The sequence below is a fragment of the Lygodium microphyllum genome, chromosome 13 (genome assembly GCF_053477565.2).
Source record: "Lygodium microphyllum isolate KBCC chromosome 13, Lygodium_microphyllum_v1.1.10, whole genome shotgun sequence".
NCBI classification, from domain to species: domain Eukaryota; kingdom Viridiplantae; phylum Streptophyta; class Polypodiopsida; order Schizaeales; family Lygodiaceae; genus Lygodium; species Lygodium microphyllum.
The window spans coordinates 104,343,531-104,415,619 of record NC_141147.1 but is presented as its reverse complement, the minus strand read 5'-3'; the positions used below and the strand labels follow the sequence as shown (position 1 = coordinate 104,415,619).

The following is a 72,089-nucleotide window of genomic DNA, read 5'->3' as shown; positions in this document are numbered from 1 at the left end:
CCCTTACAATTCTAAGAGTTTTGATTCCATGGCCTCAAGGGTCATGTTTGAGATATCAAAATCAATAGCATACTAGAGAAATCAATGGTGGCTTAGAAGTTGTCTAAGGCTCTGCACAATTTTTTGGTTCTTTCCATCATGCTTGGTATGGTCATCATGATCTCTAGATTGACTAGTTGGATAACCTAATTGATATAGGGGTATTTTTTGTATCAATGGATCTATTATGATTTTGGTCTCTATTTGTTAGTCGAAATCTCATGTCCACTTCACAATAATATGCACCTATGTCATGTTCTCAAGTCCTAGGTTTCCTATGGCTGGTTTAGATTGTTAGATTATTCAAGGTTGTTGTTTTCAATATTGATTATGTTGTCATCCTATTCTATCCCTTAAAAGTTTCATCTTTATGATTTTTAGTTAACTCACCGAATAAACTTTTTTCAATATTAATTCAACTTATGTTTAAGTGTGTTTGAGTGCACTATGCAAAAACATGCTTTCTCTTTCCAATCAATGTATATGTGATCGTAGCACAATAGTTTGCAACACCCTTAACATGGTTAGCTCACAAGTTAAAACATTTTAAGCTCAGGTTTCAAAAATTTGAGTGGTGCATTTTCAGTTGGGTTCTATTGATTGTGATATCCAGCCTTTTCAACTTATTCACTTTTCAAGGTCTTTTCCCTTTTTGTTTCTGTGTGTGTCCTCTTGTTTAGTTGTTGGTTGTGATTCATGTTTCTTGGTTGTGTGGGATATGTGTGTACACATGTGTACAATGATGTGTCACTTTATATACCCTAGTTGGGGATCATGTGCCTAGTAAGAATATTACAAAGGTGTGCTAATGCACGTGCACATGTCCACTAGGTTGTGTACAAACGTGGGGACTAAGGTGTACTAGATGCATGGATGCATGTGTCTTGCACTAATGTGTGAGTGGGATTATGCTAGGAGGTTTGCAAGTAAGGGTTTTTAAACTCAAAATTTGATTTCCTTGAATTAGTGCACAAGAGTATACGTGTGCACATGCACATGTGCAATGGATATGTATGTTACTCTAAGTGCAATGGATATGAAGGACTAGTGAGCCTATATGTGAATGAAGGGGTGGTGTGTGAGGGTTAGTGTGTAAATATTACATGCACAAGAGCATGTACTAGGGTATGTGTGTGAGGTCATAGTGTACTAGAGTAGTGTACTAGGGTTGTGTGCTAGTATACCACTGTGCACTACTATAGTGCACATGCACTAGGGTGTGATGATGTAGGTGAGATGTGGGGGTTAGGTGCACAAGTTCATACCAAGTGTACAAATGTGTGCAAGAGGGTCACAAAAAGCATGTGTAAGACTATGTGGGGAACTATGCACTATGCACGTGTGTTGTGTGTGTACTATACACAAGTACACTAGTAAGCACTAAGGTGAGTTATATGCACTAGTGTGAATTAGGGTGCCTATATATGGTGATTAATGTTAGGGATGACTTAAGATGGGGTGCACTAGGGGGTGTTAACATGCACAAGAGTGGATTGATGGGGTGCACTAGGGGTTGTTAACATGCACGAGAGTGGATTGATGTACAAGCAAGCAATCGCTTTGTTTTGAGAAAGTGCATGCCTTGGTCACGCTTGATCTTGATGGGATAGCAGAATCAAGAGATTACCTACTATTCCCATAAGAACTTAATTATTCTTCTAGCATCATTCTTTTGAGTGGCCCTCACCTCAGCCTATTTCGTTAGATAGTCATTGCCATGATGATGTACTTTCCTTGTGAATATTGAAAGTGAAGCTTTTGAGAAGTTTTTGGAGTTCAAAGTTATGGTTTTTGGAGTCAAATAAGTTCTCTGGCTATTTGAGAGATCATGGGATTAAGAGACACGTTACATGCAGATATACAACACAATAGAATGGTATTATAGAAAGAAAGAATAGGATTATTGTAGAGTTACAAGAGCTATGATGAACCAAATGCATATGCAATTGACTTATTGGGTGAGGCAATATATATTGCAGTTCATATTATAAATATGATTCCTACATCATTGACTCATCACATGTCACCATATGAGAAGATGTATGGAAGAACACCTAGAGTTGCATATTTCAAGATGTTATAGTTGTGTGTCCCTAGTGACTTGAGGAGGAAAATGGAATTGAAGGCTATAAGATGTATTTTCCTAGGGTGTCCAATTGAGAAGAAGAGTTATAAATGCTATGATCCTATCATTAGAGATTCTACATAAGCAAGGATGTAAGGTTCAGTGAATATGAGTCTGGGTATAGACCTAAAGCTATAGTTGAGATGGATGCTTATGAGAGTAGCAATGATGATGATGGTTATAAGAAGAAAATTGCAGCAACTAATAGTCAAAGAAACCAACATATTAAGGATATGTCTAGACATCAAGTCCATGAAGAAAGTAGTGGGACTTATAGCCTATGGAGTGGTAGGTCAAGGAGTGCACAAAAGAAGATAGAAATTGCACAAGGAAAGAAGCCTATGGGTAAAAGTTTAGAGGATGAGTCTATGGATGATGATTTTGGGATACCACATGTTAGAACTCCAAGAATAAAGAGTGCAAGAAAGTATGTACCACCACATGCAACAATGGTTGAGACACTGCCTACTGCATGCCAATCGAGAAGATTGGAAAGAGTAAGGCATTCAATTGACAAGTTGACATATAATGGCTTTATAAATATGCATTATGCATACAGGGTATCTTATGTGTAGTATGTAGAGCCTACTTGCTTTGAAGAAGCAATTGGAAGTAAAGATTGGAAGGAAGCCATGGATGAGGAAATAGATGTGTTAGCTAAGAATAAGAAATGAAATCTAGTTCAGTTTCCTTTTGGCAAGAAAGAAATTGGCTGCAAGTGGGTGTATAAGGTTAAGTGCAAGTTGAATGGCTCATTGAAAAGATGCAAAGCAAGGTTGATTGCAAAGGATTATGCACAAATATATGGATCAGACTATGAGAAGACATTTACTCCAATGGCAAAGATGATTGCAGTGAGATTCGGTGATTGCCTTAGCTTTGATTTATGACTGGAATTTATACCAAATGTACGTCAAGGATGCTTTCTTGAATGGATCATTAGAAGAGGAACTATATATGGAATAGCCTGAAGGGTATGCATACCCTAAGTATCCGCATTTTGTGTGCAAGTTAAAGAAGGCAATGTATGAGGAATAAGACATAGGGTAACTCTATTTCTTATGTATGCACTAAATAAAAGAGACGATGTGTATAAAGAGATTTTAGAGTCAAAATATATCTATCACTTTAACAAGATACTTTGTGTGTAGACTACTATTGACAATGGAAGATAGATATGAATGAAGAAGAATATTGATTGGGCTTCCATATGTTGTGCCATCTCCCTTCCATTGCGCATCAAAATCAAATCCTTTCATGTGATACATGCACCCTAGAAAGCTTTAAATAGTAAATAGGTTGCATGGCCCACTAGTTGGCTGTTGTAATTTTGTGTCCAGCTGATCTAGTAGCATGATTGTGACCATTCTCAGCATGTGTACTTGCTCATAAATTGAAGCCATGAGGCATATTCCATGGTGGATTCCGTGAGGTTTTTTGGTAGATTCCGTAAAACTATATTTATTTTCCAGGGCTCGTACACAAGGTGGATTCCTTGTGCAAGAAGTTGACAGGGATGCCTATCCTTTTCAGGAGTCAGATTAATTTAATGTGCATATTGGATGTTTATGCATATTGGTGATTCCACAAAAAACAAATATAAATTAATGGATGTTTATGAGTTTAGAGTGCACTCGTATTAAATTAAGGTTAGGGCAGAGTTTCAACCTATTTATTTATTTTATAGCTGAAGATTGCTAGGTATTCACTTTTGTTGGTTTAATTTTATTATTTTTTAACAATTGTGAATGCTTCAGTTGATGTGTAGAGCAGGCAGCGGTGGCATTGGGAAGCATCGGGCAATGGCGTGTATTCAAATTACCTAGAAGAAATTATCATTTTTGATGAGTGTGCGCCTTATCATTAAAGGCGTGGTACTGATATTTATTTAGGCGTGCTTATTTATTGAAGCACTTGACAAACATTTATTATTTTGTATGCGCATAGGCACTTGGTTTAAATATTTCATTATTGGACATTGTATTTGGACACAGCTCAAGTTTTGGGATGCCTAGCTGCTTTATTCTTTATTTGGGCAAAAGCAAACACAAAAGCCAAAGCATGCTGATTGTAAATTGGGCTATTTTTGAGCTTGGAGATTAATAAATTTATAAATACATGCCTTGTGAAGCGCTCACACAAGGCATGGGGGGAGATTGTACCCAATTTGTCTTTTTGTCTCATGTTGTGCAAACCTTTATTCTTGCTTTATGAGCTTTTGTAAAGTTCTTTGTTCTTGCGGACCTTCCGGCATTCACTACGTGCACATACAACATCCGATTTGCACACCAAGTGGTATCGGAGCAAAGCTGAGATCAAGGCTTCCAATTGCTTACCATCTCATGCAAAGGTGAAGCTCCTGGAATGAACAGGCTCTACAAGCAGTCTCACGACGAATTGTCAATACGAGCATGTTTGTGGCGGTGAAGAACCCCTTGTTGTGCTATCAGATCGCGAAGGACCACTTCCAAGCGACGAAGGACCACTTCCCAAGCTCCTTTGCAAGTTGTTTTCTTCTTAGAGAAATAGATAAGAAAAATTCATTGAGTTTGAGTTTAAAAAGCTTAATAAGCTTAAGAAGAGCTTAAGCTTTAAAATTCGTCAATTTAGTAACTTGGCACAAATTGATCAGTGTCGACATCATCCACAACATGCCGCCATCCTGCACACTATCAACAACACAATTAAGCTTTTCTTTATAAAGCTTAAAAATTCTAAAGCCTATACTAAAGCTTCAAATCAACTATTAATCCTCTATCTAGTGGGTGTTCACACCAAACCTGCTTCTCAACTCCAACAAGCCTCTGTTCCTACTTGTACTTTGGTAGAATTGATTTCCAGCAAGCAATCTGTCATACACAGTCTACACATATTCGTTCGGAAGAAGTCCATCATCAATTACCGTACCTGCAAAAAAAAGTAAGATCGCAAAAGCCATATTTTTTAAAAAAAATCAAGCCTTGTAATCCCAAATTTGAGCTATGCTCATCCCTCTAACGAGATTTCGAGTGTGTGAGGTTGTTTGAGATTTTGCAGAATGTCCGATCAAAACATGGAAGATTTTATGGCCGAAGGTGATTTACCAGAACCAAATATGGAGCAAAAATTGGACCTAATTATGATACAACTTCAAGAGGAACAAAGAGTACGTCAAAATTTGCAAGCACAACTGGCTACACTTTAATGATCTAGCATAAATCAAGATGGAGCACAACCTAAAGGTGTTATTTGATGTACGATTGACACGACACTTGAAGCACAATCTGTCAAGAAAGAAGCCAAGATAAAAAAATTTCAAATTCTGTACTTTTAATGGGCAACGTGATGGAAAAACTATTTTTGCTTTTATCAATCAATTTGATGATTATTTCCATGAAGTGTAGTATGCAGAGAAAGATAAACTTAAATGTGTCACTAACCATCTAGTAGACAGAGCATCATTATGGTGGACTATTGTTCGCAAGAGTATTGATTATCCTACTACTTGGGAGGCCTTACAAAAGAAAATTTTGCAGAATTTTATTCCACCTCAATTTCATGAAAAAGCAATCAAATAGTGGGATCTTCTATAACAAAGAGATCATGAATCCATTCCGCAATACACTGAGTGTTTCTAGAGTGCCTTACTACAACTTCGAATGCTTGAAGATATTCATGAGGTGATCCACAAGCGCAAGCATATGTCCGATTTGCTTGGTCACTTTTATGCGAAAGTGAACATGTTTAAGACAAAGACTTTGGAGGATGCGATTTCTTTGACCCATGATGTTGAAGACAAAATTCGTGGACGAGAAAAGCGACCCCAATAATTTTCAACTAATGGTAACTTTGGCACAAAGCAATTCAATTCTAACTTTCGAAGATACAATCAAAATTGCTTTGTTTCTTCTTCTTTCCATAAACCCTGGACTCAATCCCCTGCTTTACCATCAAACACTAATTCAAACCCTATGCCATCTCTCCAGCCAAATCCCAACATACCCAAATTTCCAGCCATTACCAATAATGTTTCCAAAGCAAAGTCTATAGTTTGCTACAAGTGCCATCGACCTAGACACTTAGTAGTGAACTGTCAATCCAAGAAGCCAATTGTTCAAATCAACTACTTGGGAGCGACTGAAGACGAAGACCATGAAGATATGCTAGATTTCACGGAAGACGATGAAGATATCGGTGATGCTTCACATATTTTACCAGGTATTCCAAATCCTCATTCATTATTACTAATGAAATGTCTTGTGCATGGTCACGAAAAGATTGTTTTGCATGATGATGGGAGCACACATGACTTTATTTTTGTGAAGTTGGTAAAAGAATTGAATTTACCTATTGTTCCAACTCATTACCGCATAAAGGTTGCATTCTTAAGCACTAGATACAATGGTACACAAGAAGTTCATGATTTAGATATTAAAATTGGTGATTATGTTGAGCGTAGAAATTTCTTGGTTGTGTCTTTGCAAGCTAGTGACATTATTTTAGGAATGCCTTGGCGTCACAAATATAATTTTGACATAGATTATTCCACACATTCCATGAAAATTCATCTTAATGAAAAATAAATCACATTACATGGAACACACACTTTTGATAATTTTCCTTTACTTAGTCACACACAAGCTAAATGTGCATTAAGAAAAGGTAGTAAATCATACTTAGTATGGGTGAATGAAATTGAAGCTAAGAAAAATCAGATGGATCCTAGACATGCACATTTTCTTTCACAATTTAAAGAATGTTTTCTAGGGACTTACCCCCTGGTTTACCACCTGCATGTCTTGAAGACCATAAAATAGACTTAATCCCAAGTTCTCAACCACTATGTAAAGCACCTTATAGACACAATCAGATTGAACAGAAAGAAATCCAAGCACAAGTTGAAGAACTATTGAACTGAGGACTCATTAGGCCTAATAGTTCTCCTTTTGGTATACCTGTCCTATTAGTTAAGAAGAAAAATAATACCTACAAGATGTGCATTGACTATCATGCCCTAAACAAGATCACTGTCTATAAGGAGCCACTATTTTTAGTAAGATAGATCTCAAATCTGGATATCATCAAGTACGATTGGATACACCTGACATTTTCAAGACTGCATTTAGAACTCAGTTTGATCATTATGAAATCCTTGTTATGCCTTTTGGTTTGACTAATGCACCAGCTACATTCAATTGTACGATGAATTGAATATTTTGAAAGGGAGCGACGGATCGAAGGTTGGACTCGAGAGCTATGGCGGGAGAGCAAGAGCAAGAAAGGGAGAGACTGGAAATGGGAACTTCAATAGTCACAATGTGTGACCGGGCCTTCCTTTATTCAAACTGACACTAAAAGAATAAAGAATAAAGTGACGGTGATATGCGCCCGCCACCTGCAGTATGCAGTGGCGGTAACTGTCAGTGTAGTAATACATGGGCGGCTAGGCAAAGGCACCTTTATCCCCAACAACCTCCCACTTAAAGGCGAATTTGTCCCAATGAGGAGTGAAAAGAAAAAGAAAAAAAGACAGTACAACATGTACACATGTACAACAGGATAAGGAAAGACGTCATCTCATCTTACGCCCATCAACCTCCTGAGGAAGGCAAAGTGCTCTGTAGAGAGGCTTTTTGTGAGCAGATCTGCAGGATTCTGGTCTGTCGAGATCTTAACAAGATCTACAGACTTGTCCTCAACGACCCCATGTATGAAGTGATACCTCACCTCAATGTGTTTCATCTTCTCATGGAAGACAGGATTCTTGGCTAACTGAATAGCACTCATAGAATCCGAATACAGTGCAGGGATAGCATCAATACCAAGGTCAGCAACTAAACGACCCAACCAAATGGCCTCCTTGCAAGCCTCAGTGGTGGCTGCAACATACTCGGCCTTTGTAGTAGAAAGGGCCATGCATTTCTGCACCCTGGACATCCAAGAAACAACACCTCTAGCATAGGTGAATACATAGCTGGAAGTGGACTTTCTACTACCTGCATGTCCTGCATAATCAGAGTCAGTGTATCTCATGACTCCTGGCTGCCATAGCATATGCACATATCTGCAGTGCCCTTCAGATACCTCATGATACCCTTCACGGCATCTCAATGCTTCTTGCTAGGTGTAGCCATATAGCGTGCCACAACACCAACTGCAAAGGCAATATCTGAACGAGTGGCTACATAAGACTGCCCACTGCGGATGCATAGGGAATCTTGGCCATCTCGGCCTTTCGCTATTCTGTCTGCGAACAATCAGCCTGTGATACCTTCACATAAGAAGGCAATGGACAGCCAATAGGCTTTACGTCCTGCATGCGGAAGCGGTCAAGGACTTATGAATGCACTCCCTCTGTGACAAGTAGAGGAGTCCCTGATGCCTGTCGCGTCTAATGCGCATACCAAGTATGTGAGCAGCTTGTCCCAGATCTTTCATCTCAAAGCTCTTCTTGAGCTGAGCCTTAAGAGCATCTAGCTCATCATGAGCTTTCCCTGCTATCAACATATCATCCACATAGAGTACCAAAATCAATAAAGAACCATCACGGGCTTTCTTCGTGTAAAGACATGGATCCATAGCACTCTGACTGTAGCCCTGTGACTGCATAAAGGCATCAAACTTATGATACCACTCCCTAGGTGCCTGTTTCAAGCCATAAAGACTTTTCTTCAATTTGCACACTAGGTGCTGCCTGCCAGGTTCTGCAAAGCCCTTAGGCTACTCCATATAAATATCATCATGCAAGTCCCCATGTAAGAAAGCCGTCTTGACATCCATCTGGTATAAATCCAATTCAAGCTGAGCAACCAAAGCCAAGACTAAGTGCAAGGTGGTCATCTTAACCACATGAGAAAAGACCTCGTCAAAGTCCACACCATGCTTCTCCTTAAAACCCTTTGCTACCAATCTAGCCTTGTATGCTGGCTTGGGGTGTCCAAGGGTACTTTTTAGCTTGTACGCCCACTTGCATGGCAAAGCCTTCTTGCCCATAGGCAAGGAAACCAAATCCCAAGTGTCATTCCTATGCAGGGAGTTTATCTCAAACTGCATAGCCCTCTCCCAGGAGTGACTGTCACCCCTGCGCATAGCCTCATCATAGATGAAAGGCTCTCCTGCATCTGTAACCAAGACATAATGCATCGAGGGCTGAAATCTATCTGGTGGACATCTGTCTCTAGTAGACCGGCTTTGCTGCCTGCCCAGATGCCTGTCCAATGCTCTAACCATGAGCATCTACTGCAGCTGTAGGCTGTCCAACTGGCTGTGCGGGAGCTCTCGACCATGCAGATCTCAACAACTCTCTCAGGCTGCCTATGCATCTTGTCTTCATGGAAGACTACATCATGATTGTGATGACTTTCCGCGCTTGCAGATCCCAAAGACGGTAACCCATCTCGCCTGCATCCCCATAACCAAGGAAAATGTATTTGACACTCTTGGGATCCAGCTTACTTCTCTTGTCCCTGGGCACATGGAAAAATGCCTCACATCCAAAGACACGGAGATGCGCATAAGAGGGGGTTTTCCAGTGCATACCTCCTCTGCAACCTGGAAATCCAAACCACTAGAAGGTGATCTGTTTATGACATGCATAGCTGTACTAACTGCATCTGCCCAAAAGCTCTGTGGTAGGCTTGCATGGCTAAGCATATTGCATACACGCTCCTGGATGGTTCTATTCATCCGCTCAGCCAAACCATTCTGGGGGGGTGTAGGGGGCAGTCAACTGACGCTTAATACCCCTCTCATCACATAACTGCTCAAAAGCACGTGAGACATACTCACCTCCATTATCTGTCCTTAGGTATTTTTGCCTATACTCAGACTGGTTCTTAACCAATGCAAGCCATATCTAAAACACAACCAAGACATCGGATTTCGGCTTAATGGGATAAGCCCAAAATTTTCGTGAAAAATCATCTATGAACGTAACAAAATACTTTGCACCACCCATAGACTGACAAGGCATGGGCCCGCAGACATCCGAATGTACCAATGCCAAGGGCTCACTCATCCGTGGCCTACCAGACTTCTTATGCGTAGACTTAGTCTGTCTGCCATAAAGACAATGCTCACATGAATCAAAATATGCATAATCAAGGGGCGGTAAGTAATGCAAACTAGAAAGCATTTTCATTCCTTTCAAAGACATATGGCCCAAACGGGCATACCAAAGAGATACATGTGGGATAGAACCCACAGACAAAACATGATCAAGGGAAGAAGCTAATACAATCAAGGGGTAGAGACTGCCAGCCTTGGCATCCCTCGCAATCATAAGTCTGGCACGAGTGATCTTTCATGCAGAGTCTCCAAAAGATACATGATAACCTGCGTCATCAAGCTGTCCAGTTGACATGAGACTGCGTGTCAAAGCAGGTACATGACGTACATCTTGCATAACAAAACTGCTGCCAGAAGAAAATTGCAGCCTAACATCACCAATGCCCACAATATCAAGAGAGCTGTCATCACCCAAGCGCATATTATCGAAACAATACAGTATGAATGAAGCCACTCTCGATAATGTGTCACATGAAAGGATGCATCTGAGTCCAAGAGCCAACACTGTGCATACATAGAGTGTATCTCTGTCATCTGCGAAGCACTAGAAGAAGCTGCAAGGATATAATCATCATCATCAACATTCTCAGGCTGCATAACATTGATCTCTTCAATTTTAACACTGAACTTTGCAGGTACTATGCTCTGATCAGAAGACTTTTCCTGCACTTTGTCTTTCCCCTTATCTTTGCGCCTTTCATTGTGCAATTCATGGCATTGTGGCCTAATATGGCCCTTTTTCCCATAATGGTGACAAGTAACATCTGCATTCCTGCCACGGGATTTGCTACATGACTTCCCACGAGACTTGGACCGAGATTTCTGAGAATCCCGTCCACGGCCACTACCACTGCCATGCTTTCCATATCCATCATTCCTGCCTCTAACTGTCATAGCATGAGACACATGAGAGGCATCCAAATTCTTACGATTAACCTCTTCCTGTAGAAGAGCACTCTCAACATCGGATAATTTCAAGGTAGCAGTAGAGGCACATAATGCAGTGCGGAATACATCCCATGACTCATTAAGAGTACCAAGCAAGAAAAGAGGAGTGACATCCTCTGCAAAAGTGATGTCCTGCAAAGTCAAGTTCTTGAGTATAGCATGGAACTGGCTCAAGTGAGCAGACATAGTCACATTCTCCTTCATGCGCAGATCCATAAGCTGCTTCAGCCAATACATCTGACTCGCTGGACTTTTCTTGTCATAGAGATTTTTTGTCTTTTCTCACAACTGCCATGTACTATGTTCTTTCTCAAAGACATTATAGTGAACCTATTTTGTGAGAGACAATACAATAGTGGACTTGCATAACTCATCAAGCTCAAGCCATTCCTCATCTGGCATAGTTGCAGGTGGATGCTCGCTTAACCTCAAAGGTTTGATCTGCGATTTCTGCACCAACACCTGCCAAATCTGGCTCTTTCAATAAGAGTAATTCATACCATCAAGCTTAATGATGTTGAAAATAGCATGATTAGTGGACAAACTCGCCATAATGCAGGCTGGAAGACTGTAGACAGTTCAAAATTGCTTGCTGTTTAATGTAAAAAATGACAAAAAAATCACCAAAATCGAGAAAAAATGGTGAAGAAAGTGGAACCAAAGCTACTGCCCACCAAGTACTAGTGAAAGTACATCATTTCAGAGTGTTTCAGCATGAAAAATCCATGTCAGTCCATACATATATGCTTGCTGTAATAAATTTCAGATTTCAGTAAAAGAGAGCTAACAGTGCCAAAATCGGATCCAAGGCAATCAGATACTGCCAAGACCAAAGCTGGCATCATGCGGGCATATCATAAACATATGATGGTCGATAAGCATGAATCCAACACCCAAGTATGTCATACAAACATCTGCCAGTGAGTAGGCACACCCCCCAGGCAATGGGGCAAAGTATTACTGCTACTACCAAAACTTGACACAAGTAGGTGTCAGTTCACAAAGATACGGATCCAAAACTAAGACTTAGCTCATAAGCATACATTGAACCAAGACATATGATGTATCATCCCAAAAGGTAAGAAGTCCCAAAGTCTCTAGTGCCTGTAACTGGTCAATAGCATGTAACGGCTCAATGAATAAAAGTATTGCTTGCTCAATGTTTGATAAGAATTCAAGAATGCTCCCACTGGCACAAAAGCTATATGTACAAGCTCAAGAGCTCAAGCCAAGGCAAAACATAGTGCCAATGATATAAGTCCAAGACAATGCATCAATAGTACATCCCGAACATGTAGGCAGTAGAGCATCCGTATGTAGTATCCGTAAGCATATAAGACATCAAATACATCCCAATCCAAACTCTAACAAACCAAGTAACATCCAAGACTACTCCAGATAATCCAAAATGCATCCAAGGTGGAGCTTCAATGAGCATTCAAGCTCAACGTATGCATAGGGTAATCAACGGTGACATGAGCATCATGCCGTAGACAACGGGTATGCATAAACCCAAGAAGCATCATTGTCAAAGCATATACAAATGCCAATAAGTGTGGGTTGAAATAAGCTCAAGCTTCCAAAAGCATCCGGATTCAATGACAAGCTCAAAGTCGTCCCTCGATGATCAATACATCATAGCATAACCCAAGACATACATCCAGAACCAATAGGCATATGTCAAAGCATGAAAGATAGCTTCAGTCCAAGAGTATTCAACATGCATTTATTGTTATAAACTGTGTATTTTTAGCCCCAAAATCAGGCCAAAATCGTAGCATTACATGTAGCTTCAATCCCCCAATCAATCAGGATGCAATAGGCATCAAACCGGTTATGTAGTCATGCCCAAACAAGCATAGGCATACAAATACATGTTATCTCAAACCTGAAATCTATTGCAAAAGATTCTGTCATCAGAATTTGGCAAATCTGACATCACCATCGCGTCCGGAGCGTTGCCAAAATCCCAATTTAGACTCTTACCTTGCCTGAATCAGGTTTCGAATGCCCAAGATATGACAAAAAGAGTGATTTTTGGGCCAGATTTTGAAACATAAGCAAAAAAAACGTGAGCTGGCTGGGGGGGTTTGCTATCCCACGTGTCAACAATGGGGTCCAAAGGGAGCACAAATGAGGACCAAAGAAGGCCTACACTAAGCCTCAGCAAGCCTTGATAGGCTGGAAGCAAGATCCAGGTGAAGGAAGCTCCAAGAGGTGTGAGCTATGGTTGCCCACAACTTGTTTATAGTCTGCAAGACCTGAGAACTGAAGTAAACCCTGAAGAAAATGATCAAATACCTCTGATGTAATACCTTGAAGGTGCCCAACAATGCTGGGAAGGTGCTCGGGAAGCTGGGGAGTGACGGGAGCTCAAAGGAGTCGGATATGGCTGCCGAGAAGGAGACCCAATGCAAGTAGGGAGTCAATGGGATGTTGAGAATGCCATGAACCAAGCTCAAGAGTTGGAAAGCAAAGCTCTGATACCAGTTGAAAGGGAGCGGCGGATGGACTCGAGAGCTATGGCAGGAGAGCAAGAGCAAGAAAGGAAGAGACTAGAAATGGAAACTCCAACAGTCACAATGTGTGACCAGGCCTTCCTTTATTCAAACTGTCACTAAAAGAATAAAGAATAAAGTGATGGTGACGGGCACCCGCCACCTGCAGTGTGTAGTGGCGGTGACTGTAAGTGTAGTAATACATGGGCGGCTAGACAGAGGTGCTTTTACCCCCAACATAATTTTCAAGTATCAACATTGTGTAATTATTTTCTTTGATGACATATTGGTTTTCAGTAAGAATGAGAATGAACATTATGAACAGACTATCTTTGGTTTTCAAATAGTTGAAAGAGAATCAATTATATGCTAACCCTGACAAGAGTGAATTTTTCCAAACCCAAATTGAATATTTAGGTCACATTGTTTCTTCTGATGGTATTCAAGTTGATCCTAAAAAGATAGAGGCAATTTTGAATTGGCCAACCCCTAAAAAATGCATGAGGTACATTCTCTCTTAGGACTTACTAGCTTTTATACAAAATTTGTGAGAAATTTTTCATTACTTGCATTGCCTTTGACAAAATTGTTAAAGGAAGATGTCGTATATCATTGGTTTGATAATCAACAAAAGTCTTTTAATTTATTGAAACACAACTTTAACACATGTACCTATTTTGCAATTACCTGATTTAAGTAGATCATTCTTTCTAGTAGTCACCGATGCTAGCGGATCAGGAATAGGAGCTATCCTTATGCAAGATTCACATCCCATAGCCTATTCTAGTTGCAAACTTAAACCCTCTGAGCTGAAGTATTATACCTATGATAAGGAATTATTAGCTGGAGTTCAAGCCTTACGTCAATGGAAACACTATCTAATGGGATCTGAATTCATGATCAAAACTGACCAACAAACTATCAAACATCTTCTTAGTCAGCCACAAATCTCTAACCGTCATATCAAAAGGGCTGCTTTCATTCAAAGTTTCCATCCATTTATCCAATATCAACGTGAAAGAGAGAATGTTGTTGCCGATGCATTGAGTAGAAGATCAAGTATCCATAGTATTTCCGTTATATCTTTTGATTCCCTTATCCCTATGAAAGATACCTATGACCATGACCCCAATTTTCAAGCTGACTAGAACAAATTAGTTGCTAATAATTGGATTCCAATTGATTATTTGTCTTATTCTAATGGATTTACGTTTTATGAGAAAAGATTGTGTGCCACTATTTCATTTAGATCATTTGTGTTGCACGGAATTCATTGTCCCCCATATCAAGGCCATAGAGGTATTATTTCTACTTTAAGAACATTGGTTGACGATTTTTACTGGCCACAAATGGAATTTGATGTTTCTAACTTTGTTTCTGAGTGTAATTTGCCAAAGAGTCAAGCGACACCATGGTAAGCAATATGGTTTGTTAATGTCTTTACTAATTCTTGAACGACCATGGGAATATATTTCAATGGATTTTAAAACTGGTTTGCCTAACACACAAGCTCATCATGATATGATTTGGACTATAGTAGATCAATTTAGCAAACAAGCATATTTCCTACCATCATGCAAGAAAACATTCATAGCATCTCAAGTTGCACAATTGTTTTTGAAGACTGTTTTCACTAACCATGGTTTGCCAAAAGTTATTATTTCATATCGTGATTCTAGATTCTATAACAATTTTTGGACTACTTTGTTTGCTAATTTAGGTACTACGATTGATTTCTCATCTGCATTTCATCTTGAAACCAATGGGCAAACAGAAGCAACTAATAGTACAATTCTCGATCTTTTGCATGCATACATAATCTCAAAACCACAAACATGGGATACACATTTACATCTACTTCAATTTGCATATAATAATACACCACACACGCAATAAAAAAAGCACCTTTTGAAATCATTTATGGACATAGATTGCCTACACCTGTTACATAATTGTCCAACAAAGTTAAAGCTACTAATGATATTGCTACTACACATGCTACTATTTTTTTCGAGGTTAAAGATATGATTGGGAAATCCAGCAATTATACACTAAACAAGCTAATAAGAAAATAAAAGCCATGAGTTTCAATGTTGATGATTATGTTTGGTTACACATTGAAAATAGAAGATTGCAAAGTGTTGAGAAACACCATGTTGTTAAGTTAGCCCCTAGATTTTATGGACCTTTCAAAATCATTCACAAAATCAATGACAATGCATTTAAATTAAAACTACCCCAACACTAGAAAATTCATAATACTTTTCATATCAGTTTATTACGACCTTTTAGAGGCCAATTACCTATACACCCTGTCTATGAAAGTCCTTTGTTTGAAGAAGAAATTGAAATCCTTAAACCTGAAAAACTATTCTAGATACAGACTTTATGACTACCGGAACTGGCCGTAGATACTCTAGATATTTGGTTAAGTTTAAAAATCATCATGTTGAAGAAGCCCAATGGATGCACACTCGCAACTTAAGTGCTTACCCTTCATTGCTTGCTCCACATTAAGCTAATAGCAGTTGAGGGAAATTGCTATCCCACCTCGCGGATATGATGTCAGGAGACATATTCCACGGTGGATTCCGTGAGGTTTTTCAGTGGATTCCATAAAACTATATTTATTTTCCAGGGCTCGTACACAAGGTGGATTCCTTATGCAAGAAGTTGATGGGGACGCTTGTCCTTTTCGGGCGTCAGATTAATTTAATGTGCACATGGATGATTCCACAGTGAGTGATTTCGCAAAATACATATTTAAATTAATGGATGTTTATGAGTTTATAGTGCACTCGTATTAAATTAAGGTTAGGATAGAATTCCAACCTATATAAGGCAGCACACAAGGCATGGGGGGAGATTGTACCCAATTTGTCTTTTTGTCTCATGTCATGCAAACCTTTCTTCTTGCTTTATGAGCTTTTGTAGAGTTCTTTTTTTTTTGGGACCTTCCGGCGTTCGCTACGCATGCATACAACATCCAATTTGCACACCAATAAATAGCCCCTTGGTGATACTCTAGCTATGTGCTTATGTAGCCCCCTAAACACCAATCTAGCTATTTGTGATGGCCTTCTACCAAATGACCTAATAACGTATAGATGATCACCCATTGCCTAGTGGGTACCTCGTCTAATGCCTCCCTAAAGCTAGGCTCCTACTCCAAGAGCCTATGTTGTGACAAATGCAAGCTCAAGTGGGACATTGCTTTGCCTTTATCTTTGCACGGACAACCTTGAGAAGGAGAATGCCTTCCTCAAAGAGGAGCTCCTTGCTAAACCACCATTGGCAACAAAGCAGGTTCTTCTTTGTCATAGCTTGCATTCTCAAGTAGATCAATCTCTTTGCTTCCTCTTAGTCATTTAGAGATTCGAATAGTAAGTGACTTGCTCTCAATGTAGTGCACACTCGATAGCCAGAAGAGTTGGGATGCATGAAGAAGTCACGGCAAGGCAGGAGGTAGTCCTTGTGAAAATTTAACAAAGAAAGCTAGGAAACACACCATCGTAATCATGCCCTATCAAATTACATAGACCCAAATCACCTACTCATGCAAGACTCATAAGAAACATCTCGAGGTTGTTAGCCCTCCACTTCATCCAAGAAAACTATCGCTTAGAAGTGGTTGTAGCTAATCCCAAACTCTGCTTAGCCCTCCACTTCACCCGAGCTAACTGTTGTTTAATAGTGGACAAAACTAAGCTCTCAAATTAATCATAAACACATCACTTCAATATATCATGCATATTTCTTGACATGAGATAGATCCCATTGTCTTTCACTCTTTCTTTCCATAATCATAATGCAAATAGATCTTGGTTTCTTTCACTCTTTCTTTTCCATAATCATAATACTTTGACCTACACATACATTGTTGCGAAGTGGCACCTACAGGAGGGGATGAGTGCCTTCAACACTTCTCCCTTACGTGCACATTAACAAGATGAGTGCCTTGAATGGTTCTCCGTTAGCGCAGGGCACGTTCCTAGAAATAAATTAGTTTTCATCTTAGGTGGAAGGTTGATGGGGACACTTAATCCTTTCCAGGTGCGAGACTTGAAGGTGTGAATGCGGGTGAAGTTGTACGTGGGTGATACCACAATATCCATATCTCAAGGGCTAACGTATATATAATTTAATTATTTAATAGAATTCTAATGATGATTTTTTTTATTATGGCCAGTTGTATTTATTTAGTTAATTTTTTTTTCTAACATGATTTTCTAAATGTTTGGCAGCTATGTGTAGAGCAAGAGGAATTGGATACACGCAGCAAGCCTAATTTATTCCATAGACTTCTTCATTCAATTATTTAAATAGATGTACCACCATTTATTCTAAGGCGTGCATACATTCTCTTTGTAAATATTTATTAATACTTGAGATTCTAGGATATATATTGAAGATATTTTAGAAATATTTTATGGCTCTCAACAGTTATGAGTTCTGCAAAAACTGATTGCAACCATCTATTCAGTGAACTCAAACTCTTTTGCGAAAAGAGTGATTGTAAAGGACCTACTTTTGGGCAAAGCGAGATTCATTTGAATATTATAAATATGGCATGGAGGAGATGCCCACCCCATGTATGGAGGAAAATTCCATCCAATAGTGGCCACTCAATTTTGCTTTACTCTTCTTTAAGTCTATTTTGAGTTTTATGAGTTGTGCTTTCATTTTTATAAGCAAAAGAGAGTGAGTAATAGATTCTTCTACTGCTCGCTATGCACAAGTCTTGCATCCAAACTGCGCAAAATACATAAACAAATTCATGCCAAATAAGTGTAGCTTCCTTTTCCGTGGGAGAGATATAGGCAACAAGAAAAGCCTCTAGCATCTTGACCTAGCCTTATGGCAAGAAAATACTCCAAGGCACCACTGAAATATTTTTAGTCATCATAAGGCACCTGTAGAACTAAGACTTGCGACTTTCTCTTTCTCACTCTCTAATACACATAAATGATGTACAACTCAAGGCACATACATGGCTAGAATAAGGTGAAGCATAAGACAAGTTGATTGATGAAAGGAATGGGCAAGATCCAAGACACATGGACCAATGATTCATGAAGGTTGATTTTGATGGGAGCAGTGGAAGTGGAAATTTAATTCTTAATGTCACTATGCTTATGATGCACAGTTGGGTATAAAAGAGGATGGTATGGAAGGGTTTTAGAGCTTTACAAGCCTTTAGCTTCAAAGGTCGACCTTTGGGAGTAGCCAATCAGACTATTTGTATTCACCTACCACTTTGAGACATGAAGCATCTTTACCTCTCAAAAGTATGTTGCATGTGATTGTCATCTCCTAGTCAAAAAAATAAGTGAGTTTTTCTATTTTACTATCAAACTATTCTCTTTGTCGAGTCCTGCATTTTGGAGAAGATGACCACTTGATGGGAATGATCTCAGGAAGCAAATATTGCCCAAACCACAAAAATATCCTGCATTTTGGAGAAGATGACCACTTGATGGGAATGATCTCAGGAAGCAAATATTGCCCAAACCACAAAAATATCATCACAACCCAATATTCATGAAGCAGACAACCACTAATAACATTGTGCAACTGCAATTCCTTACAAAGTCTTTGATTTTTCCACCTTACTGTTACATTGATGAACAACTGTCAATAATCACAACATGATGTTCAACAACCATAATTTTGTTGTCTGGGTAAGATCACAATCAACTAGTATAACTCAGCCTCATGGATGGCAAGAAACATTAAACTGCAGATGTTGGGCTACACATATCTGTTCCACTCTCTCAAACATCGGGAAACATCAAGCTTGAAACTCAAATAACTCTTAATTATCCTTTATTCTCCACTACTCATCTCTCAAGCCATGGTCTTCTTCAAGTTTACTATTCACCTCTTTCCACTTTGCTCTTTTTGAGATGGATCCATAGTGCATATGCCACTTCTTCCTCTCCATGTTCAGGACTATATCGAAGTTGACACCCTTCTCACAACATATTAGGTGCCTTAACTTGTAGTTAACGTAGCAGTGATCCTGGTTGCATTCATGGCTGGGACCTTTTTGACATCGATAATAAAGAATCTGGTAGTAGGCTCCAAGATTCACATCTCTAGCACCTCTTGGTTCGCTTGACACTTTTGCTATGATGATGGTGTCCCTATTGATAGTTGACATACCCTGCATCCACATGAGCACACGAATCCACAGACCACGTGGCCTACTCTAAACATAAAATGTTGCTACACTTCTTCTGACCCAACCATCTAGATAATCCTTGATTATCGAGAGAGAGCTAAGTATATTGGATGATAATGAGAGGGTAGAGCCCATGGACCATGGCAAGCTTTGTATTTCCTAGGCAATGCTAGCCCTTTCAACCAATGAGCATCACATCTTTTTTGTCATGCAAGCATATTCTTATCCCCTCCTTTCATGCTAAGTCGGCGCTTGCTTTCCTAAACTTTTGAGTAAAAATCTTTAGTTATCTTGTAACATTATATTAGAGAATTTGAGAATCTCCAAGTTCCATTGTCAAATTAGAAAAAAAGATTTGACCATGTGGATAAAAAATCCCTTTTTTGAAGATGGAACATGGTACTATCATCTATATAGTATCTTTAAAAAGTTTTACCTTTAAGGAAGGGGGTAACAATTTGACCATGTGACCAAATATTGGCCATCTTATAAATTCCATAAGTATATGAAAATTCCCAAACTTCCTAATATAGTGTTTTATTGCTTTTCTCTCTTTCTCTCAACCTCCAAAGGTTGACATTTCTTGTGCCCACCTTCATACATTTTCATAAAGACATTGGGCATGAAGACATTGAAAATGACCATATTCTTAAATGTGCCAGCTAACATAAAGCTAGCTTACGTCAAGCTTCGATGTATTTAATTAAGCCTTTTGCTTTCTTCTCCCCTTGTCATACCATAATCTAGTTAGATAATCCTCCGACGTGATCTACAACTTCTGATGTAGAGACAATCTTGGTTTGCAAGAGCTTTCTTCCCATAAGCACTTGAGTGTGTATTTACCAAGAATGATGAGCTTTAAAAAATGATGAACTTAGAGTATGTCAAGTAAGTGCACTGATCCCATCCATGGAAATATTTCCAAACATATGCAACATTTGGAGATTTCACATGATGGATATTCTTTCGCATGACATCCGCCCCCTCAACTTGTAGTCACCATCACATACAACATTGGAAGCTTTCCCACAGTGGATGATAATTGGCATGACATCCACTCCCTCCTAATCTGCACATCCTCTAGATGTGCCAACAATGCATCCACTTGGGTCAAACACCTAGATCATCACCTTTTCACTCACCATGCACATAAACATCTATCCAAATGGATCATAGGTCAAAATAACTGATATCCACACAACTCTAGCACCACACCAAGTATCCTCTCGTGGGTCATAAGGCCTTGAGTGCACATCAAAAACTCAAGCCTTTTGAATCTCCATATACATGCTCAAAATACATCCATCAATAAATACATAGTAACATGCTTGCTCTTTCAAAATCCGTTGCATGGGAGGTTGCTTCAGCTGACCCCTTCAATGCGCATTCAACATAATTTGAGCATCACTAGTATCCACTACACTTTGAGCATCACGAAAAACATCGAAGCATGCCAAATCCTGAAACATCTCTACATTTCCTGTCAAAGCATTAGATAAAGCATCCGAAACATTCTCTACTAATGGAGCATCACATCTATCATCCTTTATAGGCATATCCTCGAGCTCATGAATCATCTTAGAGACTTCAATTGTAGCTTGCAAATCATGTGCATCAAGCAAGTCACCAATCTCCCTATGAGTCACTGCATCAAGTAAAACATGAGATTTGTAAGCCTCTTCATATGCACTAAGAAAATCTACATATCCAATGGGGCTGACTCCTCCATCACAGGCTTTTCCAAGGCAGTCATGGTATGACTAGTCAACACATCAATAGTTTCTACTACATCTAGTAGTACATGAGCCTCATAGGCTTCCTAATAAGCACTCAGAAAAGCTACATATCCATTGTCCACGTTATCCACTTTAGGCTCATTCAAGAAATCCTCTACATGGGTACTCACAACATCAAAAGTATAAACATAAATATCATATGTGTACTATCTCAAAGCATCCATAGCAACTATAGAGACCTCATCAATATGGCAGCTCAAAGCATCACTAGTCAGTGCATAAGCATCATCTATAGCATCAGTATTCAAATCCTCAGTAAGCTCATCAAAAACATCCGTAACGATTCGACACTGAGCCTTGGTAGCCAGGAGTGAAGACTACTCCTCTCGAACCCTTTATTCTTCCTCTTCCTGTTTCACCCTCCTTTGTTGATAAAACACCAATTGTTGATGATTATATGTTGCAAAAATCCTTGCACATAAATCCCCAAATCTCTTCCAAAAGTCATAGCGATGCTCCTAGTTGAGTTCATGGTTGGACCCTTTTCACATCGATAATAAACAATCTAGTAGTAGGCCCCAAGATTGCCATCTCTAGCACCTCTTGGTTTGCTTGACACTTTTGCTCTGATGATGGCATCCCTATTGACCGTTGACATACTCTGCCTCCCCATGAGCACACAAATCCACAGACCATGTGGCCTACTTTGAACATAAAATGCCACTGCACTTCTTCTCTCCCAGCCATCTAGATAATCCTTGATTGTCGAAAGAGAGCCAAGTATATTGGATGATAATGAGAGGGTAGAGCCCATGGACCGTAGAAAGCTTTGTATCTCCTAGGCAATGCTAGCCCCTTCAACCAATGAGCATCACTGCATTTTCGTCCTGTAAGCAAATTCATATCCCCTCCTTTAATGCTAAGTTGGCACTCACTTTCCTAAACTTTTGAGTAAAAGTTATCTCAATGTTGCTTTTCTCTCTTTCTCTCAGCCTCCAAAGATTGATATTTCTTGTGTCCACCTCCACACATTGTCATAATGGCATTGGGCATGAAGACATAAAAAATGACCATCTTCTTAAATGTGCCAACTAATATAAAGCTAGCTTACATCAAGCTTAGATATATTTAATTAAGCCTTTTGCTTTCTTCTCCCCTTGTCATACCACAATGTAGTTAAATAATCCTCCTACATGATCTACATCTTTTGATGTATAGACAATCTTGGTTTGCAAGAGCTTTCTTCCTATAAGTACTTAAGAGTGTGTCTTTACAAAGAATGATGAGCTTTAAAAAATGATGAACTTAGAGTATGTCACATAGGTAAGAAAAACCAAGCATGAAGTGTGAAAGCATGAACTAAGTAACAGCCTTATAGGTTTTATTATTTTCCTCTCATCTACTTCTTGCACTAATCCCATCCACGGAAAGCTATCCAAACATATGCAACATTCAAAGATTTCACACAATGGACATTATTTTGCATGACATCCACCCCCTTAGCTTATAGTTAACATCACATGCAACATTGGAAGCTTTCCCCACAATGGATGACAAGTGGCATGACATCCACCCCCACCAGATGTGCCAACAATGCATCCACTTAAGTCAAACACCAAGATTTTCACCTTTTCACTCATCATGCACATAAACACCTATCCACCTGGACCATAGATCAAAATAACTGATATCTCTAGCACCACAACAAGTATCCCCTCCTGGGTCACAAGGCCTTGGGTGCACAATAGACACAAAATGCTTTTGAATCTCCATATACATGCTCCAAATACATCCATCAATAAATACATAGCAACATGCTTGGTCTTTTAGAATCCATCGCATGGGTGGTTGCTTCTGCTAACCCCTTTGATGCACGTTCGACATAATCTGAGCATCACTGGCATCCACTACACTTTGAGCATCACAAAAAACATCGAAGCATGCCAAATCCTGAAACATCTCTACATTTCCTGTCAAAGCATTAGATAAAGCATCTGAAACATTCTCTACCAGTGGAGCATCACATCTGTCACCCTTTATAAGCATATCCTCGAGCTCATGAATCATCTTAGAGACTGCAATTGTAGCTTGCAAATCATGAATCAGGCAAGTCACCAATCTCCCTATGAGTCACTACATCAAGTAAAACATGAGCTTTGTAAGCCTTTTCATACACAATAAGAAAATCTACATATGAAATGGCTAACTCCTCCGTCATAGGCTTTTCCAAGGCATTCATGGTATGACTAGTCAACACATCACATTTTTCTTCTACATCTAGTAGTACATGAGCCTCATAGGCTTCCTCATAAGCACTCAGAAAAGCTACATATGCATTGTCCATGTCATCTACTTTAGGCTCATTCAAGACATTATCTGCATAGGTACTCACAATAGCAAAAGTATTAGCATAAATATCATATGTGTACTAACTCAAAGTATCCATAGTAATTGTAGAGACCTCATCGATATGGTAGCTCAAAGCATCACTAGTCAGTGCATAAGCATCCTCTATAGCATAAGTACCCAAATCCTCAATAAGCTCATAAAAAACATTTGTAGCAATTCGACGCTCAGCCTTGGTAGCCAAGAGTGAAGGTTGGTGCTCCTCTCGAATCCTTTATTCTTCCTCTTCCTATTTCACCCTTTGTTGATAAATCACCTATAGCAACAACCCTTACGCATAAATCCCCAAATCTCTTCCAAAAGTCATAAGTGACATAAGTTACATATCCAAGCTCAATCATCTATACACTAGAATCCACCACTTGTTGTATCTTTTTTGCAAAAAGCATCTTTTGATCCCTAGAACCATCATGTGTCACCAAGGACTTAAAAACCCCAACCTTCACATCGGGCTCACCAAAGATGTTAGCGCAGTGCACGATTGATGCAAGAAGAGTCAAGGTGCGTGAAGCAGTCATGGCAAGGTAGGAGCTAATACCTGTGAAAATTTAAGAAAGAAAGCTAGGAAACACACCAGTGCAATCACTCTCTGTCAAATCACATAAACCCAAATCACTTGCTCATACAAGACTCATAAGAAACACATTCAAGGTTGTTACCCCTCCACTTGATCCAAGTAAGCTATCGCTTAGGAGTGGTCGCAGCTAATCCCAAACTCTGCTTAGCCCTCCACTTTATCAGAGCTAATTGTTATTCAGTAGTGGTCAAAACTAGGTTCTCAAATTAATCCTAAAAACATCACTTCAATATATCCTACATATTCTCTGGCATGAGATAGATCCCAATGTCTTTCACTCTTTCTTTCCATAATCATAATGCAGATAGACCCCTGTGTCTTTCACTCTTTTTTTCCTATAATGATAATGCTTTGACCTGCACATACATAAAAAAATTCCTACCAAATAAGTGTAGCTTCCTTTTCCTTAAGAGAGATATAAGCAACAAGAAAAGCCTCTAGCATCTTGACCTAGCCTTGTGGTAAGAAAATACTCCAAGGCACCACTGAAAGACTTTTGGTCATCGTAAGGCACCTGTAGAACTAAAGCTTGCAACTTTCTCTTTCTCACTCTCTAATACACATGAATGATGTATAACTCAAGGCACATACATGGCTAGAATAACGTGAAGCATAAGGCAAGCTCATCGATGAAAGGGATGGGCAAGATCCAAGATACATGGACCAAGGATTCATGAAGGTTGATTTTGATGGGAGTAGGGGAAGTGGAAATTCAATTCTTGTTGTTAGTATGCTTATATGCTTATGATACACAGTTGGGTACAAAAGAGGATAGTATGGAAGGGCTAATTTAGAGCTTTACAAGCCTTTAGCTTTGAAGGTTGACCTTTGGAAGTAGCCAGTCGGACTATTTGTATTCACCTACGGCCACTTTGAGACATGAAGCATCTTCACCTCTCAAAAGTATGTTGCATGCCACTGTCATCCCCTAGTCAAAGCAACATGTGAATGTTTCTATTTTACTATTAAAGTATTCTCTTCGAGTCTTGCATTTCGGAGAGGATGACCATTTGATGGGAACGGTCTCAAGAAGCAAATATTGCCCAATCCACGAAAATATCATCACAGCCCAAAATATTCATGAAGCAGTCAACCACTACTAACGTTGTGCAACTGCAATTCCTTACAAAGTCTTTGATTTCGCCACCTTACTGTTGCGTTGATGAACAGCCTGTCAATAATCGCAGCATGATGTTCAGCAACCATGATTTTGTTTGCCTAGGTAAGATCGCGATCAACCAGCGCCGTAACTCGGTGTCATGGATGGCAAGAAACATTATTTTATGCAGGCGGCCCAACTGCGGATGTTGGGCTGCGCATATCTGCTCCACTCTCTCGAACTAATTCGGGGAACACCACGCTTGAAACTCAGATCATGACTCTTAGTTATTCTTCCTTCTCCACTGCTCGTCTCTCAAGCTGCTGGTCTTCTTCACGTTTCCTATTCGCCTCTTTCCGCCCGGCTCTTTCTGAGATGGATCCGTACTGCATAGGCCGCTTCTTTCTCTCCACGTTCAGGACTGTACTATATTCAAACTCGACGCCCCTTCTCACAACATATCAGGCGCCTTAACCTACAGTTGTCGCAGCAATGCTCGTGGTTAAGTTCATGGCGGACCCTTTTGACAGCGATAATATTAAACAATATGGTAGCAAGCTCCAAGATTGCCATCTCTAGCTGCACCTCCTGGCTCACTTGAAACTTTTGCTCTGATGATGGTGTCCCTATTGACAATTGACGTGCCCGACCTCCACATGGGCACACGATCTGCCACCGCACTTCTTCTCGGCCCAGCCGTCTGGATAATCCCTGATTGCCAAGAGAGAGCCGAGTATATTGGCTGATAATGAGAGGGTAGAGCCCATGGACCATAGAAAGCTATGTATATTCTAGGCAGCGCTAGCCCCTTCAGCCTATGAGCGTCACGGCTTTTCCGTCCTGCATGCAAATTCTTCTCCCTTCCTTCCACGATGATAAGTTGGCGCTTGTTTTCCTAAACTTTTTGAGTAAAAATCCTGTAGTTAACTAAGCGTTTTGCTTTCTTCTCCCCCTGTCATACCACAATCCATACCACAATGTAGTTAAATAATCCTCCTACATGATCTACAACTTTGGATGTATAGGCAATCTTGGTTTGCAAGAGCTTTCTTCCAATAAGCACTTAAGAGTGTGTCTTTACCAAGAATGATGAGCTTTAAAAAAATGAACTTAAGAGTATGCCAAGTAGGTAAGCAAAACCAAGCATGAAGCGTGCAAGCATGAACTAAGTAATAGCCCTACACGTTTTCTTGTTTTGCACTCATCTACTTGTTGCACTAATCCCATCCACGAAAAGTTATCCAAACATATGTAGCATCTGGAAATTTCATACGGTGGACATTCTTTTGCATGGCATTCACCCCCTCAGCTTGTAGTCACCCATCATATGCAACGTTGGAAGCTTCCCCACAGTGGATGATAAGTGGTACGACACCGCGAAAATCTAGGAAGAAAGCTCCCCAATGTAGGCAAAGACACTCTTATCTTTGGAGTGTTGCCACCTACCTGCATGTGGCTTGACACCCTTCAGTTCTCCTCTGCCAATGCATTGCAAACTGCTTTGTTGGTGATGAAGTTCTCGCCTACATCACGGTATTTGTCTAGTTAAAATGACCATATATTTACATCATTGTGGGTGTGCCAAAGGAGTTGTAATGAGTGAGAAATGTGAGCCAAGGCAACAATAGAACTACTGATGTGCAACTAGGGACAATGGCAACATCCAAGGTTGTGCAGGTAGGGGCTATGGTAGCATCCACGAAGAGAGAGAGAGAGAGAGAGAGAGAGAGAGAGAGTAACCCTTGTGGGCATGTAACCCACCTATTCTTTACTTTCTTGATTTGGATAAGTTCCTTGAAGATTATATTTTTACTTTCAAAATTGCACATATGGTAAGACTTTAAAGCCTTCTCTTTCCTCGTACATTGGACAAAAACTTTCAAAAAAAGGTGAGAGCTTTCTTAGGTTTGGGAAAGCTTTTGGTTCGTTGGAAAGAAAGGTTTGGTAAACTTTCTTATTGATATATAGAATAGATAGATGTGTTATAAAAATTTTAAAAAAGCCTTCAAATTTTGAAAGCTTGTGTTTTACTATAGTTTTATTATAACAATGGAAAAACTATGTAATCTAATTCAAAAAATCCCTTTAACATTTTAGGTTGAAAGATTGTATATGCTACCAAAAATGTTTTTAGCGAACATTGACTCACACACCCTCCTTTGGGAAGCCACCCAAAATTATATATTTTAAATTATGTAAAAGATTCTAAAATTGAAAAATTCTATATTAGACTCGCATTCAATTCCTCTGCATGTCTCTCTATATTCACAAACCATCAAATTCGAATTCATAACTAGGCTTGGGGGAAAGAACAGGTTTGAGGTAGAAATTGGAGGTTCGTAAGGTCACCGAACCAAGAGCCAAAATAAAGAAGTAGTTTAGATATTCTACATCTCAAAACAAATGCAGATTCCGGAATATGAGATCGAGTCTTAGCGTAAGCATTGTTCACACTATTATTGGCATTTATCGTTGTGTCATTAATATCATTGCCATCGCAACGTTGGAAAGTGCAAGGCTTTCGAAACGTATATTATACACAAAGAGGTGCGTCTTTCTTGATCTCTGTGTCTCTGCCTGTCTGTGCGGCGTCATTGAGTGTGGCTTATGTAAGGCTATATTCCAATTCTCGAGGTACGGTGCCTTCCTGCATTGCAAAGGCTGACATTGTGGATTTTCTTGTGATCGATTGATTTTCTTCTTCTTCTTCTGAGTGACTGACAGATTGATTTAGAGAGAGAGAGAGAGATGGGCGCGGTCTGATCGGTGCAGCAGGTAAATGAGATTGCCTTTCCGGGCAGCCATGACTATGACACGGCCTCCCATGCAGGGAATGATCAAAATAAAAGCCAGGTGTGTGCTCATATTCAATCTCTTAGTCTTCCTGATTGTGCATCCGTTTACCTTTCATACATAATAAGTCTGAAGCCACTCATCTGTCGTGTCCTTGTTAATCGGGGTCAATGCGTATGAGCTGCAGTTTCAGAGCTCTAGTTGACAGGAAACTGAGTAGAATGAGTGAGCCTGGAGTCAGTTACTTTTGGTTTGAGTGCACAATTTTAGCGCACTTTCTCACCAGTCTATCGATGGCATAGTCACAAGTGATGCAAAACGGGACAGGGGACAGGGAGGAATTGCTGTCACTTATGACTGTATAATCACATGGAATGGAACGTTGCATGCAAAGAAGCTACCCTCCCCGCGGTCTTAAGTCCAAAATGACCATCACTTGTGACTATGATCAAGTCTCTTGAAAAATCCTGTAAGTTTTAAAACCTTACAATCTGCAAACTTTCCAGGTATCGAAATTGGAGGGATTTATCCCTCCAATTTTGTCAATCAGAGGTTTATATATGTGCTATTAGAATTTTTTTCGGCACATTGCTTGGGCCTGATCTCTCCACAACATCAGAACAAGTACAATGTAGTGACCATTCAAATGAAAGAATGACCTGGTGTGACACCTAGTGGCACCTTAGCTAGAGTTTCATTTCGAAACATGGGACATGAGGTCCAGAGGGAAATTCATCTATTACTTGATTGGCATACTTCTTTGGCCAAAGCCCTATATGTACCAGATTTGAGCTTTAACATATTGTCTATTTACAGTCTTACACAGCTAGGTTCTCGAGTCTTCTTCACCCACAATGTAGTCACAGTGGAGGATGCATCTACAGGAGCTGCTCCTTGGACAGGTACACAGGAGGGTGGACTTTAAACAGTCAGTCCTTGCTGCACTGTCTTCACCTGAGCTTGGACTGCTTTGGCATGCTCACTATGGGCATTTAAACCTTGATGCTATATGACGGGCTTCTCGGAAGAAGATGGTGGAGGGACTTCCAGATTTCCCTCCCATTCACACTCTTTGCCCTAGCTGCTTGAGGGGCAAGTGGCATGGGCAACCTCATCCACACGTTGCTACACGAAGGACTTCGACATTGCTTGAGTTGGTACACACCGACCTTTGCGATTCTATGGGCACAACCTAGGAAGGCCAAGTACCTCATGCTTATTGTTGATGACTTTGGTCGTTATGTATGGCCCTATTTCTTGGAGTACAAGAGTGAGGTGTGTTCCCACTTTTGCAAGTGAAAGGTGTTTGCAAAGATGTAAACCTCTTTCAAAGTTCATGATGTATGAGCAAACCATGGCGGCAAGTTTTGTCCTAACCTTTTTCTCAGTTTTGCAAGGATCATAGTATTCGAGTGGAGTACTCCCATCCGAACACACCATCCAAGAATGGTGTGAAGTGTGCCAATTTGACCATTCCTTGATGATCAAAGAGCCTCCAAATTGAGGATTTCTCACCAATCTTATTTCAATGCCGACCAATTTAATCATTGATGCTTCAGCCAACAGAAATTCCCAATGATTCAAAGTATCTTGAGATTAAGAATACTATTCTAGCCAAATGAAAAAAACCTAACTTAGTAGAAGGTTGGATTCAAGCATTGTCATCTTGAAGGTGAACATCAATACTATCGATACAAGTTGTGCATTCCAAGAAGAGGGTTCTATGGGAATCATGTAATTGTCTAGTGATTGGGCATCTCGCCTATGAAAAACCTTGAATATTGTAAGAAGAAGCTATTTTTGGATAGGGGTGAAGGCTAACACACTTTGGTATGTAACACAATGCTTGAGTTATTAAAGGTTGAAGGTAGAAAGTGTTAAGCTACCTTGTGAATGCTAGAAATGGCCATGTGGACAAGAAGAAAAGAGGGAGCAAACTTGAACCCAAGTCGAAGAAGCTTATTTTCATAGGCACGACCACAAAGGGCTATTGGCTCTACAATCCAAAGACTCCAAAGATTGAGACAAGTAGGAATGTAATCTTTGATGAAGTTGCGGCCGTCAAAGATTCGATGGATGGTTATTCTACTATAGGTGGTTCTTCGTCATCGACTAACCTCCCTTCCTCCCCCCCTCGGGAAAAAAATCCCCTCTCCTTCCTTCGAGGTTACCCCTTGGCACCTCTTCTTCGTCTACAACTCCTCCCTCTCCTTCCTCTTTTCCCTCACCTTCTCCCTTTCCACCCTCGATGGCTCCTTCATCTACTCTCTCGTCATTGAGTGTTTCTACCCTTTCCCTATCTCCTCAAGTTTCCTTTGGGGAGATTGAGCCGTCAAAGGCAGAGCCTTCTTCATCAGATGAGGATGAGTTACCTTCCCTTAGTGAGGGGGAGTCCCTTCCATAGATAGGTGCTTTATCAGTACCAAAGGCTTCTTGATCTCCTTCGCAGCACGTTGAGCCTATCACCATTCCTTAGTGGTATTAGAGGCTCATGCAGTATTTAGGGATTACTCAATTTCCTGAGACACCTCTTGGTCCATGTAGATCAGCCAGGATTCAGGTCTAGCAGGATAGTTCACTTTGTGTGAACTATGCCCTTATGTCACAAATTCTTTAGGGCCATGAGCATACTACAGTTGATAAGGCTCTTGCATAGGAAGTTTGGCACAGTGCTATGCAAGCTAAGCTTGATTCTATCAAGCAAAACCAAACTTGGGAGTTGATTTCTCATCCAAAGTAGCGAAATGTGATTGGTGTGAAGTGGATCTATAAGATCAAGTATCTTGCAAATGGGACCTTGGACAAGAATAAGGCTTGACTTGCTGCCAAGGGATTCTCTCAGCGGGCAAGTTTGGATTACTTTGAGACTTTTTTTTAAATCAAGAGCTCGGATGTCCACTATTCAAGTAATCTTGGCTTTAGTTGCTCATCACCATTGGCCGCTTTATCAAATGGACGTGAAGTTGGCCTTTCTAAATGGCGTCTTAGAGAAGGAGATTTGCGCCTCTTAGCCTTCTGGTTTTCTTGTGCAAGGGAAGGAGGACCATTTTTATAGGTTGTGGAAGGTTCTCTATGGCCTAAAGCAAGCTCCTCGAGCTTGGTACTAGCAGATTAATCACTTCTTTTTACAGAGCTATTTCCATCATTCGGATCATGACCCCAACCTTTATTACAAGGTTGAGAGTGACAGGTGTGTGTTGGTCCTTTTGTATGCTGGTGATCATATTATCACAGGGAGTGACTCACAAGGGGTTGATTAGACTCCAGAGATCTTGCGATAGGAGTTTGACATGACAAATCTTGGGATTCTCCACTTCTTGGTTTGGAGATTTATCAAATGGCACAAGGCATCTTTATTTCTTAGCACAGGTACATCTCTGAGTTACTTTCAGAGTTTGATGTGGCCAAGTGTCAATCTGTTTCTTGCCCCATGGAACCTAAGTCCATGTTATTAGCAATAGATGATCCCCTTCCAGATGCTACCTGCTACAAGTGCCTTGTTGGCTCTTTGATCTAGCTGATTCACACTTGGCCGAACATCTCTTTTGTGGTGGCTTTGTCGTCTTTTTTCATGAAGATTCCTACTCAAGCTTATTGGAGAGCTGCTTTGCATGTTTTGTGCTATCCACAGGGGACTTGATCCTATGGGACCATGTATGGAGAGGGGGCCCCTCTTTCTGGATGGAGTTGGGCAGGTGATATGGATTCGAGACGGTCCACTACAAGTTTTGCTTTCTTCCTTGGATTGGGAGCTATCTCATGGAGTAGTAAATAGCAGCCTATTGTGGCACTATTTTCTATAGAGGCAAAGTACTACACCCTTTGTTCGACTACTATGAAGGCAGTGTGGCTCCATCATATGTTAGCGGGGATTGGTTTTCCCTAGACCAGCGGACCCACTCAGCTTCACTGGACGACCGGAGTGCCCTGGCTTTGGCTAAGAACCCTATGTTTCATGCTTACGTGAAGTACATTGAGGTTCAGTATTGAGAGTAGATCATGGACCCACTCAACTTCACTAGACGACCGGAGTGCCCTGGCTCTGGATAAGAACCCTTTGTTTCATGCTTGCATGAAGTACATTGAGGTTCAGTATTGAGAGTAGATCGTGGATTTCAAGTCGTGTTTATTATCCCATGACGACAATGTTGTAGATCTCTTTGCGAAGCCTTTACCCAAGGCTTCCATGCTTCATCACATGAGATTGTTGGGTCTTCAAACATTCCCAAGATCTGAGAAATTGCATACTTTAGGGTTGTCAATCTATCATCTTTTGGATGGGAGCTCTTGTTAGAGTCTGATAGAGACATGGAAGCTTTGGCATTTTAGTGTGCATTTGTTCTGTTTAGGCACATTTCCTATGTTTGTTAGTTGATATTTACTATTCACCCCCTACCAATGCCTGCCCTAGGATGCCACATCATCATTTTCCCTATTTTTCTGTGCAGTTGGACTGCATTTATTGCAGTTGCGTACCCTTTTTAGGCAGGTCGGCCAGTTTTAGGGATTTGCAGCTATATATAGCTGACCCTCCTCACTTGGCAGATATGTTCTTCTGCAGGTTGCTGATTCACTCCTCCGGCTCCAGCATTCCCCTTTGTCACTGGTGCTGCTGCTGCCATCATCATTCTCAGCTTAATCTGCAAAAGCTCCACCTGTGTAAGATTTTCTGGTTCCACTCCAGAGTGATGTGTTAGGGAGGTAGGGTAGCTGAGAACAGCTGGCTTAAGCATGCAGGGAGTTGCTAGGAACATGGCCATAAGGAAATGATTCTTGTTGCAGAATCTCCACCACATAAGATTTCAATTAGATATAGTTTGATTTGCTCAATTGAGGTTCTTTGACCAGCAACGTAGGTAGCTCACACAAACTAGTGGAGTGTTGATCAGATGTATGTGACAGGACGTCACAACTTTTTTTTCCATTTGTACCTGATGTACCTAGCTATCCTGGCAGTCTGTATTTAGGATTACATGACTTCGCAAAGGTTTTTACTTGGAGTAATTGAAAATTCTTCAAAATTCAGCCTCCCAGTCTTCTGATGCAAATGATGTTTTCAAATATGCACGAGTCCAGGGCAACTTTTGTAAAAGACCACAATTAATGCAACCACTTCAGTATATCAAGGCCCTCCCAACATAAGGAAACCTTGGCGAGCTGGCTGCAATCTGAGAATAGACTCAAACATATGACTCTGCAGTATGGTAGCTTAATTTGAGGATGACGAAAAAGTGATATGTCAGTTTTTCATCGTTAAATAATTTCAAACAGATGAGTTTCTATTTACAACATACAACTCTGAATGTCTGGCTTTCATCAGGGAAAAACCAAGAAAGTCTACCACTTTTCCAAGGGGTGAAAGGGATATTGATGTGGAGGCTGCTGTGCTAATGAATGCCTTGTGCAAGCCATGGGAGCTGGTAATGAGTCCAACAGCTAAGTGTGTACTTTTTGTGTATATTGAGTTATTGCCGACAGTTGAGTACTTGCATAGTCTTACGAGCTTGCTGTTACATTTTGTGGTTTTGTCACAGGGCGGTCATCCTCATGATTTCTTGGTTGCACATCGCTCTGCCCGCATCACTGATGCAACGCAATATTATGAGCGTGATACAGCAATGATTAAGGTCAGTTGAGTTGGACTTGCTTTTTTCCACTGTCCTCTGTTAAACATCACAACTTTACTGTTAACCTTTTCTTGCTGCTGGGCTTGTTAAAATCTGAATAGGCACTGCGGATTTCACTACACTTTTCAATAAACCTAGACACAATCCAGAGTAATCTGCAACATAGTAAGTTACTTCTCCAGACAGTTATATTGTCCAGTCAAAACAGTCTAACAAAAGAAGTTGTTCTTTATTAGAGGCATGAGAGAATGGTCGCAGACAAAGTAGTCTGGAATAGGCAAAGGGCCATTAGAGAAGAGATGCTTCAGCTGTTGACAAGGTTACATTCCATTGAGAAACAAAGGCGACATTTCAATGGTTAGGTTCAGAAAGTCTATGGCTTTGTTGAAGAAAAATAACCACCGGGATCCCTCCTGTCTTGTTCATTTACACGTTTACTTTTTCTCATCAATTGGCACCTTGACTCTCTAGATTGCAATCAAATTAATCTTGTCGAAAAACTTTGGGTCTTTGCCACTCTTGTTTCCAGCCTTCTGTTTTCTAAGACGTGAGAAGACCAGCTTTGCTGAGTTATTTCAAGCAGTCACTGGGCTTGGTCGGGAGCCTGACTGCTGTGAAATGCTAATCATTTGTTCTGCCAAAGCTCTTGTTGTTCGATAACTAGTATAAAGCTTGCACCTCACAGCAACTCACACCGTAGTGTTTTCCATATCCCACATTTGGATATTGCCTGTGAACAGCTGTAAGAATTCGGAGTCAGGATGCAGGAGATTCCCCAACAGCAAGATCTTTGAAAGCTGCCAGGCCAGTATATGAGCATGATGCCAATGCCAATGCTCAGATTCTTTCATCAAGTTTTGTGAGTGACAGGCCTTTGTTAGATTACCCAGATAGTTTTCCACCACATCGTTCGCGCTCAAGGTTAAGGTCACATAGCCAATGCCGCATGCCAGTGGAACATGATGAGGAACCAACAAAACCAGCTATTCTCTCCCCTTTGACAGGTGCAGTATGCTCTGTTTATACATAACACTCAAATGGCTCTTTTATCTGGAGTTGTGCATGATGGAGCTGTAATTGTACTGTTCAAGGATTATTCTCTTTCTCAAGCAAAAAGTTAGTAACTAATTGGATTCTGGCTCCATTCTAGTTGCCGAAAAGAAGGCAGTTGAAGAGCTAGATACATTTGATTTGCATTTGGAGGCTTCTAAAAGGAAGGAAGCACCTGGAAGTGCAGTCTCATTTGGCAAAGGCAAGCGCAAATAAATGTACATGGCACACTGTATCAGAAGATGCTACAGTCAGCAAGCGAATATGTAGAATGAATGATATATCTACTTCGCAAGTCACAGTGGATTGAGGCAACAGATCCCTGTATTTGATAGGATGTTGCTAAAATTTGTAAGGGGTGCCAGAAATCAAGGGGGTAACATTGTGTTGAGCTTCAATATCAGGATACCTATATGAAGCTGAGATTACCCTGATTAATTTACAATTGTTTCCTACAATGCCTGTTTCTTGTAGTGCAAGCATCAAGCATTCAGTCAGCATGCACAGTGAAGAACGTTGAACTATTGTACAATAATGAATCCCAATGCATATGTGCTTTCAGAAAAATTATTGTACAAACATTTGCAGTTAAACACAGGCAATGGGACTTGGACAACAAGTTAACCCGTTTTGTGGTAAGGACGTAGCTCATGGTAGTGATGAAATCAGGGTTGCTTTGAAACAGTATGGCTGCACAGTTGGCCAGCAATTGTTTGTGTTCAATATCTATGCTAGAGCAACATCATTGCTAGTTAGGCCTAGGAAGAATCTGTCATTTCAGAGGTTTAATGTAAAATGAAGACTGACAAAAGAATTGGATACCTGAACTGAACGTGAATTTACAAGTTTAAATGTTACAAACAGTAGTTATAATGAAGATCACCTAGATAGAGGGTAACACAATTATGCATACAGCTTCATTACCCATTTTCTTATGAGGACATCAAGCAGAGTGCATCGTAGACAGTAATTATAATGAAGACATCACCTGAATAGAGGCTAAAACAACTATGCATACAGATTCATTGCCCCTTTCCTTGCAAAAACTTCCAGCAGAAAGTAGTGGAGAGGAAGCAAGGCGATAGAAGGTTTGAACTAACTATACAATGTGAATTTCAGGTCGTCCCAATATCTTCATGTACTAATAAACAGGACCCATAACATGGCACAACATTTTTGTTCAGTTTACACAGAATTTCTGCATCAACTCGTTTTCTTTAATGTATGTATTTTAGATGAGGCCAGGCCTGTTTGGAGGCTAGAATCGAACTCTCGCACCCATGCTTGTGAAGACAAGCCTCTACCAGATGCCTGTTCTGAACTATTAACTCATCTTTGTTTGTATATAACTTGTGGAATTGAAGAATGCTGAATTGTCACTAGTACAATATCAAAAAGCATTCACGTTAATCCTCTCGAATCACAAGCTTCACATGATCCTCTGGTTATTAGCTAGCCTTCACATGATCCTCTGGTAATTAGCTAGCATTCACAAACTTTGATCTCTCTCTCTCTCTTCACAAGAGTGGAGTTGTGCATCACAAGCTTCATATGATCATCTAGTAATTAACTAGCCTTCTATGACAAGGTGTGTGCACCTAAATGAGTACTGCTGCTCAGGGAGTGCACATTTAGTAGATTGGGGATCATAGAACCATTTGCTTGTATCTCGAATCAATGACAGCAGATTATGTATATGTAACATCCCAGAATGATAGACATGAATCTTTGCACACACATTTCTGCAGTATCAAATGTCAGCAGCCAAGTCGAACTTACATTCTCTTGCCTCAAGATTCTCAGCTCAACAACATCGAAGTGGAGATGGTTCACGTAGTTTCTACAAGCGCCCATCCGCTTTAATGTTCCAAGTTTAGTCAATTCACTAAGAAATGCTATTATATGTACTGGTATCGAAAGTAATAGTTGTTTAAAAATGAGTGTGTTAGTTGTTGATTGCTAAATTGACTTCTTGATGTCCTAGATGTCAGCCTTTGATTGGCTAGAGTGTGTGTGTGTGTGTGTGCGTTTGCAAGTGTTTATGCTTGTCAAAGAAGCTTTGAAAGTGAACAGAAGCGAGTTTGAAATAAAGACAATCATTGGTTGAGAGTGCATGCACACTTGCATGCATTTGTATCTGTGTGTGTGCATGTGCATGTGTGCACTTGAGGCAAGGGATTTGCCAATATGTTTGGCTTTGGTGAATTATTACCGCCTCCATAGTCTAATCTAATTGTCTGGTAGTTGGGAGTGTACATCTTATCTTGTGTGAGTATAGGGCGTTTGTTAAGAAATAGTAGGGTTTGCAAGGGTTTACCACATTGGAATTGTTGATATGTTCGGCTTTGGTGAATTGTTACCGCCTCCATAGTCCATCCAATTGTTTGGTACTTGGGAGTGTACATCTTATCTTGTGTAAATACAAGTTGTGTGTTAAGAAATAGTAGGGTTTGCAGGGAGAAACACAAGGTAGCAAAGACAGAAACATAAGAGAAGAATGAAGGATGAATATTGAACCATTTTGAATGAATCATGTTGATACAATGGAATTGAGCTTGGAGATTATTGTGCTGCCTTGGTTAATAAGGTGGCAACATGCGGTCCTTTGGGCAAAAATGTTGATGATGAGGAAAAGAGTTACTCTATGGATGGAGCAAAACATCATCCTCTGAGTAGTGGAATGTCAAAGTAGACACTTGACAATGAAGGACAACAATAGAGGGAGCTAAAACACAATCCTTAGGAGCTATCAAAAATAAAGGCTATATTGAGATCTCCAAGATAATGCCTACAATAAAGAGGACTTCTGGGCAACCAACTAAAGAAGAAAACATAAGAATGTTGGTGAACACCTCTACATGCAGGTAGTTGCATACAAGCAACTAATGTGTAGCATGCTCAATAGATGGCTTGAACTTGTTTCAAATGTAGCCTCCTAAAGGTGGCTAATCGTTGGAAACTGTGCCTAGATGTTGGGGTGGCAATAGGAGTTGGAATTCACAGTAATAATAAAGACGATATGTTGTGCTAGTCTAGGAACAATCAAACTAGCAAGTGTAGTAGTGAAAATAATGAATGAAAGAGGTTATCTTGTGTGGATTCAAAACGTAGCAACCTCGAGAGTCCACAATAGCTAATGGTGATGTGAAGAAGACATCGAGAATGAAGTCACTTGCTAGTCTAGTGTCACCGTCAAGTGGATAGCACCACAAACTAATATATTTATCATGATAGGGGTGTGTGCATGAGTGGTATAGGGCTGAAAATGAAAGTGTGAGAGTGAATGAATGGGAGAATGATGAAGAATGATTGTGAGAGTGTTAGAAGTATATTGACAATAATGTTGATGCCCTATTTATAGGCACATGGAACATCGAACTATCTAGGGCGAGTAGGGGGCTATCTCGGGTAATGCCTAGACACTAGTAAATAATAGAATAAAGCCTTTTGGGGTTGTGAATTGATACCAAAATAGGAATTGATGTGATACATGGCTTGGTATAGGAATTAACGTGATACACTCCCTCTTAGGCCTTAAAAAGGTGTCCTAAGAGAAGTGTGAGAGGTATTCTCTAGTCTCTATGATGTTTAAATATATAGAAAGTAAAAAACACATAGAAGCCCCTAAAGAGGATTAGGGGAAAGGTAGTCGATAAGGAGGGTAGTACTTGTAAGTGAAGAATTCCACTTGAAAGGGAACCTATGAGAAAAAATAGTAGACAAGGTGAGCTAATGGTGCCCAAAACTCAACCTGAAGGGAGAAGTCACTTGCTCCCTATCTCCATGCTAGTAAGAATATGAATGCATGTGTGATCTTGGGCCTCAAGAGTGAGGATACTATTCTCATCTCTATGCTAGAAAATACGTGAAGGTGTAGCCACCAAGTCATGGTTAAAACATCTAAGGCTCCAATCAAGGTAGAATATGTAGATCCTAGGTGTCAATATGTAAAAGAGGAGCTCAAGTCCAAACACCCCATCTAAGGGTAAGTGAAGAATGGAAAAGCCTTTTGCCAAGGTATGCAAAGGACCACATGATGTGTAGTAACCTCCTTTGAAACTCACGGAAGAAGATCCCCCTTAAAGCTAAAGGCATAAGATTCTCCTTTGAGTGAGAGGTATGCAAAGGACCACATGATGTGTAGTAACCTCCTTTGAAACTCACGGAAGAAGATCCCCCTTAAAGCTAAAGGCATAAGATTCTCCTTTGAGTCCCCCCCCCCCCCCCCAAATAAAGATAAGTGATCTAAACTCATGAATCACAGCCTCCAAGGTGTATAATAAGGAAGGAAGGACTACTAATGTTGCCAAATAAGGTATCTAAGGTTGTAATGGAAAGAAGCTAGAGAGCTCCTACAGGTGGCCTTTTGAAACTTAACACAATAGGGATGGAAATTGAAGTTGGTGTCCATGGATTCATACAAGAGAGGAGTGGAAATATACAACTCTTGAGAAGCCAAGGGTGGTTGACAACCTCTATCTTTCCATGGAACAAACTAGGAAGCTACAGAAGTGGCATATCCTTTGTCCCCTACCAGAGCAAACTACTAAGATGAAGGTTGTGGTAGCCACTAAACGTGAAAATACATGAAAACCTACGTAGCACATTCCAATGGTCTCTAGGAGGGCTTATCACCTTGTACAATCCTAGAGCCTCATTTTGCTCCCAAGGGTTTAGTGTGCATTGTGTACATCTTATTGCCTTGAGCATAACCCTTTAATAGCCAATGTAGAACGATCTCTATTGCCTAGAACAAGGTGGGAGGGGAAACAAGATAGTATCCTCCAACGGTGCAATGGAAGTAAATAAGAGTCTGGAATTTGAGAATGTTGCCAATCCCCAACGTTTCTTGCCTTGATGGAGAATGAGAATCTTAAGCTCTTGGAGCACCTCTAAATTGATACCATGTTGAGAAACAGTAGGGTTTATGGGGAACTACACTCATGTTATGACAAAGAAAAATCGAAAACACATAAGAAGAATGAAGAATGATAAATAATTGAATCATGTTGATACAATGAAGTTGAGAAGGGAGATGGTTGCACTATCATGATGGTTAATCACATGATAGCACCTAAAGATATCTGCATTGTGAAGTGAGAGAAACACAATTCTTTGGGCAAAGGTATAGGTGATGAGGAAAAGAGATGCTCTATGGAGGGAGCGAAACATAGTCCTTTGGGCAGTGAAAGGTCAAGTAAACACTAGAAGATGAAGGGCAACAATAGAATGAGCCAAATGTAAGGCAACTAATGGCTAGGAACTATCACCTAGGTGTTGGGGTGGCAATAGGAGGTGAAAGTGCACAATAATGGTGAAGATATATTGTACTAGTGTAGGGACAAGTGAAACTAGCAAGTAAAATGAATGAAGAGCAAGTCGCCAAGCTATGCGGACTAAAAATAGAGTAACTTTTTAAGTCCAAGGTTGTCTCACTTGAGACCCATGTTTTGCAATGAATATCAATATATAAAAGGCAATACTCTTATCATACAATATAGAAAATGTTCTAAAAACGATTGCTTTTACACCTATCTTACAAGAACATGTGAAAGAGAGAATGAAATGTTATGCTAAATCCAAGCTATAATTGGAATGATACCAAAGTAATTTGTTGCTATACCCACTAAATGATACTAGAACAAAGTATAAACCACAAGTTGACAAAGTGACTTTGGCTTGTTTTGCATCTAACATCAAAGCCCCTTTTTAGCCTTTGTGAAGAAAATCAAGAGGGTTCCCATGTTTAATAGATTGAAATTTTTGAAGAACTGTTGCATTGAACCCTCAACAAGAAAAGAACACTAACTTTCTCAACAAGAAAAGAACACTACCTTTTTAAGGCCATGCACACATTACCCATTCTTTGCATGCACCCAAGTTTCAGCAATCATAGTGTAATCATACTTTCCCTACTCTAAGGCTATTTTAAGGTATAATTTAAATCAAAATTCTCTCACCACACCTACCAAAAGTTGCAACATTGATTCACAAGTTTTCTCACTTAAGACAATAGGCAAAGAATAAAATGCATTAGTACTTTTGTAAACAATACAAAGCATTAAAAAAAGCTAAAATGCAAGCTGGCAAAGACAAAATAAAAGGTTGCACTAAATCCAAACTATAGTAATGTGCTACTTTATCCACAAAACGACACTAGAACACATTGAAACCACAAATTAACAAAGCGACCAGCTAATTTTTTATATTAGAATAGGTGCATAATTTTCTCTTTTTATTGACCCTTCAAAAGGGCTGAGGACAAAGAAAGTGCAATGGAATGCATGACCTTAAACATAAACAAGCACTAATGCCATCCACCAAATATCTACTCATCTTTTGCGAACATGCTAAACCACCCTAAGTTCAAAGATGCCAAATCTTCAAGATATCCCTCTAGTACAATGATATGAACTTGATGCTTGAATTAAACTTCCATTTAAAAGCCACCAGTCGAGCAGGTCTAGTAACAAAGAGGCCTTATCAGATGTCAAGTCCCAAGGCCATTGATTTGAAAGAACAACTTAAGTAATTATTGGATTAAGGCTATATTTGACTAAGAAATTTGCCATGGGGAGCCTTGGTTCTATTCTAGAAGAAAAAAGACGGAACCCTTTGTCTTTGTATTGACTGCCATGGGCTAAACCAGCTCATGGTGAAGAACAAATAGCCCATTCTCAAGATCAACAAGCAGATTTAATGACATACAAAGGAGCCTCATCAAAGACCGTTTGAGTGGGCTGCAATTCAGAAGAAGATGGGTACATGGCAAATGTGTGGATGCAGAATTACCACACACATACTATAATGTGACATAAGCGTCTCTAAGAAAGTAAAGCAAAGGCCATGCAGCTTTGCTGTACTGTGTGAGCCATGCTATGAATTCAGTCGAATTGCTGAGCCCTCCATCTTCCCTCGTTATGTGAGCCTGAGGGTAAAGGTATAAATGTATATCCGTTCGCCAGATTTTCTCTTTGCTCAGCTTTCATTTGACTTTGGATTTCAGTGCAAAAAGTCCCGCTGTATAGCTAGCAATTACGATATACAATTGACACAGCATCTCCCAAATGCTGTTCAAGCACCAGGCTCCGACTGATTTTCAGCTAAGACACTCAGGAAGTACACTAAGTATTCAAACAACATGCCCACAACTATATAGGCAAGCCACAATAATCATAGCTTCATCGATGTTTCCTCTTCTTCCTCAGCTCCCTCTTCCTCTTCATCAGTTCCCTCATCAGTATCATACTCTTCCAGATCATCATCAACCTCCTGTACACCATAATAGTCAGGAGGTGGGATTGAGTCTGTGGTTATGGCGTTCTTTTGAGTACTGACTATATGCCGTATGACCCTTTCATCTTTGTCCAGAAGACTTTTAAAATCATTGATTGCTTGGCTGCCCAACTCAAAATTCATCAATATGTAGTTTGCCCGTGATGCTTTCTTTATCTTATATGCTAATCCCCTCAAGCCCCAGTCATTCAGCCTCCACATTTTACCCTTTCTCTCTTTTATAAAACCTGCCACATGCACAAGCAGGCATACTAAGCTTGATGTTTGTTCAGCTCCCAGATTGCAGAAAAACCAAAGGCCTTCAATCCTCCAAAGAATGATGTCATACCTTGCACTTTCTCAATAACGTCTTGAAGTTCATCAATAGAGTCTTCATGCACTAGAAACATTACCTCATAATGGCGGACTGCAAAAAAGCTTGCACAGGTTCAGGTCAATTTGATATCTAACAATTCACGAGTTCAAGTTCTCACCTTAATATTATGATATATGAAAAGCTATCTGTTTAAACACCTGTCTCCAAGGGGAATGAGCTCTCCAATTCAAGTTCCAGAAAAGCCAATTCATCATCTGGTATCAATCAAGTAGCCTTTTGAGACGAGACCTGAAAATGTATTCAGACAGCCAATTTGACCAAAAAACCTTTCACTATGTAACTCTGAGGATGAGTACCACCTTCCTCAAGTTCTGCAAAATCTGGCAACACCTGCTCATCACCCTTCTTGCCCTTTTTTCGTTTTAGAGTAGCATGAGATGATCCATCTCTGACCTGCATCATGAACACACATGCAAAGACACTTACATATGACTATGACCAGCAAGGAATCTGTAGTGCTGCTGAAGAAACAGTGGCTTTTGCTCTTTGGTCAAGGATTGAAATCTATAGTCCTTTTTTTTCCCAGTCCAAAATACAGCGAATTTCATTACATCACTCAAAGAACAGGAAGCTCAACAGCATTGCCCTAGCAGAAAGCGGCTACATCACATATACACAAAGCCTCTCAGGACATTCTAGAAGAAAGGGAAAGAAGACATACAAAATGAGTATACTCTTGTACAGAATCATATCAAATCAGCCCACATCACACAATTTTTCTAAAATGGAAAGAGCTGTTAGCATTCTAGTCAACCCATGTGTATGGTAGCGTTCTGAGCTGTAGGTGAGGTGTCATGGAAATCCACCCCTGGCCATTGTGCAAAGCCCCTTGCGACAAGCCGCGCATTGTGCTTATCTAGAGTGCCATCACTATGGCATCTGGTCTTAAAAACCCATTTAACACCAATCACCTTCCTATGAACAAGCCTAGGCACAAGATCCCAAGTGCCATTCTACTCAATAGCATCCAACTCCTACTCCATAGCCGTCTTCCAATGCTGGAACTGCAAAGCCTCCTACACGGAGGTGGGCTCCCTATCCTACATGGCACGCATACAAACAAGCTCAGTGGAATGTGCTTGGTTACTCTAAGAACACCACGGGCCATCCTACAACTGCCACTCCTTAGGGACTCCCTCAATCCCTAAATCATGGAGTGTATCATGAGCCCAACAAGGAGGAGATAATACTCTCCTCGCCACTCTCCTCTTGAAGTCTCTAGAAGATCCACCAAGGCCAACTCAATGGGTAAATCCAGTGGTGAAGCAATCTCCTCCTCCACTAAGGGTGGAGCCTCAATAGGCAAAGGCTCCAAAGGCACTAGAGCAAGTGCTCAACTCTCACCTACATCTCCAAGAATGGGATGCTTAACACCTCCCTCTGCAGCTAGAAACTCCATGAACCGAACATCTCAACACGTGTACACCTCTCAAGAAGCAAGATCATAAAGCTTGTATCCTTGGATGCAAGCTATATCCCACAAGCACACGTTTCTTGGAAGTAGGCTTACACTTATCCCTCTTCTTCTTCGGATGTGAACATAGGCATCACACTCAAATACCCTGAAATGAGAGACATCCAACTAGCCTCAAAACAAGTCATACCAACCCCAACTAAGGTAGGAGATCTATTAAGGATGTGGACAATAGTGGCCACTGCTTTGGCCCAAAGACACTAAGGTGTCTACTAATTCTCTATCTTAGTCCGCACCATCTCAATCACATTGTGATACTTCTACTCCTATATGCCATTCTCATGAGGGATATTCATGTTGTCAAACTCGGTGAATGCCACAATTTGCACACAAACGAGTTAACTCTTGGGAGACAAACTCCTCTCCCTTGTCGGAACGTAGGGTCTTAAGTTTCCTGCCAAACTTGTTCTCTTCAAAGATCAACCAATCCTTAAAATGTGAGAATGCTTATGACTTCAAGGCAAAGAAATATGCCCATGTTATCTTGCTAAGATCATCAACAATTAGCATAAAATACAAACTTCCCTTAAGGGACTCCATCCTCATGGGTCCACATAAGTCCGTCGAAACAAGCTCCAAGGGCTCCTTAGCCGATCGCAAAGTCTTGGTAGGAATAGCATCTCTATGCTACTAGCATAAAATACAAACTTCCCTTAAGGGACCCCATCCTCATGGGTCCACATAAGTCCATTGAAACAAGCTCCAAGGGCTCCTTAGCCGATCGCAAAGCCTTGCTAGGAATAGCATCTCTATGCTACTTGCCATGAATGCAAGATATGTTAGAGAGTCATTTCCTAGACAATAGAGTGCCACATCAGCACTACGGACAGGGCAAAGGAGCCACATCAGCAGGCAGTATAATCGGACAGGTGCCACATCAGCATCGTCGGTCAGGGACAAGAGCAGTCTGACTGTTTTATGCAACCGACCTGTTTTTTGGACATTTTCGTGGCATTTTTCCGCTGCTATTTATAGCAGTTCCAGTCCAGCACTTTGATCATTTTGGATCTTGAGATCTGACAAAGACAACCTGCTGTGACTGACGGCACGTGGGCTGACAGAGATCGAGATCCTCAAGGCAGAGACAAATGCAGATATTTTCTCTGCACCCATGTATATTTCTGCACTCATATACAGCATACTACACTGTAGATTTTCTGTGTTTCACTATCTCCTCTCTCTCTCTCCTCTCTATGTTCACTCTCTCTCAGTCTTAGTCCTACACTTCTGCATTGTTGCACTCTGACATGGTATCAGAGGGGTAAAATCGAACTGATTGATAGAAGAACCTACCTGAAGAGAAGATTTCAACCCGACACAAGGCTGCATTTTCAGCATTCAAGGGCAAGCGGGAGGGCTGCACATTGGAACAAGGCTGAAGCAAGTGTGGGCGTGCGGGAAAGGAGTCCAGCTGGTGAATTTGCTACAGGGTATTGCTGTTCGAAGGGGAGGAAGGCTGTGTTTAAGACCTTCCACTGCAAATTTTACATTTTCATCGCCTCTGGCAGTTGAAGAAGGTTTAGGAAGCAGAGGAAACAGCCCTAACAAGCTACATTTACATAGTCAGAGGGGGCTGATTTTGTGTTTGTGAGTTTGCTAACACCAACACTCCTCAAGAGAATGGCATTTTGGAGCGGAAGAACAAAAGTGTAATCAAGATGGTGCACACCATAATGGGGCACCGACAGACACCTCAGTTTTTGTGGGCAGAGGCTGTGGCTACTGCAATTCACATCCTCAAATCGATCTCTTACTTTGGCCGTTGACAAGATGACACCTTTTGAGGCTTACTTTGGGACTAAGCCTAATGTCTCTTATTTTCAGATATTTGGGTGTGACACTTATGTACACATTCCAGAGAAGCAGTGTGACGAGTTTGAGGTGGCTTCCCGACGATAAGTTTGTGTTGGCTATAGCTTCCAGTCCCAAGATTATCGTCCTGTCATGCGGGATGTCTACACGAGCCGAGATGCGCGGTTTGTGGAAGTTCTAGCCACAAAGGAGGGTGAGGAGCACCCCGTCCTTGGAGATCCAGGGGAGAGTTGGGCTCCCAAGACAGTTCCTTTGGAGCCAAAGCCTTTTGATAGAGATCCTTCTTCTGATTCAAAATCTTACCTTTCACCGGCCTCCTCATTGTTGGGCCCGTGACACACTCCAAGATTCAAGGATTGAGGGGGTCCCTGAGGAATGGAAACCACAGAATGGACTGCGGAGGTCACGAAGGAATCAGGCACATTCTACGGAGCTTGTTTGCTCTAACTATTGTTCGATGACCCCTGTTATGCAAGATCGAGAGCCCACTTCCGTGAAGGAGGCTTTGCAGTCCGAGGACGGCTATGGAAGCCGAGTTGGAGGCTATTGAGAGGAATGGCACTTGGTCCCTTATGCCTCGTCCCTCTCACAAAAAGGTGATTGGCATCAAGTGGATCTTCAAGACCAAGTACCTTAGCGATGGTTCTTTTAACAAGCACAAGGCTCGCCTTGTTGCTAAAGGTTTTGCTCAACACCTAGGAATTTACTTCCATGATATTTTTGTGAGAGTTCGCTGCAGAAGAGGGAATACGAACAGGGAGGGAGAGAGAGAGAGAGAAAGCAGAAAATAAGGAAGAGAAATCTGCACTGACTAAAATAAATGCTGAATACAAACGGGAAGGCGGAAGGAGACTGATCAGTCCCTGCACGCAGCCCACAGCGTCAGTGAGGGCACCAAATCAGGCTAATGACGATGGCAACACCACCACAGGGGAGAAGGAGTGTCGAAATCTGCAAGAAGACAAGTGATCAAGTGGGGAGGGGGGCTGCCTATAAATAGGCAAAAGGACAAACCCTAACCCTAAACCTAAAATGGGCGCAAACCCTAAAAATGCCCTAAAATGGGCGCCCCACATCAGTGACCAAAAAAGTGGCAGGGCAGCGAGTGGCTGCCCACTAAAAGAGGCCAAAAAGAAATGCACATCCTAAGACAGCCAGTCCAGAGTGACTAGCCTCCCCCATCATAACACATGACAGACATGTCAAAGCTCCTAATGTCCTCATCTGACTCAGACTGAGGCTCACAGGCAAGAGATGACAAGGCATGACAAACATGACTACTAACACCCCCTCTCAAATCCTGGATGTGGCTGAAGGCCGAAGAAGAAATAGACCTTGGGATAGCAAGAGGAATGCCAATGTCGATGAAGTCCGTCGATGTAGACTGCCGCTGAAGGAGCTCCTCACGATCCTGGGAATCCCCCTCTAAAACACTAGGGGCTAGGGAATCCACAGCCGCATCACCGAGATCGCCCCCCGCGAAAAGGGATGGGGGGTACAAGGGAACCACCGAAGGAGAAGGTGGGGGATGGGAAGGAACCTGTGGAATAGACAGTGCACAAGCGGAAACGGGTGTAGCAATAGACTGCCGCGGAGGACCTTGCATAAGAGAAGGGGAATGGAGCCTATAAAGCCCGCTCTCCTGCCAACCTGTAGATAAGACAACTCCTGTAAAAGAATCCTCAATAACAACGGCATGCTCGGTGAAGATCACTCGTGTGCCAAGCCTTGTAAGGCCATAAACTGAGAGAGGAAGGCCCAAATCCGGAACATGTAGGGCCTGTGAAAAGGAGCTCGAAGGTCGATCGGTAAACAAAGGCAATGTGCCAACACCACTAATAAGCACCGATAAAATGTCACCAACAGTGATTGAACCCTCTGATGGACAGAGATCCTGTAACAAATCACCTCGGGGAGTCATATGACTCGAAGCACCACTGTCCACTAACCAAGGCTGCGCAGAAGACACTGCAGCCACAAAAGAAGGATCCTCCTCCAAAGCATGGATATGAAGGAGCACTGACTCATGGGTAACAGCTGGTGTAGAGGTAAAAGAAGGCTCCGATGTAGATCCACCCTTCGCTCCCGGACGAAGGTGAGGGTACTTCTTCCAGCATTTCTCCTTGGGATGTGTCCCTTTCCCACAGTGTGGGCACTTCGGTCTCTCGGAATCTGAGTCAGAGCTTGAAGAACTGTCCTTCTTCTTAGCCTTTGACTTCTTCTTCTTCTTCTGTCCTCCCTAACCTGCAACAAAGGCTCTAGTGGAGTCGGATCCACTAGCACTGACCTCTCTATGTCGCTCGTCATGCTCCAAGACAAGTGGGGATAGCTCCTCCCATAGAAGCTTCTCACGGGTCCTCGATGTAAGAAGGCTGGTGTAGAAGACATCAAACCGAGGCGATGGCAGCTGAGTCAAGAGAATCATAGCCATGTCTTCAAAAGATATCGTCTGACCGAGGGATGCAAACTCATCCCTCATATCCTGTAATCTGTTGATGTGGTCCTTCATGGAAGGACTATCATCAATAGCGAGTATCCGCAACTTCTTTTCGAGAGATATCCGGTGGGCAAACGTCTTCTGTTGATAGAGAGACGCGAGCTTTCTCCACACGTCTGCTGCAGTCTTTAACCTGTGAACATGAACAAGGACAGAATCTTGTAAACTCAGAAAGAGAAAAGATCTGGCTCTAGAATTGAGCCAATCCCATAAGGCTGCACGATCCATAGATGTCCCATCTGCGGGATCCACCGTAGGTCGGGGAATAGAAACAAAACAAGCTCCCAAAGATCAAAGGAGTCCAAGATATACTCCACCTTGCAGGACCATAGAGAAAAATTGGAGCCATCCAACCGGTCCTCTTTGGGCAGCTGAGAAAGTATGGATACCTGTATAGGGGGTACCAAAGGCTGCATCTTCGGCCCACTGGAAGGGACTCGCCGAGATACATGAATAGAAGGGGGACGGGAAAGAGGAATAGACTTCGGACGACGGTCCTCGTGATAGAAATCACGCCTCCGTTCAGACAAGTGTCGAGACAAAAGCTCGTCATTTGAGTCATCAAAGCCCGTAAACTGATAAGAAGACATCTTCCAATCTACAAAACACCAAACACCAAAGAAAACTTTGCCGATGCCGAAGAATGACCAGCAGTATGGTCACCAATCACCAAAACGCAGGCGGGGGAGGCCTACAAACACCTGGAGCTGCAAAACGCAAGGTTGTCTGATAAATAGCACCAAGACAGAAGCCGCCTGCACCAAAACGCAGCTTGGGAATAGGTCGACAGCAGGAAAAGAGCCGCCTGGAGATGGAACGACAGCCAAATCAGCAAAACGCAGACTAGAGGAATGTCACCTAGCTGTAGGAGTGGCCGCCCTGACTGAAAATGCAAGCAGGAAGTGGTTGTTGATGACATGGCAGCCTCTGGAGGGGGCGCCTGTAGCAAACGCAAGGATTTGTGACCTCCTGGAAGGGCCGCCTTGGCTGTTGGGGAAGAGACCAGCAGCAAACGCAAAGATTTGGGTGATCTCCCGCATAAATCTCAGCTCCATGTACTCTCCTTTGGCTCTGATACCATGTGAGAGTGCGTTGCAGAAGAGGGAATACGAACACAGAGGGAGAGAGAGAGAGAGCAGAAAATAAGGAAGAGAAATCTGCACTTACTGAAATGAATGCTGAATACAAACGGGAAGGCAGAAGGAGACTGATCAGTCCCTGCACGCAGCCCACAGCGTCAGTGAGGGCACCAGATCAGACTGATGATGATGGCAGCACCACCACGGGGGAGGAGTGTCGGAATTTGCAAGAAGACAAGTGATCAAGTGGGGAGGAGGGCTGCCTATAAATAGGCAAAAGGACAAACCCTAACCCTAACCCTAAAATGGGCGCAAACCCTAAAAATGCCCTAAAATGGGCGCCCCACATCAATGACCAAAAAAGTGGCCGGGCAGCCAGTGGCTGCCCAATAAAAGAGGCCAAAAAGAAATGCACATCCTAAGACAGCCAGTCGAGAGTGACTAGCCTCCCCCATCATAACACATGACAGACATGTCAGAGCTCTTAATGTCCTCATCTGACTCAAACTGAGGCTCACAGGCAAGAGATGACAAGGCATGGCAAACATGACTGCTAACAATTTTTGCCCCCACTGCTCGTGTGGTGACTATTCGAGCTGTTCTTGCCTTGGCTAGCCATAGGAGATGGCCTGTCTATCAGTCGGATGTGAAGTCGGCCTTTCTCAATGGTGACTTCCAAGAGGAGATCTATGTAGAGCAGCCTCCTGGCTTTGGATCCTCGGATGGGAAAGTTTACAAGTTGAAGAAGACCTTGTATGGCCTCAAGCAAGCTCCGCGTGCATGGAACGAGAAGATTAACTCATTTCTTCAGACAAAGTTGGAATATCGGCGCTCCTAGGCCAATCCACAGCTTTATGTGCACACTACCGAAGTTGGTCTTGTGTCGTTTGTGTTGTATGTTGATGATTTGATTCTTACAGGTGACCATGCACAGAAGGTCCACGAGACCAAGACAGCTTTACTTCAGATGTTCGAGATGACAGATTTGGGGCTTCTTTATTTCTTCTTGGGTCACGAGATTTATCAATCTCATAGGGGGGTTTCATTTCTCAACAAAGATACATACAGGAGCTCTTGGTGACTTTTGAGATGGAGACCTGTCAGACCATTTCTACTCATATGGATCCAAACTCGAAGGCCACTTCACACTCAGATTCTCCCTTGACGGATGCTTCCCACTACCATCAGTTGATTGGATCATCGATTTGGCTACTCAACACTCGTGTTGATCTTTGTTTTGCTGTGGGTCTTTTGGCAGGGTTCATGAGTGAACCCAAACAGGTGCACTTCCAGGCTACCCTGCAGATTCTTGTTAATTTGCAAGGGACCTCTGACTTAGGGATTTCTTATCCAGCAAGTACAAATGCTTCCAATCTTGTTCTTGCCAGTTGGATCGACTCGGATTGGGCTGGCGATGTGGACCACCGGCGATCTATTATTGGTTACTGTTTTACCTTGGGTACATGTGTTATCTCATGGAGTAGCAAGAAGCAACCCACGGTGGCGCTTTCTTCTACTGAGGCCGAGTATCAGGCCGCATCTTCCACCACATGTGAGGTTGTGTGGCTTCGAAGATTGTTGGAGGAGCTTGGTTAAACCCAGACTCGTCCTACTCTTCTACAGTGCAACAATGAGAGTTGCATTGCCTTGGTGCGGAATCCTCTATTCCATGCCCAAACGAAGCACATTGAGATCCAGTATCGCTTCATTCGAGAGAAGCTTCTGGATGGAACCATTGATGTGGAGTATTGCAAGACAGAGAATAATCTTGCAGATTTGTTCACGAAGGCGCTTCCCCAGACTCTTCTTTAGAGACATGCCAGATCCCTCAGTCTTTTGACCTATCCAAGATCTGAGAGGGGGCGTTAGAGAGTCATTTCTTGGACATTAGAGTGCCACGTCAGCAATACGGACAGCACAAAGGAGCCACGTTAGTAAGCAGTACAGTCAGACAAGTGCCACATCAACACAGTAAGTCAAGGACAGGAGCAATTGGACTGTTTTATGCAGCCAACCTGTTTTTTGGTCATTTTCGTGGCATTTTTCCATTGCTATTTATAGTAGTTCCAGTCCAGTATGGTGATCATTCTAGATCTTGAAATCTGACAGAGACAGCCTGTTGTGACTAATGGCACATGGGCTGACGGAGATTGAGGTCCTCAAGGCGGAGACAAACGCAAATATTTTCTCTACACTCATGTATATTTCTGCACTCCTACACAACATACTACACTGCAAATTTTCTATGTTTCACTGTCTCCCCTCTCTCTCTCTTCTCTCTGTGTTCACTCTCTCTGTCTCAGTCCTACGCTTCCACATCGCTGCACTCTGACAAGATACACATGGTGGGTGGATCACCCCAATCTCCACCAACCCACGCACCAACTAACCATGGACTGCCTTTCAAAGGTACTTGTAGTTGAGGTGGCCTAACTGAGCATGCCAAAGCTCTATTTGTGTCTATGAAGAAAGAAGAAGAGACGATAAAAGAAGACCGCACCATGTAGACTCAATTCTCCTCATGTCTTGCACAAAGAATCTGTCAAGATACACCATCAAGAGCTTGAAAGGAGTCCTCATCAAACTTGGCTGTCAAACCAAGAGCACAGAACTTGCTCACTGAAAGTAGATGATACCCTAAACCCGACACGTAGAGTAACTCTGATGTGTGGGCACCGCCTTGCCCATCCAGAATCAATTGTATATTTGCCCTTGCCTTTAATGGGGACTGTATTGGGAATAAAGGGCCACCATGCCCTTTATACGTCTCAAGTGTAAACACACCCTTAGCACTTGTACTTTAGTACTTTACATATAGCTATTACAAAAACCTAAAAAGAGGTACACTCTATGTACCCACACATCATGCATCTCTCTCTTTCACTCTCTACTACTGATGCTCTCACTCTCTCTCTCTCTCTCTCTCTCTCTCTCTCTCTCTCTCTCTCTCTCTCTCTCTCCATTGCTATTGCCATTGCTGAACATTAAACCTTTACTACGTATCGGCCATCACAAACTGGTGCCAAAGCTCAAGCGATCCTGACCGAGCTTTCGAAGCTTGTCCGAGCCTTGACACATCAAGTTGTCAGTCCTAGTCAGCAAGCATCAGTCATGCAAGCAACCTACACGTAACACGATACGTGCAGCTAAGCAATCAGGTGTTAGCTAGCAGGCCTCAACAAGCAGGCGATAGTCTTTGCAGGTCAGCGCAGGGCAATCAGGCGATAGGTCAAATATGTCGTGGGGCAATTCGGCGACAGCACAAGGCAATCAAGCAAGTCACGGGGTAGTTTAGCGGCATCTCCACATTAGCACGAGTGTTAAAGGGCAATCAGCCATCAACTGTCAACGTTTTTTCTTCTCTTAAGTAATCACTTTTTTTTTCAAAGGTCTATCCTTTGTTAAAAATCTGTGGGTTGCCACACGTGCACAAGCACAATTCCATAAATCTCAAAGATAGGGTGCGCATTTACTCCCAGAATTTGGGGACTTTCACGTATGCGCAAAGATTTTACTCGACTGAGTAAAATTTGTGGATTCTTGCACTCTCTTAGGTCTCAGAAATTAGGGTTTTTCATGTACATGCAAAAATTGCAATTGAATAGGTACAATTCTTGAAATTTTTGACTCATTGAACCTCGTACAATTTGGGACTTTTGCAAAATTTGCAAAGTTTGGGTCAAATTTGGTCTTGGTATGTATATGCAATGCAATTCCTAGCAAATTGAGCACATAGGACCATAGACAAATTTGGGGCTTTTGCAAAATTTGCAAAATTTTGGTGAAATTGGCTTGTGCAATCCATTCAAGAACTATGTTTAATGTCATTTGAGCAGTTTGAGCAGAGAAATTTTGGGGCTTTTAACCTTGGAAGTCAAATTTGTGCCCGTGAATGCATTTGGAGCAAAAATTGCAGCTAGAGTTTGGGGCTTTCTCATGCAATTGATATATTAACCCATGATATGGCCGCAATTGCTTGTGGTGTGCTATAGCACACATTTCATACCTGTGAAAATTGATTTGCACATCTGAAATTTCTACAATTACTTGAATTTTCATTACTAGTTGGTACTTGCCTCGTACCTTGGTCATTTGTGTGGCAGTTGAGCTCACATTTGTTGACCTTTAAGTCACTTTTGAGCTATAAATCATGGCTAGAAGCGATGACAGTAGTAATCTTTTGCACATTAAGAAGCTTGAGGGTGCACACAACTTTGCTATATGGCAAAAGCAGTGCTATAATGTCCTGTTGCAAAAAAAACAGGTGAAGCCTATAAAGACAAAAGAGATAAAACCAACAACCGTGGATCTAGATGAGTGGGAGAGTTAGATGAGCTTGCACGCTCTACCATAGAGCTTTTAGTGTCAAACAATTTTGCTCTTCAACATAGAGAAACTGAAATCTGCCTATGATATGTGGCAAAGACTTGAGGAGTTATATACTCAAAAAAGTGCATCTAGCAAGGTTTATTGGTTGAAAATTTTGATGGACCTTCATATGAAGGAAGATATAGCCGTGTTTGTACATTTGAACGAGTTTAACTCTATTTTCAACTACCTGATTGCTTTGGAATTTCACATTAATGAGGAGTTCAAGGTGGCCTTTTTGCTATGCACTTTGACTAAAAGTTGGGACACTTTTAGGACAGCAATGTGGAGAGCTCTTTACTCATGGAGGAGATCAATAGGTAAATTATTTCAGTAAAAAAGTCTTCCAATGCGCTGCATACTAGAGGTAAATCCCAACAGAAGGGCAACTCTAACAATAAAGCATACAACAAGTCTTGTTATAAAAATGTGGCATGCCATCATTGTGGGAAGAAAGGGCACTTCAAGCGGAATTGCTTTAAGTGGAAGAAAGGAAAAAGCCAAGGGCAAAAAACTGATGATGACAGAGATAAGAAAAAGGACAGTCAACATGCAAAGAAGAGCAGTGTAAAGATTTGGAAAGTCAATGTAGTCAATCACAAAAGTAACAATGGCAATGATGTACTCTTTGCTTCTTCTTTTAGTACACAGTCATTGATTGCAAATTTTGATGATGACATGATTCACATCCCTCATTCCATGTAACACCACACCATGAGTGGCTCTCTGACTACAGTGGTAATAGACATGGTATTGTCCACTTGGAAGACAATTATGCATGTGATATTGTAGGGATTGGAATTGTGCAGTTGGCATTCATCATGGTTCAGTATTCACTTTGCATAATGTGAGGCATGTATCCCAGCTCAAGAAAAGCTTGATAAGCACAAGGCAGCTAGATAATTAGGGCTATCATAGCACTTTTGGATATGGCAAATGGAAGATATGCAAGGGCTCTAGAATTGTTGCTAAAGGCTCTAAAAGTGACACTCTGTATCCATTACATATATCTAGTATGCGTGATCATGTTGTCACCAAAACCAAACAGTCAAGTGTGTCTTTATCGCATAGCCGGTTGGAAAACATGAGTCAAACTAGAATGAAAGTGCTTTCTCGTTTGGGTTATTTGACATGTTTGAGGTATGTTGATTTTGACCATTGTGATCATTGTATTTTTTGCAAGCTCGCTCAAACATAACATTAAAAATCTCTTTCATTAAAATCTTCACCCTCAGAGTTTATACATTCAGATGTATGTGAGATGCTAGGGTTGTCTCTAGGGAAAAAAAACTATTTTATCACTTTTATTGATGATGCCACACGCAAAGTATGGGTTTATTCAATCTGTTGTAAAGATGAGACTTTGAATAAGTTTTAAAAATTCTTGGCACTTGCTGAAAATATGACCAGCAAAACAGTAAAGTGTCTTTGCTTTGACAATGGTGGAAAATATGCGTTCAAATCCTTTCGCGCCTTTTGTGATAGCAAAGGGATAAAAAAGGAGCTCACTACCCCTCATAACCCACCCCAAAATGGTGTTGCAGAGCGTTTGAATGAAACTATTCAAAAGAAGGTCCGTACCATGCTATCTCATGCTGCATTACCTCATGATTTTGGGCAAAGGCTGTTATGATAGCCGCACACTAAATAAACTAGTTGCCAAACAGGTCTTTGGGGAGGAGAGTCCCTCAAGAAGTGTGGTCAGGCAAGCCACCTTTGTGTACACACTTGACAGTGTTTGGCTACGAGGCATTTGTACACATATGCAAAAAACAATGCAGCAAATTGGAGCCAAAGTCCTGTAAATGCATTTTCCTAGGATATGGTGACAAGGAAGAAATGGGGTATAAGTTATGGGATCCCGAAAAAAGGAAGATTGCATACAGCAATGATGTAATCTTCCAAGAAGATCACATGCATAAACAATGCAGCAATTTGGAGCCAAAGTCCTGTAAATGCATTTTCCTAGGATATAGTGACAAGGGAGAAATGGGGTATAAGTTATGGGATCCCGAAAAAGGAAGATTGCATACAGCAATGATGTAATCTTCCGAGAAGATCACATGCATAAACAACTCGAAAAGACAAAGAAAGTGAGAAAGGTTGTGTTCTAAGAAAAAATACATGTAGCACAGCAAAGAATGTCCACTATACAACAGCAAATACCTGTTGTAATAACCCTATAAACGCAAGGAATGATGCTGAAATTGATCAGCAAGAGGTTGCCCATGATATGCCACAGTTTCAACAAGAAAATGTGCCATTGGAACAATCGGCACAAGCAAGACAACATGCTGAACCTTTTGAACAGCAAGCATCTCCTCATCGAGGATAGAGCCCCTAACACCATCAAATGTTAAAGTAGTGTTGTTGCTAAGTGAACCAAAGCGTCCCAACTATCAGGTAAAGTCATCAGCAAGAAAATAGCTTTTAGTTTATTATTTAAGGGCTACAAACCAAAATCCTACAACCGACTCAAAATCCTTGTGAAAGCACTCGAATGCTCAGATGCTAGCTTAGACTCATCCAACTCCATGTTCACAACTTGCACATGAGATAGACTTGATTTACTAGAGTTGTATTTTCATAAGTATCTATTTATTAACTCTATTCATACAGCATAAGCTATATCAAAACACTTAAAGTCTGTAAGTACATCATTAGATACAACCATTTTAATGTATGCAATGGCCTTCTTGTTGAGTCTAGCCCAATCCTCATCTGCCATAGCTACAGGCTTAGTTTCCAAGAGAATATCATCACAGTCTTTGAGAAACAAAATGCCTTGCATCCTATCCTTCCATAGATTGAAGCCAGTGCCATCAAACCTCTTGATTTCAAGGAGGGATTTAGTGTCACTGCTGCTAGAAGCATTAGTGGCCATTTATCAGCAAAGTGCCAAGTACCAATGCTGTAATTTATAACAGCAAACAACAGATTGAATATTCAGCTAATTTGAACCCAAAATTTTAGGAAATAAGAGCAAGATTTAGTGTCATTGTATTACAAACACTGCCCAAATACAAGTACAGCAGTAGAGGGAATGACTTTCAGCAATATAATTGAAATTTCAGCATACATTAGATGCATACATCACTACCACGTGACTCCTACTTCAGCAATGTCACCAAAAAATTAGATCTGCAACAAAATCCCAGATCTGCAAATGACCTCTATGATTGTTGCACCATGAATATTCAGCAATACATCAACTCAATAGGAGCTGCCTAACATGTATATCGCATGCATATGTGTCCAAATTAACTTCTAGTACATAAAAATACCTAAAAATTCTCTGCAATTTCTCCAAAATCTCACAAGTGGGAGATAAAAGACTCAAATTACACTGCATACATCACCAAGATTGCTTCAGCAATGTTCCCAAAATGCATTTTACACACCAATTTTACCAAAATCCACAAATTTCAGCAAAAGCCCCAAAGTTTCACTAACCAATCTGCCCCAACTGCATTAATATGTGTTCCCAAGAGCATAAAACGAGCAAATTTAGCAAAATTTCACAATATTTTGCAAAAGCCCCAATTTCATAGGTCCAAATGTGCACTAATGTCAATAAATTCAGCTCAACTGAACAAAAATTCATTGCTACTGAAAAGCCCAAAATTTTTCAGAGCCAATGTGCACTATGTTTGCAATTTCCGGGTCAAATGTCTCTGTTATGCATTAACTGCATCAAATCTGGGGAAAGCCCTGAATTTCGAACAGAAATCTGCCCAAATCTCTGAACTATGCTTCTAGTGTGAGCCCCCGTCAATGAGCAAGGGGCGGGCTTGCTACAATATTTTTAAAAATGATGAATCTGCCCTGAAAAACATGGCGTGAGCAGCTGTTGACTTATCACCTAATTTGCCTACGCCAATCGTGTAACCTGCGCTGTCTATGACTCACCGACATGACCTGCACTAACCCGCATGACCTATCATGAGCTGTCACCTATATCCCACTGGTCAAAACTGACTTCCGCTTGATCACGTGAGCTGTCGCCTGGTCACACTGACCTGGGAACTGTCGCCTATGACCTTGGAGCTATCGCTTGCACTCGCCTGGCCTGAACTGACGTTTCTTCGCGCAGACAAGTTGAAGCTAACACGCACAGATTTTGGGAAGTGCGCACACCTTAGCTGCAGCTCTCGTACCAGTTTGAAGGGAATAGTGTGCAATGGGAGCGCGAGTCAAAAGTGAAGCAACAGTGTTGAGAGAGAGAGAGTGAATGCAGAGCTAAGTGTACTTGATTGTGATAGTACACAAAGGATAAAGAATGTATTTATATGTTAGGGTACAAATAAGGATGTGTTCATACCCGTATAACTTTACACGTAGATGAAGGGACCTTACACCAACAAAGGTGAAGGCCAATGAAACCAGCCTTCCTCTTCAGAGAGAGTGGTAATAACTTGACTTAACAGGTATTACAATAAGTAACTAATTCATATAAATTGAGAATGCACACTACACCAATTTAATCTTGGACAATGGACATCTTGTTGGCCCCAAAATTGGCACCCCTTGTAATATTTCTTTATCTTGATTTGCAATCTAGATGGAATACAATGAGTTTCCATGAATCTCCTTCGCTTTCCAATTGCCATTGGTTGTTGTAAATGACTAGCAAGCCTCCAAACCAATTTGCCCCTTGATTTGCTTGGGGATTGGCAAATCTGATATGGGGGGGTTGGCCTCTTGAATCTCCCTAAAATTCTTTAATTTCACCTACTAGAATTCAAGTCCTAGACCGTCATTTCTGAGCATGCATCTCCGTGTGACTGTCAAATCCTAATTATTGCCCTAAATTAGGGTTTACAATAGAGATTTTCCAATATTTCTCCACCTATGATAACTCAAATGGTTGGATTTTGCTGAGATAACTCAAGAGATAGCTATAGGATAAGAGAGAATGTTGTAGACAAAGAAATTTCAGAATTTCATCACGAAGAAAGGTTGAAAAACTATTACTGCCTGCTCAAACAGCCATGGATGTTGTCACTTACAACTTAGGACCACTAAAAAGATTGTTGCCTCCTCTTGTATATTGTCACCTGCACCAAACGGACCTTGGGCTATTATTAACTACACCTAGAGGGCTCCAAGTATTGTCACCCATTGTAGGACTAGTCCCTGATGGCTGCAAATCACATCAGTAACATCTCCTTGCTCTCTAATAGCCTCCTTCTCTCTCACAATGACTGGAACAGACTTCCACCATCCCTTAAAAACGTTTTTTCCACTTGTATGGGAAAATTTTGCCAAGTGGCAACTTTCTAATCCCAATTTCCAACATTATCTAGCTTAAATTTATTTTCAAAAATAATATTTTGAAATTTATTTTATGGCCTAAAAAAATGATTCTCCCAACCAATAATCAAATTGGATACACTAATTTGTCTCCCAAGTGTCCTTAAGCAATTATTGATCCGCAGATTGACATTAATTAATTAAATATTATCTGGTCTCTAATACTGCCGTTGACATTAGTGACCAATACATTGGTCTAGGCCCAAATTTGACACCAGGTACCACCTAGTACTTGTTAAATATAACTTATTACAACTTTGGCACCAACTGATATTTCGAGGTCCTTGGGTCCCACATGATGAAATAATAACTTACACTTGACATATGCAAGTAACCTTTGCACATTTGGTGAACTTTTAATCAAATGCTAAGCAAAGCTTTAAATTTTCATGTCCTTGTGAGAGCACCAATCCCCAAGCAAACAAGGGGGTTTAAAGGCTTGCTGGTTAGTTTTGATAACAAAACTTAAGAAGCACTTAGATTAGCAAAGGGGATCAGAGAATCTATGTTGTACTCTGTCCATTTGCAATACAAGCTAAAGAAATATTGCAAAGGATGCCACTTTTGGAGCCAATAGGCTGTCCATTGTCCAAGATTAAAGTGGTAAAGTGTGCATTTTCAAATTAAGTGAATTTTATGCTGCTTGTAATTGTTGATTAATTAGGTCATGGCCACCCTCTCTAACGAGTGCGCAACAAAAAGAGGAAATTGAACTCGAAGAGAATCTATGTTGTACTCCATCCATTTGCAATACAAGCTAAAGAAATATTGCAAGGGATGCCAGTTTTGAGGCCAATAGGCTATCCATTGTCCAAGATTAAAGTGGTAAAGTGTGCATTTTCAGATTATGTGAATTTTATGCTTGCTGTAATTGTTGATTAATTAGGTCATTACCACCCTCTCTAAGGAGTACACAACGAAAAGAGAAAATTAAACTCAAAGAGGAGACAGAGAGAACACAAGAGAGAGAATGAACAATGTGACTGCAATGGTTAAAGGTACAAGATTGCAACAATCAACCCCAATACGTAGCTCTATGCGTTAGTGTGGGTGCCAGACGGTAGCAGCGGGATGAGAGAATGAGAAGGGTTAGCTAATCATGAAGGATCAATGATGGATAATAAGAGTGGGAGGGTAAACCGCCTATATACAGGCAAAAAGCGACAAAACCCTAAATATGGCCAAATCCCTAAAGAGAGCCAAAAGTGCCCAAAAAGAAATGCACTAATATGCCACGGCACCAATATTGTACAGTCAGTCCCAACACGTAGCTCTATGCATTAATGTGGGTGCCAAACGGTAGCATGGGGATGAGAGAATGAGGAGGGTTATGAAGGATCAATGATGGATAATGAGAGTGGGAGGGTAAACCGCCTATATACGAGCAAAAAGTGGCAAAACCCTAAATATGGCCAAATCCCTAAAGATAGCCAAAAGTGCCCAAAAAGAAATGCACTAATATGTCACTGCACCGATATTGTAGATTATCGATGTGAATTAATCTTTTGAGGTGTTAGAGATTAGTCATCCCCTGGACTAGCATTCTCAACATCCAGTTGGTGCAATTAATTTTGTCAAATGGACTTATGCATTTTTCCTATTAGCATGTCGCATATAGTGCAGGTCACAATCTTGTGCCACATGGACAGGCAGGACAGCTCGCATTTAGTGCAAATCTACTGTCTCCTAGATTTAGTGAGATCTAGGCTAGATTTGGCAGGTCGGCCAAATCTAGCAACAATTAGCCAAATCTAGTTGGTAGAGTTGCCATCTTATTCTTTCTTGGCTATTTATTGGCCATTTCAGCTTGCCCTCCTTACTTGTTCATTCTAGGTGTCAATGAGAGAGATCCGGCTCGAGGAGATACATTCGCAGCCCCTTGTACATCTGCCCTCTTCATTTCAGCATTTATTGATTGCAAATTTCTATGCTCTCTTGTCTCTTTTCTCTCTCCCTCATCTCTCGTGTTCATTGACTTTCAGTCTTGGGTATGGTATCACAGTAGTGTAGAAGGGCTGATTGATCGTGGGCAAACTTGATTGGGAGGATTCTTTGGGACGAGTAGCGACTATAGCATACATCAAGCTACCCATAGCTAAAGCATATGGGATCTTAGCCATTTCAGCCTCTTCATCATCAGATGTAGGGCTGTCCTTTGCACTGAATTTCACATATGGAGGCAATGATACACCAATTGCTTCCCCCCCTCCATATTAAAACGCTGCAAAATCTTGGCTACATACTCCTATTGTGACAAATACAAAAGACCTTTTGATTTGTCCCTAAGTATACCGGTGCCAAGAATATGATTTTTCTCACTAAGATCCTTCATATCAAAGCTACTATGTAGGTTCTGTTTCAAGGTGTCTAACACATGAATATCCCTACCACCAATAAGCATGCCATCCACATACAAAATCAGTATAATAAGGCTGCCATTTGCCGCCTTCTTGGTGTATAAGCAGTGATCCACTTGAGTTCTTTAAAATCCTTGAGATTACATGAATGTATCAAAGTTATGATACCATTCACGTGGTGCCTATTTCAGCCCATACAAGCTTTTGTTGAGCTTACATACCATCTTTTCTTGGCCCTTAGCCACAAAAACTTCTGGCTATTGTATATATATGTCCTCATGCAAATCACCATGTAAGAAAGCAATATTTACATCCATATATATGAGTCCCATATCCTCACATGCAACTAAACCCAATATGGTTCTTAAAGTAGTCATTTTGACTGTAGGAGAAAATATCTCATCAAAGTCAATACCATGTTCTTGCTTGTACCCTTTGGCAACAAGTCGTGCTTTGTACTTTGGCAAGGAGCAAGAGGTGACCATCTTGTAAACCTATTTGTAGGGTAAGATTTTTTGCCCCTTAGGCAAATGCACCAAATCCCAAATACCATTTTTCTTTAGAGATTCCATCTCTAACAGCATAGCTTTATGTCATTTCTTATTGTTCTCTCTATCCATTGCTTCCTTGAAGCATGACAGTTCACCACAATCTATCAACATGCCATAATCAGCAACATAATTAACACCACCAACAAACCTATTTGGCCAGTGGTGGATCTTGGAAGGTCCACAAGGGCTCTATACTAATTGTTAAAGACAGCAAAAAGGGGACTTTGTATTATTTGCATTGTAAAGCATTACCTGGCAAGTTCTTGGTTGTGGCTGAACCTCATTCTCACAGATGGAACTGTGGCACAAAAGACTTGGCCATATGAGCCAAAAGAGCCTCCACATCTTCTTCTCTTTAGAGAGATTTAATATAAAAGCCTCTCATCTCAAATTTGTAATGATTGCATATATGGAAAACATGTGAAGTCTCCTTATTGCTCTGGTGTCATTAAGAAGTACAATACTCTTGATTTAGTACACTTTGATGTGTGCACTATACGTGTTATTTCATATGGGGATGCACGGTACTTTGTCACTTTCATTGATGATTTCAATAGAAAGTCATTGGTGTATGTTTTAAAGAGAAAAAAGGAAGTGTTGGATACTTTTAAAAGGTTTTATGGTTTTGTTACCACACTAAAAGGACTTAAGTTAAAAGCTATAAAAACGGATAATAGGGGTATGTTTCTAATGAGTTCCAAAAGTTTTGTGAGATGCATGGCATTAAGAGGGAGTTGACAACCCCTTATAATCCTGCATCGAATGTCATGGTTGAAAGATATAATCGCACACTTTGTGAGAGAGCCACATGCATACTATCCACAACTAATCTCCCGTAGTAGTCTTAGGGAGAGGCTCTTAAATCTATAGTTCATGTATGCAATCACTCTCCAAATCGTGCATTGGAAAATGGCATTTCTAAAGATGTTTGGTCTAGCAAACCTGCTTCATATGACCATTTGTGTGTCTTTGGTTGTGATGCCTTTGTAAGTACCAAACTAGACATGAAATCCATCAAGGGCATCTTCATGGGATATGGAGATGAGGGAGAGATGGGCTATAGAATTTGGCCTCCTTCACAAAAAGAAGGCCAAATTTCAGCATTAACAACCAACCATACAACAGCCCTTAGCTGAAGATTCTATCCCTTTTGATACCGAAAATGAGCAACAACCCATTGTGCTACAAGCAGAAGATATTAGACAGCAAATAAATGCACAAAATGGAATAGGACAGCAATAAAAACATGTTAAAAATAGGTTACAACAGCACGAAAATGCTGAATATCACCAACCTGGTGATGATGTGCACATACCCAAGGATATAGGCCCATTGCCCGACAATACACATGTCAGAAGGTCTACACATGTCAGAAGGTAGCCACAAAGATTTCAGCCATCTTTAGATTGCATTTTGTTGACTGATGAGGGTGAGCCTCTGGCATTTAGAGAGGCACAATCATGTGAAAACAAGCGAAAGTGGGAGCTTGCTATGCAAGAAGAGATGAACTCTTTGTATGCAAATAACACTTGGGAGCTTGTACCTTTGCCCAAGGATATGAAAGCTATCCCTAATAAATGGGTTTACAAACTAAAATGCATTAATGGGAAGCCAAGGCACAGTTGGTTACTTAGGGCTTTACACAAAAGGAAGGCACAGACTTCCAAGAAGTCTTCTCACCAATGGTGAAGATGACTATGCTCCATGTTTTGTTTGCCCTCACTGCAACCTTGGATTTAGAGTTAGATCAAATGGATGTGAAAACTGTCATTCCAGGGAGGAAAGAGCATTTGATTTGTAAGCTGAAACGCAGCTTCTATGAGCTGAAACAAGCCCCTAGACAATGATACACAAAGGTTGATACCTTCATGCTCAACCATGAATGTAAACGAAGTCATGCAAATCATTGCTTATACACTAAAAAAGTTGATGATGGAAGTCTTATTGTGCTGGTCTTATATGTGGATGGCATGCTGATTGCAAGAAAGCATAAGAGTACTTTGAATGCTCTTAAAAGGCAGCTAAGTTCAGCCTTCTCTATGAAAGTTTGGGAGGCAACTGAACACATTTTTGACATACCCATTAAAAGAGATAGAGGACGGCACTTATTGTTTCTCTCACAAGACGATTACATTAGCAAAGTATTTGAGAGGTTTAATATGGTTGATGCTAAGCTTCTTGTGTGTCTTTACTGCCACATACAAAGCTTAGCAAAGCTAATCGCCCAAACGATGATGCAACTGCTAGTGCTATGAAGGGCATACCTTATGCATCAACTTATGGATCTTTGATGTATGCAATGGTTGAACTCATCCTAACATTACTCATACAAAGGGAGTTGTTAGTAGATTCATGTCTAACCCTAGCAAGCCACATTGGAAAGTAGTGAAATGCATCTTCAGATACTTAAAAGGTACATGACAAGTGTATATGCTATGGAAAGGGTACACTAGAGTTGCAAGGATTCTGTGATTCAAACATGGCGGGAGATCTTGACACTAGAAAATCTATCAATGGGTATGTCTTTACTTTGGCCAGTGGGGCTATCCCTTGGTGTTCAAGGTTGCAAAAAAATTGTGGCATTGAGTAATACAAAGACAATATATATTTCAACCACAGAAGCTTCTAAAAAAGCTATTTGGCTTGGCCGTCTAGTCAAGGATTTTAATCTTTTTTCAAGAACTCCACTGCTTGGTTGTGATAGCCAAAGTGCAGTATATCGAGCTAAGAATGCCATGTTCCATGCACATACCAAGCACATAGATGTTTGGTACCACTTTATTCAACAAGTCTTGGATGATGGTCTTGTCATACTAACTAAGATCAAAACCCAAGATAACCCTACAAATGTTCTCACTAAGAGTCTTGCAAAGGCTTAACATGAGCATTGCATCCGATTAGTGGGAGTTGGTTAGCTTAAAGATACCACTTCGGACCTTTAAGTGCAAGGTTATTGAGTGTAAAGTCCCTTTATCTCCATGTAAAGTTATATGGGTGTAAAAATACCCTTATTTGTACCCTAACATATAAATACATTATTTATCCTTAGTGTACCATCACAATCTAGTATACTCATCTTAGCATTCACTCTCTCACTCTCAACACTATTGCTCCACTTCTAACTCGTACTCCCATTGCGCGCTTTTCCCTTCATCACCCTGCTCCTTGAAAGACAAATTAAGCCCCAAATCTTATACGAGCCAACTGACCTCTTGAATCTCCTTGAAATTCTTTAATTTCAATTCTTTTGAAATTCAAGTCCTAGGTCCTCAATTCTAAGCACACATTTGGAGGTAGCTGTCAAACCCTAATTACTACTATAAATTAGGGTTTACAGTAAAGATTTCCCAATATTCACCCTAGATTACTCAAATAGCTAGATTTGTTTGAGATAACTTAAGAGATGGCTATCGAGTAAGAGAGAATACTATAGACAAAGAAATTTCAGAGTTTCATCATGGAGAAAGACTAAAAAACTATTACTATTCTACTCAAACAATAATGGACAATGTCACCTACAGCTTAGGACCACCATAAAGGCTATTGTCCTCTTATATGCTTTCACCTGCACCAAAAGGGCCTTGGGCTACTATTAGCTACACTTGGAGGGCTCCAAATTGTTTTCGCTTGCTGTAGGACTGGCCCTTGGTGGCTGCAAATCATATCAATAGCATCTTCTTGCTCTCTAACAGTCTCCTCTCTCACAATGGTTGCAATAAACTTCCACCAACTCCCAAAAACGTTTTTTCCACTTATATAGGCAAGTTTTGCCAAGTAACAACCTTCTAATCCCATTTTTCGACATTATCCAACTTATTAAATAAATTTTCCAAGTCTTGAGTCTCACATTGTGGAATAATAAACTTACACCTCACATGTGTAAGTCACATTAGCACATTTGGTTAACTTTTAATCAAACGCTAAGCAAAGCAATAAAGTTTCATGTCCTCGTGACACATTCTCTGCTTTATTTTAGCTCCAACTAATGGGTGCAATACTCGAGTTCTATCTCTGGTGGGCATCACACTCTGGCCACTCTCATTGCGCTGCATTTGAGCATCCTGTACACTCTTTCCATCATTTATAATACTAATTCATTCACATCAAAGTTCTCTTCTTTCTCTATTTATAGTTGTGTTTTTGCATTTTGCATATTTTTTTTGCATGTTTGTGTTATTTTTTAGTCTTGTTCATATGTTCTATATTTTCTCAATGTAAACCCTAGCATTTCTTCACAAGTAGAGGGGTAGCACACTCGAAACAAAACCCCAATAGAGTTTGGGGTTAAAATTGGTAAAGGCAGTAGTATAACTGCCGGAAGAGAATGGCAGCTGATCACTTGTATCAATCCAGAGCTCAGCGGCAGCTGGAAGAGGAAGATCTAATGCAGAGCAACCTGCTCAAGTACCAAACACAAAACTGGAATCATTGCTTGCTGCACTGGAGCAATCACTTGATGATGGAGGAGGGCTGGATGCAGCCAGTGGACAGCTGAACAACAAAACGCAGTAACAGAGTACCCCTTTTAGGCTGGACGACAGCAAGTAGAGGTTGCCAAGAGACGAAGAGGATATGGTAGACATTAGTATCGTGACCTTTCACATGTTTGCCTTGACAATCATAGCCTATGCACTCAAGTTGCTTGATGTTTTGCATTGTGTTGTTTTCGGAATTGGTTTGGTCATCTGAGCATTCATGGCTATGCATCTTTTGTTTCATATTTAAGCCCCTTATAAATGGTTCACCAATACATATATGGGTCTAGCACTCAGGTGATGGATATTCTGACCTCTGGTTGCCCTAAATCTACAATCATGTTGCGAACATGCCCCACTTCAGTATATGCATCGATGTCGTATGTTAGCTCCATTTTCACAAAGACCCCTTGGAGTCAGTCTGTTCCTATTTGTTTTTTTGTTGTCTACCATTATTCTTCACTGTACCATAAGAACTCCTCAGAATCTTGGTCTGTTCCTGTTTGTTTCATGTTGTCTACCATCTACACACAAGAACACCTCAGAATGTTGGTCTGCTCGTATTGGTTCATGATGTCTACCATCTATTTACTGCACGGTTGTTTAATGTGCTCAAATAAATGCAACCACTCATGTGAACAATAGCAAATGTGAAAAAATGTGAGAGTCGTGAGACTCATTTCTGCTTGTCAGTATACTGCTTTCTACTACAGCAACTGTGCAAACACTGTCAGAAGAGGCCTGATTTAACAGGTCCTGCAAAATACTTTCGTACTCAATAGTACAATGAGCCACTCTTTAGTTAGCAAACCCATGCCAGCCCACTTCACCACTGAAAACAAACAAACAAAAGAAGAAGAAAAAAATGCCCCTACATCACAAGGGAAAGTAAGGAAAAATCAGGTAGCTAGGACTTACAGACTTAATAACGGTGGGCGTAGGACGGTAGACTGTGGTCCATGAGAGCCTCGTAGGCGTGGAGCTGTGGTGCTTGTACAGGCCGGAGGAAGAGAAGGAGAAGCAATGGCCAGAGGAAGGCAGGCTGGCAGAACAACAGCATGTGGATGGACCTGCCCTCGATAAACAAGACATGACGACGTTCTATGGTTATTGCTCCAAGAGAGGAGAAAATCGAAGGTCTGTCCTGCTACAATACATAGCCTAGAGGTTGCTACTGTATAAGAACACTACAACGTGTGTTAAAATAAGTGCATAGCCTAGACACAAAGTAAGACAAGTTTCCTATGGTGAATTTGAAAAGGGCATGAAAGTTTGAAATACACAACATGAAGTTTGGAACCACCTTCCCACATTGTTAATCTTAACTAGGATGCCCAGTGAAATTGATAACGTGCCTATGGTAGTAGTGCAAGTGGAAAGCTTAAAAATTTTGTATGACCTCCTATTGTAGGTGATGACTGTGAAACTATCATGCTTGTTTCTTATCATTTGCTATTTAGCAAAAGTTTATAAAACAAATATGATTCCCCCCCTTTTTTTCACCCAATTAAACTCACACACCCAAATGCACACAAGGGGGTGCCTCCCCTCCACATGAATCAATGTAGGTATCTCCTATGGACACCAAGGGTATTCTACGAGCAAAGAAAAATGGTAGAACTTGATTGCAATCGAGATCCTCCTCCTCAAGCCGCATGCCAAGAAGGAGGATTCACTTCTGTGTTCAAGGGACAAGAGCCCTGATGGCACTAACACTCCATGTGAACAACATAGGTGTCCCTACCTATAATACAGCTTGAACCCACAACCTCTAGGTTATGAATTACTGGCTTTACTCCTAGACCATCTCTTTGGGATCTATAGTTCCTCTTTTCATGATAGTTCTTTTGGAAATCCCTAGGGAAAGGAATGTTTTGAAGTAAATTTGCACTTTAAGCCTCCCAAACTCACAATGGAAAAAGCCCTTAGATGTAATCATAAGGGCATCCCAAGATAAGAGTAAGCCTAGGGACCACAACAAGCTATTACCAATAGAAGAGCAAGCCTAGGCCTGGACACTTAGTGCACTACTCTAGAACAAGATAAAATGTAATCACAAGGGCCTCCCAAACAAGATATCATTATATAAGAGTTCCTATCAAAGATAGCCACTAAAGGGGGGGTTTAAAGTAACAATAAAGCAAGGCTCTAAGTTCATTATGATGAAGATACATTTGAGATAAACTTTCAATAGTAGATTAAAAAAGACTTGTTCTAGACAAGAAGTGGAGATGAATATCCTAGTAATATTATATGGGAAGATGCATGGATAACATGTATGTATGTGCTAACGCATATATATGCAAACTTCATTCAATGTTGGATGCACTATTGTATCAAATGTATGCAAGTCTTAAAATGACTTGGGACCTCAACAAATAATAAGAAGCATCCATGTATAACAAAGCTAAGCAACACTAAGTCAAACAAAGTAAGTGAGTATCTAATCTGAAGAGATTTACTTGTAGATATTCTAGTGTGGAATGATGTATTGCAACTTTGCACAAAGCTACCATGAAGCAACATTATGTGGGTAACAAAGTTAGTGCCATAAAGCTTCTCTTGTGCCAAAGGGTTTATAGCTACTATGTCTCCCAAGTTTTACTATGAGATAATGCAAAATATAGCAATATGCTTAATGAAATTATAACAAGCTTGGAGTTTCTTTTTATTTGCTCATACTTAAGTCAAGCTATTGGAACCACACTCTAAATGGAGTGATTGCAAGAAGAAGGAGGTGATGTCAACTCCTAAGACTCTACAAAAACAGACTAAACTAAATGGAGTGATGGCAAGAAGAAGGAGGTGGAGTCAACTCAAGAGCCTCTGCAAAAACAAAACTAAGCAACCCTCTACAACTAGAGCTAAGGACAATAAGTGATCTTAGAGGAAGCTTGGAGGTGGCTCCAACTACAATGAGGGACAAAAGCTACCCGAGCCCTCCATTAAATAGCTAGCTAGAATGTCACTAATCAATCACAATTATTACACCTCTTTGAATGAAGGAGTCAAGCTAGGGGATACTCGAATGTATTAGCCCCATGACTTGAACCACAATAATCTCTTGGAATGAAGTCATGTATAGCATCTAGAGGAGACTGAAGCTAGATGCTCTTTTAATATAGGAAATTGAGGTAAGTGAAGAAGACGCTCTAAGCCTTTCCTTTCCAAGCTACTTGGCTTTTGCAAGGTAGTGTGTCAGAGGAAAGGGGGAGTAATGATTCTAGCCAAAGACAACCGAGCTCCCAAGCCAGCCTAGAGGGCTCAATGAAGCAAACCTATATGCACGGTGATAAGGTTATGTGGTCAATAACTCTCTAAAGAGCAATTCTCAATGGAGGCCTTGTGCTTACAGAGAGAATGCATGGAGGCCTTATGCTCTTGATGGGCAACTAGAACATGGCACTAGATAAAGCAAACCATTCTCATGGGAAAGGAGCATTGTTGATGAGAGAGAGAGAGAGAGAGAGAGAGAGAGAGAGAGAGAGAGAGAGAGAGAGAGAGAGAGAGAGAGAGAGAGAGAGAGAGAGAGAGAGAGCTAGGATGCATTATTTGGTTGACATTATTGCTCCGCATGATAAAGGATGGGTATTGTACACTTGGCATGATAATCAAAAGGGGCAAGTATGGTGAGTTGCCCATCTGGATAAAGCATACACAAATGATGGGGGTTGATGGAATCTAAATTCAGAATTGTGGCTAACATTGTGTCATCTGATCATTGCCCCGTGATGTTCACCTTCAAGCCTTTAATCAACCTGGTACTAGGGATGGTCCCTTGCTATCAAGCTTAACACATCATTCTTGGATTCCCTAGTATTTGCAACTAGAATACAACAAACCTAGAATGTTGCCAGAGTTGAGTGCAACCATGTACATTGACCCATTTGATGTGTGGATTCAATGCACCAAGGTAGTTGTTCTTGATGCAACCAAGCAATTTGGCTGGAGGATAGCACATCATCAAAGAAATGCCATGGAGAACACTACCCAAGCTAGATTGGTTGTACTCTTTGCTCTGTTCTCTTCTTCTATTGATGTTGTACTCTATAATGTCCTGTAGGAAATTGAAGGGTTCTTGAAAGCCCAAGAAGAGTACAAAATACATGCTACCAAAAAGTAATTGAGAGCCACTTGGAAGGTAGATGGTAAAAGAGAGTGGATTTCTTGTTGCCAAAAAGCGTTGAAGAAAGAAGGTAAAAGAGAGTGGATTCTTGCATTGAGGACAATCATGGCCACAAGGTGGTGGAGTAGGATGGGATTGTTGAGGCTTTTAGGGAGCACTTGGCCTTTATTGTTGGCATCCCATATGACATGCCCTAGGGGTATGAAGGGAGAATCTAGACTTCCTTTGAGGGCTATGGAAAAAAAATAAGCAAGGAACAAGCTATTAGATTCAAGGGCCCATTTTTTGAGGAGTAATTGTACTACACATTGAAGTCCATGGAGATGGCAAAGCCCCAAGAATTGATGGCATGGATGTAGAGTTTTACAAGATCTTTTGGAATCACTTAAGAAAGGACTACACCTCTTTTGGTAAATCAATGCCAAAGCAATATTACTTTCTTTGCTCATCATTCTCCACTATTTGTAATCAAATGTACTTCATAGATAGAGGGATAAGACATTTGACATTCAATCAAGGGAATAGTCAGTTCTTAATTGTAAATAATTGGTCCCTCATGTGTGCCAAGTGTAAGGGGATAAGTGGGCATACAAGGCCTTAATGGGAATGTACCTTAATGTGGTGCCAAATGGTGTAAGGAAGGCTATAAATATGTATGTGGTTGAAGAAAAGCCCAGCACACATAAATCAAGACATTCTAATCTTCTACTCCCAGTGCCTCTCTTATGAAATATTTTAGTTTGCTTTCCAAAGAGACAATACTCAGAAAAACCAAGATTAAGAAAATTTAGACAAGGAAGATAGTTCAAACAACACAAAGCTTTTATTTCGGTGATTGGCATATACCCCAAATAGAGATGCCATAAAGAAATAGATAGTTATTCAAATGATAGCTACAACATGGTCTTTAACACTAGAAATATGCAAATGATACAAAGTATCAAAATTTAGCCCTTTGTCCAAAACAAGAGATCCCTTTGCAAAACTTCCACATACGATCACCAAAGATCACTCTATAACCACAATCATCAAGTTATCTTGTACTAGTCAAGCTTTTTGTCAAGTTTGAAGCATGCCATACATTTTAGAAGATAGAAGACAAACCATTTGGTAGTGACAAGTATACATCCCTAATGCCAAGAATGTCCTCTCTCTCTCTCTCCTTTTCTTTGTTACACACATAAGAAGAGTCTCTGCTCAATGCCCCAGGTTGAGCCCTTTTCTTAAACCCTCTTCT

The 72,089-nt window shown here is 40.9% G+C and overlaps 2 protein-coding genes across 3 annotated transcripts; one reads left to right on the top strand and one right to left on the bottom strand.

The window, feature by feature from the left end:
• The first annotated feature begins 28,085 nt into the window (after positions 1-28,085).
• Positions 28,086-35,931, top strand: LOC148027005 (uncharacterized). 2 transcript variants are annotated; one of them, XM_087691547.1, is made up of 7 exons: positions 28,086-28,292; positions 28,383-28,511; positions 33,772-33,871; positions 33,986-34,078; positions 34,315-34,435; positions 34,819-35,082; positions 35,229-35,931. In XM_087691547.1, the coding sequence occupies exons 2-7, from the start codon at positions 28,438-28,440 to the stop codon at positions 35,342-35,344; spliced, it is 768 nt and encodes a 255-aa protein (XP_087547673.1). In that variant the 5' UTR covers positions 28,086-28,292; positions 28,383-28,437; the 3' UTR covers positions 35,345-35,931. The 2 variants fall into 2 exon arrangements, with proteins under 2 accessions (XP_087547673.1, XP_087547672.1); XM_087691546.1 differs by having other exon boundaries at positions 28,086-28,511.
• A 5,602-nt stretch (positions 35,932-41,533) lies between these two features.
• On the bottom strand, positions 41,534-67,904 carry LOC148027004 (Translation elongation factor EF1B/ribosomal protein S6 family protein). Its single transcript, XM_087691545.1, has 5 exons — positions 67,645-67,904; positions 43,100-43,193; positions 42,938-42,994; positions 42,753-42,830; positions 41,534-42,651 (listed from the first exon to the last, which is right to left on the bottom strand). The coding sequence occupies exons 1-5, from the start codon at positions 67,816-67,818 to the stop codon at positions 42,302-42,304; spliced, it is 753 nt and encodes a 250-aa protein (XP_087547671.1). The 5' UTR covers positions 67,819-67,904; the 3' UTR covers positions 41,534-42,301.
• Positions 67,905-72,089: the final 4,185 nt, after the last annotated feature.

Excerpts from the sequence above, each read along its gene's own strand:
- LOC148027005 (XM_087691547.1), top strand. The coding sequence starts at position 28,438 with ATGAGATTGCCTTTCCGGGCAGCCATGACTATGACACGGCCTCCCATG. Across the intron at positions 28,512-33,771 it reads ATGATCAAAATAAAAGCCAG|GGAAAAACCAAGAAAGTCTA; the intron begins GTGTGTGCTCAT and ends GGCTTTCATCAG. Across the intron at positions 34,079-34,314 it reads GTGATACAGCAATGATTAAG|AGGCATGAGAGAATGGTCGC; the intron begins GTCAGTTGAGTT and ends GTTCTTTATTAG.
- LOC148027004 (XM_087691545.1), bottom strand. The coding sequence starts at position 67,818 with ATGTCTTGTTTATCGAGGGCAGGTCCATCCACATGCTGTTGTTCTGCC. Across the intron at positions 42,831-42,937 it reads CTCATTCCCCTTGGAGACAG|TCCGCCATTATGAGGTAATG; the intron begins GTGTTTAAACAG and ends GCTTTTTTGCAG. Across the intron at positions 42,652-42,752 it reads CGTTATTGAGAAAGTGCAAG|GTTTTATAAAAGAGAGAAAG; the intron begins GTATGACATCAT and ends TGCATGTGGCAG.